Here is a 72,089-nt window from a genome sequence, read left to right as displayed (position 1 = left end):
GTTACTTTTTTTCTGCAGAAATGATCAGGGCACAATATTTATGTTCAATGCCCAGAGGAGGAGCAAAACATCTCTTTCTTAATATTATTGCAGCTACTATTGTCTCTGACCTCCATTAGAGTGGGGTCCTATTAATGCATTCTTTCTTTTACTTTCATGTACAATTATTATTCCCAGAGCATTCCCATGGCAGTAATGTACCTTGGCCAAAAGAAAAGTCTCATTTCTGCTACATATTGAAATTAAAATGTATGTCCTCACTATTCTCACAAGGAGTACCTTCTTGAAGATACCCAGTTCCTTTAGACATTATCTCACTTCACCAGAAATATTCTTACTACAAAAGAAAACATGAACCTTTCTTTTCTTCAAGATAACTAGTGCAACCTGACTAATATATCCCAATACCCTAAAAGAGAAATTAAACAAAAAAGTTTTCTTTATATCTTTTACTCAGAATATTGGTATCTACTTGCATTGTTTTATAATTGGAGAGAACACTCATAATTCTCACAAAAACAAAGGAAATCTATTCCATACTGACTTGTAGCCAGAACTTCTTTGCATAAATATGGCCGGCAACTTTGAATAACATTTTCTGTGGGAGAGAAAGACAGTAAAAGGGGGGGAGGAGAAAAAGTTATACTTTACTACCTACCCTGCAGCAGAAAGACTGTTTTCCTGCTATCTATTTATTTTCTTTACCACAAAGACACTCTAAGAAGAAAAGAAGCAGGCAATTGGGCCTTATCTTATCAACTGGACTTCTATGCAAATAAACAGATACCATTTTATATAAGAAAGGGCTCTTATTTGCAGAATTCCCATAGCAGGATGTCCATGGTTAAAGAATTACTTTTAGTAAATAAATTCTTAATATATGAGACATGGCTCACTTGAGAATATCACTTATGGTATATAATTCTCTGGGCATAAAATAGAAAAATTGTATCTTAAACACTCTATTGTGGGAAAAGTCTCACAAAACCTCACTAGGAAGACTTAGCTATTATTCTGTGCTAGAAAGCACATGTGCAATGCAATCAAGGGCCTGGGGCACTACTCTTGATCTCTTTATATGGTGGAAATACTTTAAGGAAAACTTATCAGAATTCCAAAGTCTCTGAAGACAAAGTGAAATGAAATAAATATACTTGGACACACTTTCACATCAATTCTTCTAATAGCTTATGAGTTATAAGTGCAATAGGATAAGAGGTTTTATTCTCTGATTCAATAAATTAATTATAAAGGTATGTGATTTATATAAGTGGAATGAGAATGATGATGAGAATTGCAGGATGAATAATGCATGGGAAGTATACCATTCTAAGTAGTTCTGTTGAGGGATTTAAGTAATCCATACTTGTTATTTATAAGATATTAAAAAGCCCCAAGGTAGAAATACAGCTGTGCATTTATGCATTTCCCTTGAATTATCTTGTATAGTATGTTCTGTGGAATTTTAAACCTGGTTAATACATATTATGTTGAAATTCATAGCGATTTAAATACTGCATGATGAATTTTTCCAGATGCGATGACATACTAATAAAGATAACTCTTTCAAATTTAAAGGCTAAAATGCAAAGAATACAAGGGTCTTTTAGTAAATTTTCAAAGCTATTCTCTACTATATAATGTTTTGCCTGAATGACCTAATCATATTAGCAAGGATGTTGTCATAGAACTTTTTTTCAAAACGAGGTCAAGTATTGATTTTATAGGTAGAAAATAGATAAATGACTATATAATCTATTTTTACTGAGCACACTGACCTCATTGAAATTATCTTTTAAATATAACATTAGCATACAACAAATGATGCTAAACTTCACAAAATCTGGGGGTCTGAATTTAAAACTGTTTTATAGGGTTTTAGCTTGTAGAGAATCTTAAAGTCACCTAAAACCTTTATCATAATGCTTATTATGAAATGTCTATGAAAGGATAATTATCAAATTCCTTTTTTCTTCAGAAAAGAAAGCAATTTTCTAGTTAGGAATGTTAGCTCATACCATGTGTTTACATACTATCTCATTCAGTAGAAAGGTGAATTGCAGCAAGATTTTAAGATTAGCCCCAAGATGCTGTGGGAATAGTACGCAAGACTAGAGATCTGAGGATCTGCCCACTAACTCCTACGCGGCTGCTGAAGAAGGGGAGTTTTCTGCTTTGTAGAAAGAGATCATGGCAAAACCTAGCAGCCTGAATCATCAACCTAACACTCAATGGTCAGATGAGTGCAAAGCTGTGGAGGGTAAATTCCTCAAGAGTCAAGTGAATCAGATGCCTCCACATGCTATGTTTTCATCTTTAAAGGGACAAAGGGAGCCCTGGCCGGTTGGCTCAGCGGTAGAGCGTCGGCCTGGCGTGCGGAGGACCCGGGTTCGATTCCCGGCCAGGGCACACAGGAGAAGCGCCCATTTGCTTCTCCACCCCTCCGCCGCGCTTTCCCTCTCTGTCTCTCTCTTCCCCTCCCGCAGCCAAGGCTCCATTGGAGCAAAGATGGCCCGGGCGCTGGGGATGGCTCTGTGGCCTCTGCCCCAGGCGCTAGAGTGGCTCTGGTCGCAACATGGCGACGCCCAGGATGGGCAGAGCAACGCCCCCTGGTGGGCAGAGCGTCGCCCCATGGTGGGCGTGCCGGGTGGATCCCGGTCGGGCGCATGCGGGAGTCTGTCTGACTGTCTCTCCCTGTTTCCAGCTTCAGAAAAATGAAAAAAAAAAAAAGAAAAAAAAAAAAAAAGGGACAAAGGGAGGATTTTCTCCTTGGTAAATGAAAACCACCAATTTCACCAAATTATGTTATTAATCATTGATGGGGTCAAGGTGAGTAAAAATTTTCCATGCTAAGGTTAAGGATAGACTAGAGTACGACAGCAACACATACAAACCTAGACAGATGGTGGAGTTGCTGCTATAGAAAATTTGTCTACCTAAAAGACGTCCTAGCATGTTATGACCTCTCAAGGTCCCTCACGGGTCTATTATTCTAAGAATTTTATCTTCCTTTCCATTTTAATGCTGTCGCAGGTCTGCTTTTCTTCCCAGTTTATTTTCTTCTGCTTTTTTCATGTTCTTAGATGCATTAGATCTCTATCTCTACTTCCTTGGGGAAATCAATAGCTTGTTAAAAAAAGATAGTGACACCTGAAAGGGCAGGGCTAATGGCCCTACTCAAGAAATCATTGTGCTAACTGGTTTATAAACCATATCGAGGCTCTTCCTTTCAGAGAGGGTCAAGGATCCAAATGAATGACATAAAGAAAACCTGTTTTGGTTGATGGGGAAGGACAGGACAGGAAAGGAGAAAATACAGTGGCTTTGTTTTTAAAGAGATTTATTTAGACAATTGATAAAACTGATTGTTATTGTTGTTTTTGATATTGAGATAAAGAATTACTAATACAAATAACAGTAGAAAATTAGGGAAAATAATCTAATTAGCAGAGCATCTTTCTTTTCAGAGATGACATTCCAGACATAGTCCCCTGGCAAAGCCACTAATCAGATAGATAGATGATCAGCTACTTTTACTTCATTTAAAATTTTTATTTTTCACTTAATAAAGCCTGAATGTTCTTCCATCTCTTAAATGTGATTTTACATATTATAGCTAATTGTTACAGTCTTATCTGTAACAATTGATGGAGCACTAACCTTTATGTGTCTGTTTCTTCATGACAGCAGAAAGAGATTGTTGGGTAAATAAGTTTGTAAAATTTGTGCTATTTGGTTTTGCTCACTTTAATTGTTAAAAATGGCACTGCGCACCTGAAAGGCCTTCGCCCAGGTGATAATGTTAATTACCATTTTACTTGGGTAGGGGCTTTGTTGGGCAGATAAAATGTATTATGCTCACTTTGTTAAAGATGGTGCTGCCCACGTAAGGCCGTCGCCCAGGTGATATTAATGTGTGTTGGGGATCGTTGTAACCTGGGGCTTGGTTTTGGGATTAAACCTTTCCCACCCTTTTTGATGTGGGGCAGTACAATCCAATCATGCCTCAGATAAGTGACTTTGTATTAGAGACTTCCCTATTTTGTATTTTGGATTAAAGGTTTGGATTTCTACACTATAAAATAGGGGCAGAACGGGAGCTTGCGCTCTTGGCTCCTGAGATTATCATTAGAGGAGAGAGCAGAGCAGAGAGCAGAAGGAGGCCACGTGGAGGCCAGGCGAAGCAGCCAAGATGGCGAGTGCTGAGTGAGATGCCAGTTTGTGCAGAGTTTGTATCTGGGATAAGGAAGGAGATGGGGAACTGAGGAGAATAAGGCTGGTGAGCTAGAAACCTTTGATTCTAGGAAACTCGGATAAGTCAGTGGCTTTGTGAGCACTGAATGTGAGTGGGTTTTGGAGCCCAGTGTGCATTTTTACTTGCCCGCCGGGTGCAAGCTAGAATTAAAGATGACAGCCCATCAGTTTTTGGCTCCGTTGTTTCTTTACCAACTGATCGAATCCAATGTGAACCTGCATGTGAACGGCCACGATGGCGGCTGTGATGGTGGCCCTGGCCTTGGCTGCTGGCTTTACAGGCTTGGTTATGCTAATGTGTGCTGGAGGAGGGATTTTCACACTGAAAAGTTTTAAAAGGAGGAGCTAGGAGGCCGTTTTGGAGGAGACCATGTTGTTGCAGGAAGAGAGACCACGTGATTGCAGAGGAGGCAGCCAAGATGGTGGTATGCTGAACGGGAACAGAGGTAAGGGGCTTTGTAAGCTCCGCTGAATTGGTGATGGCCTTTGATTCTAGGAAACCTTGGATGAGTCGGTGGCTTTGGGAGCCCTGAATGGAATGGGAAGTGTTTTCCCGCTGAGTGTATTTACTAAACAGCCGAGTGCGAGGCTAGAATTAAAGGTAATGGTCCACCAGTTCTTGGCTCCATTGTTTCATTACAATCTATCAGAATCAAATGCGAACCTGCACAGACAGGCGGCTGTGATGGCGGCCGTGACTACTGGCTTTACAGAGATAAAATTAGAAAAGGAGTGAAGGAGGATGGATGAAACCGAGGATGACAAGGAGATGGGAGTAGAGAAGCAGAGAGCAGAAGCAGAGAGAATATTGAGGAAGCAAGTCCTGTGGACTTACTTGGGTTTGCATCCTGGTTCACTAGCTCTTCTGATGCAAGCTGTGTCCTATGTGTGATCTGATTCCAGAGTGGTTGCTGTATACTTCAACTGCTCACTGCCTAGTGAATACCCTGGCAAAATTATTCCACTTTGGAACCAGAGATATCACTATTTATTTATTTAGCACTTTCCTGTCTTGGGGTATGTCACTTCATCACTTTGGTCTTTGATTTCCTCTCTTGTATGGTTCTTGCAAGTTTTAAATTAAATTAGGTAACATGTTTAGAGTCTTTAGGAAACTGATAGATCCTTGATAAGCACTCAGCAGATATATTAAATATGAAACTTCTATTTTTATAGATAAAAAGGTCAAATATTAGCAATTTTATGTGTTTCATCCTAACATGAGTTCAGGTTCCATTCAAACAATGGTCAGTTTCCAGTTATTAGCATTTGCAAAGAACACTATTTGTTCCTTGAAAGCATAGTGTCTCTAATTCATGATAGTTTAAATTGAGTTCTAGTGAAGTTTAATCCAGACAGCTATCAGGTGAGAAAAAAATACCATAGCTCTATCAGTTGTGACAACTATAGATGTCCCAACATTGCCCTATGCCTCTTGGTGGGGTGGGTATAAGGTGGTCAACTGCTGCAATGTAAGTTATTGTTGGATAAAAGAACAACATCATGTGTGGCACATAGTAGGCTCTCATTAAATATCTTTTATTTAATCATTTGAGAGAGAGAGAGAGAGAGAGAGAGAGAGAGAAGGGGGGAAGCAAGAAGCATCAACTCCCATATGTGCTGACCAGGCAAGCCTGGGGTTTCGAACCAGTGACTTCAGTGTTCCAGCTCAACACTTTATCCACTGCACTACCACAGGTCAGGCCCTCATTAAATTATTGTTGCATGAATTTTAATGACTAATGTATTGAGGGAAAAAAATAGAACCCGCTCTCATACTAAGTGAACCACATAAAATTGCCAATATTTGACTTTTTTTGATCTATAAAAATAACAATTTCATATGGTTTAATCTAATATTTGCTGAGTGCCTATCCAGGGCCTATGGGTTTTTTTAAAGATTCTCAATAAATTAGCTTAACTTAATAGCAAACAACTTGTCATTTCTTTAACTCAGCATGCTACTTATATAATTTTGCATATGCCTGTCTCTCTGCTGCTAAGACCTTATTTTCTAACTGATTTCACAAAATCCTACCCCTCCTGTGCTCCATAAAGCTTTCCCTGAATTCTCTAGGCAGACACATATGTCACTGTACCCCCTACATACAGCAACCTTAGCAATTATAATAGTATGTTTATACTGAAGTATTTCCAATGTTTGACATGATAACTAAAACACCATAGGTACCCCCTACACTATTTCCTTCAAAATTAATAGATGAATGAACCAACCTCTTTCAAGGACATAAGAACAGATTGATTATTTGCTCTTTAAATTTTTTTTTTTTGTATTAGCTCTCTATTCCTTTCACCCCTCCTTCTTTTTTTCCTTCCCTCGCTCCTATTATTCCTTTATTTTCAATCAGGGTTAAAGTTTTGACTTTACCTCTTTGTTTAGAAGCTTATGGGGATTTTGAAGATGCTAATTTGCACAGGTATACAAAATGAAAAAAATAATCACACATAAAAATGAATAGTTCCGTGGCATCTTTCAACTGGCTGCTATATTATCTCTTTTGATAAGATGCCTTTGAGTCTTCACACTTTCCTGATAAGAATAACTGCAGTTATATTTTTTGTTTCAATCTGAATATTTTAAAGGCATTTGCTATTAGCACTAATTAGATGTATAAGAGCCTTCCTGAGCAAAGTAGATAGTCACAGCTAATTCATAAAGAATTAATGATAGTAGCTAAATTGTCACATAGATTTGCACTTTGGGTCGGGTTAAATTACCAAATAATGTGAATGCTGTTTAAAATACATTTAATATTTATGTAGGCATAGTTTTAGTAAATTGTTAATAATTTAGAAATTTGCTCAATATTGTTTAAATTAGCATTTGTACCAAATCCTTTTAAAGTAAATAAGCTATAATATGATAACACCAGTAGAGGGAATAATAACATTAGCCATTTATAGAACAGTTTTTATTATTGCTATTATCATTATATTTTTGATTTTCTTCTGTCTGTCATGCATACAGTTGAGTGTAGATCTTAGAAATTTGAGAAAATTCTTTAATAATGTTTTTAAGTATTTAGAGTATTGACAGAGCTGAAGTAATCATTTTATAATAATTTATTAATAGCCTTAAAGTGCCTGGCATATGTGTGTGTATGTGTTTCTCAAAATTACACAGTTTTCTCTTGTAGTTTATACAGTAAAAGATTACATTTAATTTACTTATCTCTTATGATATTAGAAATCAAGTTGCAGTATAATTTTTTTTTTAATTTGAGAGATAGTTTTAAAGCCAGAGTGATGTTGAGAATTAAGCTACCAGCTGAAATGGCACTCAAAGAAAGGGAGTCCTTGTGAGCAGGGCTTAAGGGGTCATCTACAAGTTTATCTGCAGGCAGATGATTTCCTGATTTAGGAATGCAAACTTTTCAGGAGAGACTGTTGATACGTAAAAGTGGGAGATGGAATAGAATGGGACTGAATTCACATAGTTTGCGCACTTACTGAAAACCAAACTTTGTTCCAGCTTTATATAGGTTATTGTACTTATCTCAAAATTGGGTACCAGCTGGGAAAAGAAGGGATCTCTAAGAGTATTCATATTTCCTTTTTTATTTTTACAATTTCAGTAATGTAATATTTATTAATAGTCCTACATTCTATCAGGGTAAATTTTACTCATAGCTTTATGTCCAGAGCATTTCATAGATACAGGAAACAGGAAAATGTTACAGGGCAGTCGCCCTGACTAAGGATCAAGTTTTCCTCCATGCTCACTTTGCTAAGGCACTGGGCAGTTCTTGGAACACAGTAAGTTATGCTTAATAATTATTTCTTGAATGAGAGAGCAAATGAATAAATTACCTCACATAGATTTGCTTTTCATCACTGAACTCTAAAGTCTAGTTGCACTTTTTGCTTGCTGTATTAAGATCTTGGTACTCTGCCTTCCTTCAGTACCTCTTCTTATAAATGTAGCCTTTTCCTGACAATGATCAACAGACTTTCTAACTTGTTGCTTACACATTTAGTTTTGCTTTAGAAAACTTATTCCTCAGTCCATATAGCTGGTTGTCTTAGCCTCCTGACTTTTATAACACTAATTTCCCTCCTTTGAGATCAGAAATATTTAAGCCTAGCTGTTTCAACGCAAAATGTTGTTCTCTACCTAATCTTTCCCTACATTCCAAGAGACTAACTTGAAGATTGTGCCAGGCATGACCAGTAATTTGTGTTCCAATAATTTGAGATTTGATTGATTTCATTTTTCAACATTTCCAGAGTATATTCCATTATAATGAATAAATTTCAGCTTCTTTAGCTTGAGAATATGGAAGTGGTAGAGAACGGAGGAGAAATGAGGGCAAATACTTATGTCTATTTCCAGAAAGACTCTTGTTCTTGCTGCTAATCTGAAATGTTTGGCCACACTTTCATATTTCATGTCACCATTTGGATTTATTGCTGTCTGTTCAATACCCTTTTTTCTTCTCTTCCCTTCAAAGACTCAGTAAGTATTAACTCTCACTATAATTACAGGCACTTCTTTAGTAGAAAAATATAAATTTATAATAAAAACTAAGCTATTTATTTATTTTAAATTTTAGTAACAATTTTTAGATCAATCTCAGCTTTGATGAAACTAAATTAGGGAAATTTTTCATGGAGAGAGAAAATTGTCTTGATTAACCATGCACAAAATATACAAGCATGGGATTAACTAGAAAAAGAGTGGAATGCATTTGTCATTTTATGCTGCATATCATCTTAAGATATTCACTATTATTACAAAGTAGACCTAGGAAGTGATGATAGAGATGAGAGAAGAAATATGACCGCTTACAGAAATAGAGATTGTAGTAGTATCTATTCATACTTTTCTTCCTTGTTTTGATATATAAACACACACACACAAATACACACACACATACATATGTGTGTATATAAAATTTTCCTCCCCATACTATGTATTATAAGCTGTGTTAACAATGATTAATGCTATAAATTTAATCTTTATATTACATGATAGCAAAGGGAAATCATAACTGTGCTAGAAAAAGAATATTATCCCAAAGATAAATGCAGGGACAGAATGTAATTTACACATTGACTTTTGGGAAGAGGTGGAAAGTCTTCAGTTGATGAAGGAATACTAGCATCATGCTCGATAGAAGAGGAATGTTGTTTTATTGTTATCTGGAAGCTTAATTGTGGCTAAAAGGGTCAGTCTAGACGCTGAGTTGGCAAAGTGCAACTCAGAGAAGATGGTGGAAATCACACTTCCTGGAATCCATTTCCCTATATAATCACAGATTCTGGTCTGTTAATAAGAGGCAACAGTGAGATTTAGAATACAAAAAAGGAGAGGTGCCAGAGGGCAAATGACAGGTGTGAGGTTCAAAGCAGCTGTATTACACTCAGAATACATAGAATGACTTCCCTTATCTTCATTGAAGCCTGACTGATTCAGTGAGAAAGCAAAACATCCCCTATCTGGGTAAAGAATAAAATAATTATTCCTCATCATCTTTCCTCCAATCTAAATCCTGGATATCTAAGTTTGTAACCCTGGAATGCACAATAATCTGTGATGGGTAATAAAAATGGCTGTAAACTAGTTTGCTGCCCTTAAGCAGCTTTGAAAAGAGAACATGTACATTAGGATAAAACAAAAATATAAAGCACTATGATTAAGAATGAAATGAAAGTACAAAGGTAATCTCTACAAGTTTCAAAGAGCTAGCACCAATCTTTCTCTTGCTTCAGAGCTTTACAAAGACCTTCTCCATGGCCTGGACACTGCTGCATTCAAGGCCAGCCTTTTTGTATTCTTCAGGTCTCAGCCTGTATGTCAGTTCTTCCTTGATTGACCACCCAACCTAAATTAAGTTTTCTTATTCACTTTCAGAGCACCCAGATCCTTTGCCATTACTGCATTAGTTACTATTTGAAATGATTTATCTATCTCTATGTCTATGTGCTCAGTTAACCTGTATCTCCTCTATTAGACTGTAAACTTCAAGAGGGCTAAGACCATGCCTATTCTGTAAACTGCTTCATCTCTAATGCCTAGAAAACTGTAGGTGTTTTATGAATATTTGTTAAATGAATAAATGAATGAGTGAGTGGTTAGTGGAAGCAAAGACAGTAAGGGATGGGTGAAACAAATACCATAATCTTTTTTTTAAAAAAGACATTGCCTGACCAGTTGTGGTGCAGTGGATAGAGCGCTGACTTGGGATGCTGAGGTCACAGGTTCAAAACCCTGAGGTCACTGCAGGCTAATCCAGCTTGAGCTCAGGGTTGCCAGCTTGAGCGTAAAATCATTGAAAATGATCCTAAGGTTGCTGGCTTGAGCAAAAAGTCACTGGCTCAGCTTGAGCGGCACCCCCTGTCAAGGCACATATGAGAAGCAATCAATAAACAATGAAAGTGATGCAACTATGAATTGATGTTCCTCATCTCTCTCCTTTTCTTTCTCTCTTTTGCTTAAAAAGTAGATAAGAAAGACATTGGTATTTCACACAGAAATATTAGTCAATAATATGAAATAATGATGTAGGTTTATTTTGTTCCTTCTCAGGTTCAAAGAAAGGAATGGTGGCATTCCAATATTTACTAAAAATACTCTTGGCAGGGAATTGGGGATAAAGAAGAAAATTATACTTGTCTTTCCCATATATTCTTTAATTTTCTTAAAATTTAATTTCAACTGACTGTATTTATACTCCATTTATATGGTATCAATAAAATGAAAGTACTTGATATGACATTTATAAAAAGAATAAATCTTTGGTGCAATTAAAATAAGTGTATCTGATGGAGCTACACATAGAATTATTTAGCAACAATTACTGTTTAGCAGAAGATTATGTTAAAAATAAAGATTTTGCTTATTGAACAACAAAACTGAAGTAAAACTGACAATGTTTTGGTAATTTTGAGACATATTGTAAACACTGTGAAAAGACCTGCCTCTTTTGAAACTACACAGATCAATACATTGACCTCTTTCTGGAACTGCATTAACCTCTTTTTACAGTAAAGAAATTTGAGAGCTCTGCTATATTTCTTCTTTAGAAACTTTCACTAAGATGCAAAGCAAATTTTGGCAGATTGTATTATTTTCATTTTTACTCAGAGAAGAGAGAACCATGTCTACATTGTATGCAATATATAAAGCTTCATTTTGTGTAATCCAAAATGAAATGTGAAAGCAGGACCCATGTCAAATTTGCATAATTCTCACAAGCAGGGTTTGTGCATGAATGTATTATATCATTGCATTATTTGTAGTAAACTGCATGCACTTAATATTTAGAGGGAGATACTTCTACTTACTTTGTTTCCTAGTAATGGACTCTAGCAAGAAAATAAATTTTTATTTTGATTAGATCAAACAAGAACATGAATATTTAAGTTAGGAAGCCCTCTTTAATAACTGGATTCTAGTGGTCTTCTCTGTTAAAATCTGGATACTTCTTTTTAAGATATTGTGACAGTATTTTTATTACTTAAAAGAAAAGAATGAAATGACAATACAAAACATTACATGAGCTGTTACATATTTGGTTAACTTAGTTTTAAGTCTAGATAGATTTTTTAAATCACTTTTATTTTCTTTCACATATTGAACCATATGTTACCTTTGCTGATGCTATTCCTGCCACTTAAGATGTTCTGGGTTTTTATGATTTGAACAGAGCAATAGTGGCAAAATTATATCAGGAAGAAAATGAAGCTCATTTGGAACACCACCACATCATTTCTAATTAACTCCTTACTGAAAGGCCACCTCCAATCCACTGTTGACAACAGTTTGTTATATAACAGTGAACTACAAAGTCTGTGAGACATTTACCAATAATCATTCATTCCTATCACATGTTAGTGTACTGGGGCAGCTGTCTCGGCTGCATTTGGCTGTACAGCTCTCTGGGCTTTGGTGCTGGCTCGGCCTGCCCAGTGGCGCCACACCCAGCATGCTCAGCCTGGGCTCAGTGAAGGAGAGCAAGCCCCCAGAGGAGGCTGCCTCCGTGGCAGTAACCAGAGCAGAGAGGCAAACTGGAGACAGATGAGGCCTCTTAAAGCCTAGGTTTAGAACAGCGCACTGTCACTTATGCCCACAGTCATTTGACCAAAGCAGGTCTGCAGCAGAATGTAAAGGTCAAGGAAAGAAAGTTTGTAATGTTGTGGGAGGAATTGCAAAGCTGCTAGGAAGAGACTGTGAGAGACAATAACAGTTCAGTCTGTCACCACCATTAGCCATTGAGTCTGATGCTCTTCACTACCCACTAGACCTATGTAGGTAGAGTCCAAGATGATTTTCTACATCAAAACAATGGCAACCCAACATTCACTGGATATGATAGCAGGAATAGCAGCAGTGACAATATTAGGTTCACTCTACAAAAAAAAAAAATAGTTTAAATGTGAAATTAACAATAACTTAGTCAAAAATTTAAAAATCAGCAAATTTTCTAAAACTATATTACCTGTTGTGTCTCAGTGGGTGGTTTGTATATATTAAATGGCAATGGCAAGGCCCAGTAGAAATCACACTTATTTGCATTCCCTTTGTCAACCGAAATGTCCATTTACCAGCAAGTCCTAAAAGAGAAACATTTACTATTGGGCATTTGTAAGGCCAGGGGCCACCGCCATCATGGCCATTCATATGCAGGTTCCCATTGGATTCTGGCAGATGGTAAAGTAACAGTGGAGCCAAAAATTGGTGGGCCATTCTTTTATTCAAGACCCACACCGGCCAATGAGTAAACACACAGGACTCCCAAAGCTACTGACACATTCTCCAGGTCCACAACTAGCAGAATCTTCTCTGGTTCCTCCTAGAATCAAAGGCCCCCACCAGTCTCAGCAGAGCTCACAAAAGCCCCTCACTTCTGGTTCCCCATCTGCCTATCTTCTCCCTTCTCTCTGCACAATCTCTACAAACAAGGCAACCCCCTCCTCCAGCACACACTAGCAAAACAATGACCCTTCCCAAGCAGGAAGGTAATTTGCAATTTCACAGACATATACCTGGTGCTGCCCAGCGCCATTTTTTAATGCTAAAAGTGAACAAACTCAAAAAATATAAATTTTACAAACTCATTTGCCCAACAGGAATAAATATGGTTTGATTAACATGAGAACCTCAAAGGTACAAATATGGTTTTCAATATTTTATTTAAAAATATTTTAAAGTTAATTTGATCTGTTTTTAGCATATTTGTTTCTGGTTTCATAGCTATATAATCAGATGTTTTTGAGGACATTCCTAGCGGTACATCAGATACAGTAAGCTTTTTATGTTTTATTAATGATACAAAACATTTTAACTGTGTTATTTAAGGAAATACATCTACTCAGTTTCTCATATGGCTTGTTTCTGGTGCTACTTTGTCTGAAAGTTCTGGGTTTGCATCTGAAACTTCCCTCAGTGCCTGTCTCTGCAGTCCTGCGGAACATTCGCCCACTCTTGTCTCTCTTCCCCTACATTGTCAACTATCTCAATTGAAACATCATGCTACTATTTGCTCACCAGAAACCATCCTGACAAAAATGACAAACATTTGTTGACATGGAAATGCAGTCCAGTAGCATAGTTATTCCCAATGCATGGAACTCATTTTAAAAGATCAAATTCTGTTCATTTTCTCAAGTTTCTTCAGTGAACATTTTACAAATGGTATCATTCAAAATGCAAATAAGAAACCAACAAGACATTTAACTTATTTATAAATTTTCTAGTAATCAGTGCAGAGTTTTTTTAGTCTGTGGGAACTGGGGTTATGTAGCTAAAACCACTAACATCTTTTCATATTCTCAGTTTCATATTCTTAGTACTGCAATTACCAGTCTCTATGTGACAGATTAAATACTGAATATGTCTTCTTACACAAACTCTTCTATAGTTCTTCTGGTGGAAATTCTGGAGCAAAACAGCTGTTCATAAGGTCAGAGATCTTAATTTGTTCAGCCAGTCAAGGCTAATCTTCAGCTGGTCTGCATCAGTATAACCACATCTCCTACTGAAATATTAAAAGACTTAACAGTTGGTAAATCGGAGCTGTCCTGAGTCCCAGGGCTCCTTCTGCAGGGGCCCTTCAGGAAGCCCTCAGTTCTAAGACTCCTGCATGTGCCCGACCGGGATCCACCCGGCACGCCCACCAGAGCCACTCAGTTCTAAGAGCTCAACAACGACAGGGCCTCCCTCTGCATTGCAGGGGCCTGCATGTTCATAGTGCAGGACCTTCCCTGCACTAACCGTAGCAGGCGTCTGTGCTGCCTGCTCAACTCTCGTGCCATACCAGTTTTAAATATCTGTTAAATATATTCCTTGCAGCCGTGGGGACAAAATGTCTCATGGTAAGTGCGGTCTAAAAGGGTATAGGAAAGGAAAGACTCCATTGCTGGCAGTGAAAAGGCAGTGCTGAGAAAAATCTCAGTGGTTATGTGCCCTACTGTTGAAGTCAGTGTTCAGTTCCTATTCAGCTCCTGTCACTTCCTAGTTAGGTGTCCTCAACCACAAATGAGCATCAAGTTCCTCATCTTAACATGAGTATAATACTCATTTTGTAAAGAATAATGTTTGAAACATGATGTAATATTTAAAAGAGCCTGAGCCCATTGCAGGCAGTTAAGAAATGAGACCATCTACTGTCATCCATGTGCTTAACTGAAAGGAGCAAGAGGAGTTTGCATCTCCGCAGTCCTGACGCTCCTTCAGTCACTGCCCTGAACACGGCTGCTGTAACCAGCGCTGACAGCAGAGGGGGCCTCGGCTCGGTGCTGAAGGACTTTGAATCTAAGGTTGAAGGGACACAAAGAAAATCTGTTTATTTCTGCTAGCTTGCTCCAGGGTATTGGCACGCTGGTTGTCTGTGGGTAAACTTAATATCTTGATTAGCTCTCCTGAGAATGCCTCTGGAAACTGTTACATGAAGTGGGAGGTGGAAGACTGGCTAATACCTATGGTAGCTTCAAAATAGTCTGCAGAGGTCTAGTTGCTTAGAATTTTAAGATGTTTGTTACCTTGACAACCACAGGCAGCGCAAGGCTGGGTTTTGAGTGACTTTTAGATTCCGCTGTAATTTCTTATGGGGATGAATGATTTGTATGTCGAATCAATGAATGGCAAAGACATGTTATTTAGTAAGATTAATGAAGCTCGCATAAAGCATTCTGCTTGCTTAGAAATGTCATTAACATTTCTGGAATGTTGACCCCAGAGAGGACCAAAACCTTTTTTTATACTAGGTGAAATTCCAGGTTGGGGACATAACTGCATTTTCAGTTGCCTCGGCTATGTACACTTAGAATTCGAACTAGTCTTGCATTCTATGAGGAAAATTATTTTCCCCTTTTCTTTTTCCCCTCTTTGTTGAAGACCTGAATAAAACTTGGATGACTTCTAGACCTGGAAACTCCCTTTAATAACTCAATCCAGACCCTGTTTTTATGGTAAACTAGCAAACAATGAAGACAAGTTTTTGGTATCTTTGCTATGTTTGAGGAAATTCTGAACTGTCATTTTTCTTTTCCTAATATTTCTCACTTTCTACTCTCTTCCTATCATGGCCTGGTTTTTTCTTCCTTCCTCAGGCTCACACTTATCCCCTTCAATCTGACCATAATGAGCACAGATCTTTCCATACACATATAAATGTGCTCTCTTCATTTATCTAGAATTGAAATTATTTTCTTAGATGTTATATTACTTACTTATTGCTATGAATCAAAGTGCCCAAAACCTTAACAGCCGAACAACAGGCATTGATTGTCTCAGCGTTTCTGAAGATCTGAATCCCGGTAGCCCTGAGCTGGGCAGTTTCACCTCTGGGTTTCTCATGAGGTTGCAGTCTGTCAGCTGAATTTACAGTCTCTAAGACTTGACCATGTCTGCAAAAGCCTCATCTAAGGCACTCAGGAGGTTGTTCATGGCGGTCAGGTCTGCATCCTAGGCCTCGCCGTGGGGCTGTTCTCTGACATGACAGCAGGCTCCCCTAGAGTGAGAAACGGGAGAGATAGCAGGTTTCTTTTAAACCCTGATTTCAGAAGTGATGTACCATCACTTATACTGTATTCTGCTGGTCATACAGACCAGCTGTGGCATAATGTGGGACAGGACTACGCAAAAGCATAAATAACAGGAGGTGGATCATGGGGAGGCCACACATATATTCTGTCCCTTCTTTACTACAGTGTAGAAACTTAGTTACAGATAGTGGGAGGGTTCCCTCAATCCTTATTTCTAGAGTAGTATGCAAATCCTTACATAGCAATAAATCTAGATTAGTTTTTAAGAGGGTGGGTTTGAGGGGGCAGCCATAACATCTTTGTATTAGTATATATCCATCTTAAAAATTGATGACAAACTATTGTAGATATTTCTATAATATCTCCCACTTAACATACCATGGGGTTGCAATCTGTTTGTGCCCCCAAAGATTTATTCATCTAACTTTCAATGTGTTAGGACACTCCTAAGCATCCCTTATTCTGGATGGAGGATGGAAGAACTCTAGAACTGCACAGTCCAGTATGTTGGCTACTAGCCACATATGGCTATGTGAGCTCTAGAAATGCGGGAGTCTGAAATAAAATGTGTTATAAGTATGAAATATACACTTATGTCAAAGAGTTTGCCTGAAAAAAATATGGTAAAATATCTCATTAGTAGTACAGTAGTATATTGATTAGATATTAAAATACAATTATAGATGCATTGAGTTAAAGAAAACATAGAATTAATATTAATTTCATGTTCTTAATTTACTTTTTTAAAAATGGCTACTGGAAAAGTTTAAAATACATATTTGGCTTACATTTGTGGCTCATCTTACACTCCTGTTAAACAGTGCAACTCTAGATACTCGGATGGAAGATAGCAGTAGAGAGGAAACACTTTTCAATCCAATGCACAAAACTGGCATGTCCATCCACATGTGGTATTTGGTGAAAATTAATCCTAAGGATCAGATTCAAATACAAAAAATCAGAAGTAAACATCATAGAGTCTGAGGACAGTGGTAGCAAATACTGTCAATACCTTGACCATATGCCCTCAGCACTTATCCCATAGACACTGACTGCTTCTTGCTGAAAAGCCTCTGGCACTTTCTGAAGAGTGTTCTGATAGCAGGGATGTCCTCAGCCTAGGAGTATGGAGGATGGAGGGACCTGGTGTCAATGAGAACAGTCTTCAACCAAGATAAATAGAAACTGGTGAATACATGTCACAGTGTCTCTGCCCCTCATGTGGAACTACAGTGGGTGGGTTCTGTACCTTCTCATAGTGGTGGCCAGACATGGAGTCCCAGCAGCTTATAAAGTTACCAGCTCACAAGCTTGTTCAGGCTTTCTTCTCTTCCTACTCACCTACTGGTAATTCCTGGGATCACTTCCCAAATGAATTGCTCTTACTCAATCTGATTTATGGGGTCTGCTTTTAGAGAAATCCAACCTGTATGTGTGTGACACATATGTGTCTGCATGTAGGAGCTCATAGTCACAAAGACAGAGAAATAACCCCATGTATTTCCAGTTAGCATATTGTTCACAGGTAAACTTTACATATTTCTCCATGGACATTTTGTTGGTGTACTCACTTTCTTGTCCCTGGTTCTGTATTTAATTTTTACTATTCTTTCCCTGCTAATGCCCTACTTCCTCCCCTCTGGGTTGCTCTGTTCACAAAACCTTGCAGTTGCCAAGTTGGGCCAGGTTCTACCAATATGAACAATATGTGACAGCCTAAAAGTTTTTCTTTGACATTTGTTGAAAGGAAAATTCATTTTATTCCTCTGAAGTTACCATGAGAATGACACTTTACCTTCCAGCATTCTGATATTGTGACAAGATGACAAGCACTCTAGTTTTACCCTCCAATTTTCTCCATCAATATGTAACCCAAATGTACACTTTTACCTAGTCAGGGAAGAAGGCACACTACCCTATTTCAGTTTGGCAGGGCAAGAGTACTGGAGAAGATGCATCTGAATAATGGCACTGCCAAAAATCATAATGTGCTTTCCTGGGAAACATCGCCCTTGTGTTATACAAGCCATATTGTTTCAGTGTCTAGGTTATATTTAAAACAAGCACAGTAATAATAACTAGAGAGATTTCACCACTTCACATAGATAAAGTGCTTTTTGAACTGGGAGATAGTTTCCCAAATATCTTCTAATTCTTCCAAGCTTTTGAGGGAAATAAGAGTTCTCATGGATATGCTGGTGATTTCTTGGACACCACAATCACAGGCATCCATACCCTTGCAACAGCAAATATAACCCAGGTTTATGGATTTAAGGACAGTCCAGATCTAGTGAGTGAACAAAGCTATACACAGGAATCATCTGATACACGAACACTTAATATTTACAATGTTAATTTTCAGCAGGGACTTGTCCAACTTACCTCTTCTTCTAACCATTTTCTTAATCTTCCTCCAATCCATAACTTATACAGATATGATCTACTTTCTTAATTTTTCAGTTAATACATTATTCTTTTCCATTATTCTAGAGCTTGATTTTGAAAGTACTGCTGGTGGGAATGTAAACTGGCACAGCCATTATGGAGGAAAGTATGCTGGTTCCTCAAAAAACTAAGAATAGAACTACCATATGACCCAGCAATCTTCCTCCTGGGTATCTAACCCTAAAATTCAAAAACATAGGTATGCAAAGACACGTGCACCCCCATGTTTATCGCAGCATTATTCACGGTGGCCAAGACATGGAAAAAACCAAAGTGTCCCTCGGTAGAGGATTGGATAAAGAAGATGTGGTACATATATACAATGGAATACTACTCAGCCATAAGAAATGATGACATATTGCCATTTATGACAACATGGATGGATATTGAGAACATTATACTAAGTGAAATAAGTAAATCAGAAAAAACTAAAAAACTATATGATTTTAAACATAGGTGGGATATAAAACTGAGATTCATGGACACAGATAAAAGTGAAATGGTTACCAGAGGAAGGGGAATGTGGGAGAGAGGGGTGTGAGGGAGGTGAGTAAAGAGGGACAAACATACAGTGACAGAAAATGATTTGACTTGGGATGATGGGCACACAACACAATCAACAGTCCAAATACTATAGAAATATTTACCTGATTTCTATGTACTCTTATTGATCAATGTCACCCCATTAAATTTAATTTTCTAAATAAAATAAAAAAAAACTAATTCTACTCTGAAAAAGAATTGATATAAGTTATTAAAAACAACAAAAAAGAAAGCACTCTAGGTACTTGGTCCCTGGGCTGCCTTCTGGGTCCTACCCATAGTCAGCATCCTTTGAGGACATGGATGGCACAAATATTCAGGGTAAGCTAAAACAGATATACACATGTCTTTTTACTGTATTGTTATTTAATTCACATCTTTGGAAAGATGACCAAAAAATAAAAGCAAAGATGTGTTGTGAGAGCACCACTTTTAGAAAGCTAAGTTCTATGATTTGAAATGCTAAATAAACGATAGATCAAAAGAAGGTTGAATTAATGGCCAAATATAAAACAACCTAAAGATATGTAAGGTCAGAATTAGCATACCATAAAATGATGTTGAGTTATCAAACAAGGTGAGTTCATGACAAATATCAGAGAATCAAGGTATTGGTCAGCATTACTGGCTGAAGTATTTGGCTTACATTATACAGAGGACACAGTTTTATACGAGAATGTAAGCTGCACAAGGACCTGACACCATGTGTCTTGTTTCCCACTATATTTCACCAGCTCCCACAACAGTATCTGCCACATAGACACACACACACACACACACACACACACACACACACACACACCTATATAATTAAATGAACAAGGCATCTAGTCTATAGTAATTACATTTCTGTTCTTAAGTCACTGTATCCTATGGTGTTCTAGAAAGAAAAATATAGGCATGTTTTAAAGAAAATGTTGAACAGCCCCTTTAAATTTTCACAAGCCTCCACTAATGAAGCAAAGGAAAATTCAGTTTCATTTTGTATTTCTCAGTCAGGAGTGGTCTGGCCACAGGGCAGAATGATAATTTTAAAATGCAAGGAAAATAATCCACTAGTTTAATCTGCACAATGTTGAACACCAATATCCTCTCCATTAACAAAATGGTGCAAGAGAGAGTCTGGGGTCATTAGAGGACCTAAAAACGCCCTGCAATGTGTTTATACAAGATTAGCCCTTCATCAAAAAGATGTATTCATTCTGGATATGGCCTTATGTCAGGGTTGCTGGCCTTAATGTGTGGAACTTTTCCAGTTCATCAAGGCAAGCATGCCCAGAGCTATTTTCTAGGTTTGAAATAAAAGAGCAAGCTGTGGTAAGGCTGAAACCTTTGTTACTATTTCTATTCCTCTCTTCTCTCTCTATTTCCTGCTCTTTTTATCACCCACCTGTTTTTTCCTTGCTTAGTAAAGAGAGCTGCCCATATGGCAAGTTGTGATAATCTTCCTCTTTCTGCTCCTTACCCATGAATTTGGCTTTGGTTTCAATACCAGGAGTTTCAAAAATTAAAACAGAGGCAGCCATTCTCTTCTCACTAGAGGCTCAACTCAGAGCTGTTTTCTCAAAGATCTGAATGAAAACCCAGTCTACCCAGTGTTCCTTCAGTGTGGCCCATGCATCGTCCTTCTCTCCTGTCTCTGGCTGGTCTTAGATTTATTCTCCTATCAATATAAATCTTTGATTTTGCTTCTAAAAGTGTGTGTCTTAACTGAAAACATACACAGGTGTTTTGATTTTAATTTCACACTGTATATTTTATTTTTTAGTTCAAAGAGAAGAGAAAGGAAATACATCTGAGCTATCCAGTCAGTATGGACTATGTTAGGCTGCAGAATCCAGCCATACAAACATCTTAAAATACAAAGGTTTTTGCCTGACCATGTGGTGGCACAGTGGATAGAGCGTCGGACGGGGATGCGGAGGACCCAGGTTTGAGACCCCAAGGTTGCCAGCCTGAGCGCGAGCTCATCTGGTTTGAGCAAAAGCTCACCAGCTTGGACCCAAGGTCGTTGGCTCAAGCAAGGGGTTACTCAGTCTGCTGTAGCCCCACAGTCAAGGCACATATGAGAAAGCAATCAATGAACAACTAAGGTGTCATGACGTGCAAAGAAAAACTAATGATTGATGCTTCTCATCTCTCCATTCCTGCCTGTCTGTCCCTGTCTCTGACTCTCTCTCTGTCTCTGTATAAAAACAAACAAACAAACAAAACCCCCCCACAAAGGTTTAGCTCATGCCACGTGCCTATCCCTAACTGGCAGGAAGCTCTGCCCATTCTAGCCACTCAGACTTGCAGGCTGACAAACGGCCTCCGTTTCAAACATGGCTGCTCCAACCAGCACCTCCAATGTTGTTGGTCTCAGTGCCAGGGAAAAATAGAACTCTAGAGCAGTGCTTTTCAAACTTTAAGTTGCATAAGTTATATTGGGGAACTTGAGAAAAATGCCAATTTCAATTCAGTACATCTGGGTAGATTCTAAGCATCTGCATTTCTAAGAACTCAGGCGATGCTGACATTACTGGTCCACCCACTATTTTTTCAGTATCAAAAATCTAACTAAACAGGCAATTAAATGCTTTGGCCCAGAAGTACAATTTCATAGTTTTACTTAACCATAAGGATGCTGAGAACTACATGCTAATCAGATACTCAGAAGAGAGAATTAAAACTATTTGGTGAATAGCCAGAAACATTAACATACATATTTTCATAGCACAGAAGCAAAGTAAATACCTTTTACATGTTTTTTAAGCTAAACTAGTCAATGTGTTAAAATGTTAATTTTAAAAATTGGGCAGATTCTCAATGCCAGGCTGTATATGAGAATGAGTTCTGAGCATTTAAAAAAATACAATATCTGATAAAATTTTGGAGTAGGGTTTGGATATTTGTAATTTTTCTTTTTATAAACTGCTTAGGTAGTTCTTTAGCCAGGATCTAAAAATAATGAAACGTGGGTTTTAAGTTTTCTTTTTTTGAAGGTATAAAAAACACAATTTGCAGGATGCTTTTGATCATTGAGATCTTCCACCACATATTAATGAAACAGTCTATAAAAGCTGTTGTATTTTAATTATAATTGAATTGAAATGTATGCCTGTGACAGAAACATTTGTTTAATTTCCCCAAATTAAAACAAATCTTGTTCTTTTTTTTTCTTTTTTAATTACTGCCAGTACTTAAGGGGAAACCTTTCATTTAGAGGGTTACCTATTTTACGTTATTCAAATTGCTTAAATATGACAGTGTATTTTCCAAAATATTGATTTATTCAAGTTTGTGAGAAAGTGGAAAGAAAGGCTGTGAAAGAAGTCTGAGAAGGGGGAAAGAAGGAAGAAAAGGAGAAAGGGAGGCAAGTAGGAATGAGAGGAGAGGAGTGAGGAGAGGAAGAAGCTGGCCCGTGGGCCAGAACTGTGGCAGCAGAGGGGAGCCATTGAGCTCAAACACTGGAACCCGCTAACATCAAATCTCAGATTCAATTTTAATCATTTGTGAACCATCTTGTGCAAATTACTTATCTTCTCCAAAAGCCCATTTTCTACTATTTTAAGTGGAGAAAATACCTCACAAGACTGTTGTTAGCTAAGTGAGAAAAGATGCAAATCTCCTAGTTTTGTTTTGCATCAGACAGAGGCTAACATTGCTGTCCGTTGGGATGGGTAGTTGCTGTTTTTGTTGGCATGATGGGAAAGAGCCACATACAATATGGCTCTGATGGCACTGGTTAAAAAAATGCTAATCCTCTTTACATCCTTTGGAACTATATGATATATACAAAGAATGTATATTTTCTTTTTATAGTCTGTGTCATTGAACTGTGGTATGTTTGGGGTTAAGGGTTGCTATTAACATGTATAAAATCAATGAAATGTAGACTAGATTTGTTTGGCTTTCCCAATAGAGTAATTTTAACAAAGGCCACACAATGATAAACACAAAGGCTTTAAAAGAGGGAAAATTATACTTTAAGATACTTCATTTCCATAACACAATGGCTAGGAAAATAGCTTCTGGTATTTTAGAGACATCTGTCACTTCCTAGCACTGTGGTCAGGGTCAAGGTACTTACCTTGTCTAAGTAAGGGTTCCTTCTTCCACAAAGTAGGTGTAGAAATATCACTACCATAAAGACGTTGTCATGTTGTTATTTCCAATATGGACTGAGGAGAAAGAGAGGCATAAAGTGTTTCTGTGTGATATCACACAGATTTTGAGCTAGCTTGTGAGGTCAGCCTTACAATTTTCCTCAGCTGTACTAAACCATAAATAGGTTTCTTCTTGATTTTGAACTCCTAACTTTTCTTTTCTTAAAGCATTTATATTAGAAAACTTTCCACTGTAAATTATTTTCAGTGGAGCGGCTCATGGTAGAACAATACTTCTCTCAAAACAATTAGAAAGGCCGGATACAGTTTTAAGAAATCTGATTAGAAAGGTTAACTTGCTGCTGAAGCAAGTGGGAAAGAGGAGAGCCTCAGACAGAGGAGGAGAAGACATTTCTCCCCTATGGGTATCGTCCATTTTGGTGCAGGAATGGCAAGAGTCTAAAAAATAAAGCTAAGGACCAGAACCAAGGCAGATAAGTTGCAAAGTTTTGGCAATTGCACGGGGCTGGCGAATAATTTTTCTTTGGGACAGACAAATAAGACTGGGGAAAAGAGAATTCTACACTCTGGACATTTCCCTTTGAGGCATATACTACATCCTTAAGATGGATATGGTAAGAAGCTAAGAAGCTGAAACAACTGCTGCAAAGGACAGTAGAGTTTCCAGCATGCTCGGGTAGCTGAAGAACAGTCATTGGGGTTCAGGTTCTGTCCATGAGCAGAGCCTTCGCGGGAAGCCCTGCAGAGCTGGATCTTAGGAATGAGAGCAAAATAAAGGCATCTGAGCCTAACGAACACTATAAATCAACTAAGATTGTAATTAACTGAATTAAGGTGATCCTTCTCCTACTCTGGCTCCCTCCCAGAAGACTGGCAAATCATCCAGGAAGGAAGAGAATGTGGCCCAGAGATTAGAATTCTATATGTGATTTCTGACATTTAGGCAAAACTTAACAGATGCAACAGGACATGTGAAAGAGGGGTGAAACAGACAATATACATTGTTGTGGATTGAATGGTTTTGCCCCAATATTAATATGTTGATGCTTTGACCCCCAGTGTGACTGCATTTGAAGATATACCACCGAAAATTAATTAAGGTTAATTGAAGTCATAAGGGTGGAGCCCTGAATCCATAGGATTGGTGTTCTTTTAGGAAGAGACACTGAAGGGCTCTATCTCAGCTTTGTCAGGAAACAATGAAAAGATGGCCAGCTCCACGCCAGGAAGACACCTCTCACCAGAAACCATTAGTGGGCACCTGATCTTAGGCTTCCCAGTCTCCAAAACACATTCTGTTGAAGTTGCCCTGTCTGTGGTGTTTGTTATAGTACTCGGTCAGACTAATATGGAAACATGTCCACAAATAATCCAGTGACAATTTCACTCACAGCTTAGTATCAACAACAGACTGCAGGGTACCCTGTGCAGGTTCCAGAGCTCTTCGTCTGGCATGCTCCTTTCTAGCGTTCTATCTCACAGGCACTAGCTGCTTTCAGCCCAGCCACGCTCTGATCCCTGGCTCTTCACTTCCGTGAGTCTCTGTTGTTCTTGAGCCACCCTCCCCTGCCTTTTGGAAGAAAGCTGAAAACTCATATGGACCACTTTGTTTGTTTCTCTTTTCTCAGGAATCACAGCCTCACACTACTTGTCTCAATGTCTAAAAACAGTTGTATATATTTAATCAATTTTCAAGTTGTTTACTGTGGGAGTGCACCCTCTATACTTCCTCATGATCAGAAAATGAAGGCCCTGGCTGGTAGTTCAGTGGATAGTGTTGGCCTGGCATATGGACGTCATGGGTTCAATCCCCAGTCAGGGCGCATAGAAGAAGAAACTGTCTGCTTTTCCTCCTTCCCTCTTCCCCTTTTTCCCCCTTCCCTTCCTGCAGCCAGTGGTTCAATTTGTTTAAGTATGGCCCCAGGCACTGAGGATAGCTCTGTTAGAGCAAATCAGCCTCAGGCATGAAAAATAGCTCTGTACTGGAGCATCAGCCCAGATAGGGTTGCTGAGTAGGGCACATGCAGGAGTCTGCCTCACTATCTTCCCTCCTCTCACCTTAAAAGAAAAAAGAATAAAATCTTTCTTTTCATGTTAAAGACTTTAATCAAACCAAAAATAGTAATTTTAAAAAATGTAATAAAATATAGCTACAAAATTCATCCAGAAAAATTTAGTAGACTTATTATGGTGATCATTTTGCTATATAAATGTCAAGTTATTATCTTGTACACTGAAACTAATATAATGTTATATGTCAATTATACCTCAAAATATCACCTTGATGGTAAAATACTGATTAACAGAGATTAGAAAGAGAAGAATTCCTTTCAGAATTGCTTCAATTCGATATCATTTGGAAGGGTCACGAGTCCAATAAAGCAAGATAATTAAGTAAAATCAAACATTTAGAATTATTTCTAAGGAAAGAGATGCAAGACCTCCACATAGAAAACTAACAAACAATTCAGTCCAAAAAAAATTTTCAAAGACCTTAATGAATGAAAGGATATTTGATTTTTATATATTAGAAGACTTGGAATTTTAAAGATACCAATTTTTCTTAATGTAATTCTAACTTCTAAAGAGAAAATTTAGATAAAAGAAAAAATTAGAAGAGTCATTCCACCAGACATTCAGATTTATTATAAAGCCAAAGTGGTAGAGACAGTGTGGTATTTGGCAGAAGGGAAGGCAAACCAACCATACTACAGAATGGAAATCAGTAACAGATTTGCCCATACACAGTTTCCTACAAGTCAGGTGGAGAAAAGTAGTTGTTCCCACTTTGTAAATATCTGTATATGGATGAATATGTATATATATATTATACATATACATATACATACACACACATCCTATTACTCAGAAATTCTACCTTTATATATATACTTAATAGAAATGTATTTAAAGTGTCCTAAACAAATATACAAGAATGTTTATAGCAATATTATACATAATAGCAAAAAAAATAGAAGATAAATGATTATTGATAGTAGTATGTACAAAAATGGTGGTAAATTCACACAATATATTCATGACAGAAATTAAATTGCTGATAAATGAATATTATGAATAGAGTTCATAAATATATACTGAGCCAAAGAAGCCCATTACAAAATAAAACATAATAAATACACTTATGTATAGTTCAAAAACTGTCAAAACTAATATATGGTGATGGAAATCAGACTAGTGGGACTTTTGGCATGAGATAGTGACTGCAAAAAGATATGAGAAAAGATTTTAGATGCATGTTATGTCCTAAAAGTGTTAGTTATATCAAAGAACTTAGGGTTTTGAAAATTCATGAACATCTCTATTGGTGATTTTATACTTTTTTGTAAATATATTATAATTTAAATTGCATATTATACTTCAGTAAAATTTGTGCAAGCACAGATATTACTCCAAAGATATATTAAAGTAGAAAAGACAAATATAGATTTCTATAATTTTTATCAGCATATATAAGCTATTAGAAAATCACAAATGAATGACTAAAGTATAGTTTAGAAAAGAAGATTGGTTCCACCTTGGTGGGAGTGAATGGAATTGGAGACTGAAGAAAGGCTTTCAGGAGATGAAATCTGAAATGAAACTGTAAAAAAAAATCAGGTAATTGATAGGAGTAAGAGTATTCGGTCATTCCAGCAGGGAAAATAACATCACCACAAAATTTGTTAAAGATGTACGGATGAATTGACAACAGTTTTAGTTATTTGAATTATAACCAATAATGTGAAATTAGGTTGAAAAGGAATACTAGGGCCAGATTTTGAATAACTTCAAATAACAGAGTAAGGTATTTGGATATCTGTAGACACTGGGGAGCAATTTAGCACTTATGAACAGAAGAGAGTGATGATCAAAATTATGCTCCAGAAAAATAGATACATTGACCTCCAGATTATTGAAAGAAAAATAGAATTAATGTATGAAAATATAATTCATTTTTATTTAGCACACAGTTATTAAAGGTCTATTGACTGGCAAAAAAATAGTGAACATCAAAATTAGATCACTCATCAAGTGGGAGGGTGATAAGTTACATACATAACATCTTTAAAAAGGAACAATTTGAAAATTTGTTGAGTACTACTAATAAAATCTTATAACAATAGATGAGTTAAGAATATACTCAGCTGCCATAAACATAAATCCCAACTGGTCGTAGCCTTATTTTCTCACATAATAACAAGTCCATATGAAGATATTGCTAATGTTTTAGGTTTTGAACAACAAGACCATCACACCAAGAATTTTTAACTTTTTTCTAACATTCTAAGGCTATTGGCATCCATCTTTTGTATAATACTCCATGGTCATAAAATGTCTGCCATATCTTCAACCCAGCCCCTTGAAGAAGGAAGGTAGCAATAAGGGCAGTGCCAGGCAACTTTGTGAGATGTTTACAATAAAAGAAAAGCTTTCCTAGAAACTCTCCCATCAGATTTTCTAAGTTTTCATTGGCTGTGACTACATCTCATGTCTGACCCCAGGTGATACTCAGGCTATCAAAGTGGAGACTAAGAATGAGAACAGAATGTACATAAAACACTGTCCTGAACTGGAGGATACACAGCACCTCACAAAATCCACACCATAGAATTATGATCCTCAAAAACTAAAAAAGTAAAAATTAATAACTGGGACTATATCAAACTAAAAATCTTCTGCAAAGAAACGTTCAAAAAATGAAAAGGCAAGAGAGCGATCAACAGAATAAAAAGGAAACCTATGGAATGAAAGGAACTTTTTCAAATCATAGATTTTGTAAAGGGTTAATATCAAAATATATATAACTCAAAAAATTCAAAAGCAAATAAAACTGAACAATCCAGTTAAAAATGGGCACAGGAACTGAATAGACATTTTCCCCAAAGTGTATATACAAATGTTCAACTGGCACATAAAGAGGTGCTTTCACTAATCATCGGGGAAATGCAAATTAAAACCACAATGAATTTCAAATGGTATTAGAAAGCTATAGTAATCATAAAACTTATAGCATAAAAACAGATACATAGATCAATGAAATAGAATGGAGAGGCCAGAAATAAGCCCATGTATGGCCAATTAATTGATGACAATGGAGCCAGAAATATACAATGGAAAGAGGATAGTCTCTTCAATAAATAATGGTGGAAAACTGGATTGCCACACGCAAGAGTGAAACTCAACCCCTATTTTATATCACACACACAAATCAAGTCTAAATAAATTAAAGACTTGACCTGAAACTGTAACACCTAGAAGAAAACACAGGAGTTAAGCTCCTTAATATTAATCTTGGCAATAATTTTCTGGATTTGACACAAAAAACAAAGGAAAGAAAAGCACAGATAAAGAAGTGAGACTAAAACTTCTGCACAGCAAAGGAAACCATCCACTAAATGAAAGTTAACTAGTGGAATATCTAGAATGTGTGAACAACTGATACAAATCAGTAGAAAATAAATAACACAATTTAAAAATAGGCAGAGGACTGGAATAAACACTTTTCAAAAGAAAACATACAAATGGCCAACAGGTACATAAAAAGGTGCTTAACATCGCTAATCATTGGGGAAATGCAAATCAACATCACAATGATATATCACCTCACACCTGTTAGTATGGTTATCATCAAAAAGATAAGAGATAAACACCTGTAATGATGTGGAGAAAAGAAAGTCCTTGTACACTGTTGGTGGGACTGTAAACTTATATTTACTATAGAAATAACAGTATGGAGATTACTTTGAAAAACAAAAATAGAACTACCATATGATCTAGCCATCCCTTTTTTGGGTATACCGTAATTCCTCATGTATAGGACACACTCTTTTTCAAAAAATTTGGGGTCTAAAAACTGGGTGTGTCTTATACAGTGGTTGTAGATTATTTTTACTTGCATTTCCCACTTGAGGAGGTGTATGAATTTTATGATGAATACAACTTGAGTTTAATAACTTTATGTAATACATTTTTTTTTCAATTTCTGGCCCCCAAATTAAGGTGCATCTTATACATGGGAACATTTTATACATGGGAAAATATGGTATATCCAAAGAAAATAATCACAGGATCTTGAAGAGATATTTTCACTCTGATGTTCCTGCAGCATTATTCACAGTAGCCAAGCTATGAAAACACCCTAAGTGTCTGTCAATAGATTGATGAATAAAGAAAGTGATACATACACAGTGGATTATTATGTATAATTCATTCATGAAAGAGAAGGAAGTCCTTCTATTTGCTACAACACGAATTAAACTAGAGAACATTATGCCAAATGAAATAATCAGACAAAGCAAGTCAAAACTGAATGACAGCATTTATATGTGGAATCTAAAAAAGCCAAACTCGTACAAACAGAGTGCAGAGTGGTGGTTACCAGAGGCCGTGGCAATGGGGAGTAGTGGGTGGGGGGTGGTAGGTGGGGAAAGATGTGGGAGGGTGGGGAAGTAGGGTCAAAGGGTACATACTTCCAGTCATCACATAAAAAAAATCTGGGGACTGAGTGTATAACATGATGATTATAGTTAAAAATACTGTATTATATAATTGAAAAATGCTAGAAGAGTAGATTTTTCAGTGTTCTCACAACAAAAGAGCAATGATAATTATGTGACTTGATAAATATAATAACTAACACTATGATGGTACTTATTTTGCCATGTATAAGTGTACCAAGTCAACATGTTGTATACCTTAAACATACATGATGTTTTATTTCAATTATACTTCAATGAAGGTGGAAATAACTATGATCCTGTTATCAAAGAGAAAGTAGAAAACTGACAATAGTTCTAACAGAATTTTTTACAGTAGCAACATGCAAAATATATATGAAAGAATGCTTGTTCTTAAAAAGGATATGACAGTTCTGGGAACATTGTATGTGCCCATACTTCAGTTATTATGGAATTGAGACTTCCCACTGAATGTATGTGAGGTATTTTCCATCTGTTTGCTTATTTTTAATTAAGTTAGAGAATCTTTGTTCCAAAAATTATCTTTAATTATATAAAATGCAAAATTTAATATAAAAGTGGACAATAAAATCATTACAAAAAGTAGAAAAGGAGAAGAGAAATAGATGTGACCTGGTGAGATAATTATGTGGATATGTCCTACAACATTTTGACATCAACTTTGTCAAAAATTGGGTTAGGGAAGGAGTTCTCATTATCTGACTTTTTTTTTAAGTAAATATTTTTATTTTGAGGAACGAATTTCCCATCAATGAATATATAAAGGATCAGTTTGAACTTTTCAGAATTTATATAAGAAATATTAATAGGTAAATAATATGTTATATATGAACTTAATAAGAGTATATTCTTATAGACTAAGTTTTCAGGTGTAATCAAGTTCCCTCATTCTTTCCCGCAGAAGTTATTATCTGAACTTGATCATTTTATTTATTTTTTTGTGATAGTGATAGACAGAGAGAGACAAGAGAGGAACAGATAGAGACAGACAGACAGGAAGGGAGAGAGATGAGAAGCATCAATTCTTTCTTGCAGCACCTTAGTTGTTCATTGATTGCTTTTGCATATGTGCCTTGACCAAGGGGCTACAGCAGACTGAGTGACCCCTTGCTCAAGCCAGCAACCTTGGGCTCAAGCTGGTGAGCCTTGCTCAAACCAGATGAGCCCGCACTCAAGCTGGTGACCTTGGAGTTTGTTTTTTTTCTGAAGCTAGAAACGGGGAGAGACAGACAGACTCCCGCATGCACCTGACTGGGATCCACCCGGCACGCCCACCAGGGGGCGATGCTCTGCCCCTCCGCTGCGTTGCTCTGTTGCGACCAGAGCCACTCTAGCGCCTGGGGCAGAGGCCAAGGAGCCATCCCCAGTGCCCGGGCCATCTTTGCTCCAACAGAGCCTCGGCCACGGGAGGGGAAGAGAGAGACAAAGAGGAAGGAGAGGGGGAGGGGTTGAGAAGCAGATGGGCGCTTCTCCTGTGTGCCCTGGCCGGGAATCGAACCCGGGACTTCTGCATGCCAGGCCGATGCTCTACCACTGAGCCAACCGGCCAGGGCCGACCTTGGAGTTTCGAACCTGGGTCCTCCACATCCTAGTCCAATGTTCTATTTACTGGGCAACCACCTGGTCAGGCAGAACTTGGTCATTTTACATTTGTTTTAATGATCTTAAGGTTTTAAATATGGCTACATCTTTAAATGCCATGTTTGTGAGACTTCATAAATGAATCTTTCGAGAAGTAAGGACCAGGTATGACTGGTTCTCTATCAGATTTCTATTGTACATGGAGACAATCAATAAATAATTATTGAATAAATAAGAATGTGGGATAAAAATAAGAATAACGGATATTGTGCTTTTTCTTCAGCAGGCTTCTAAAAGATACATTAATATTCCACATATTGAAATTTTTGCTATTAACATTAAGAGTTGCAGTCACAACATCTAATTTCATTTGTTCTGTGTCGCTTTTCCTTTGCTATCCCAAAGCACTCAGCATAATATCAGCTACATAGTTGTTCATTCAGCAGAGAACTGATAGTCTTATGAGCAGAGGTATTCCTGAGAACAGATGAAAGGATATTACATTATTTCTGATTCTTCCTGTGTCAGGATAGAGTTACTGAACCCAGGAAATAAAAGATTAACATATCCACAGGCTGTTTTTCCTAAGTGTTTGATGTTCTAAGCAACATTTGAAAAATACAAGTCATAGCTAATTCATAGTTCTATTCTGAAATTAGTGTCCAAGTGCTGGATTGTTGACTAGAAAGGGATTCACGTGCTTCAGAAACAAGCTGAACAAGAAGTTGTGCACGTCATTCTGTTGTTAGTGTTGAGGAGGCTGGCTTTCCTTCTTGCCCAGACAGATGGCATTCATTCTTCTTCACAGACACAGCCCGCAAGGATATCTGCAATCTGGCCAAGAGTTTCTCTACATCAAAACTTTGAATCTGCTAAAGTATTTGGAAAACAAACAAAAACCCCAGACTTCTGTACAGCTCTTTGGAAAAGACTATTTTGGCATGAACAACTTGAATGGTAGGTGGTTAATTCTCAACTGTCTTGACCATGAGAGAGCCCAACTGTTGTGCCTGAATACCACAACTGTGCATACATAAGTGTTATACACTCTTCAGTGGATTGTATTATACTCCTGAGTATAATATATTTCACTGAAAGAAAAATTTTAATGAGGTGGCTAGGGGAGGTGTGGTTAATAGATATAAGAGTACTAACTATAATTCTGAAATTTTGATCCCAAATGACAACAGAATAATTATGCTTTAGACAGAAATAGGAAAGTAAGGAAAGGAATTTTAGTTCATCTCAGGACTGCTAATCCACAATACAATATGGAATTTTTGTTTAGAAAGAGTTTGAAACCTGAATTAAACAGAAGTGGAAGAATGTGTGCATGTAAAAGCAAAAAGCAATCATCAAGACAATTCTGGACAGGCAGGGAGAGAGTCAGGTCCATTTCCCTAATCCTGACTATCTCATCTGGGTCCTGCTTTACTCTTCATCTCCCACTCATTTCCTGTCTTTACTTGCCTTCAGGCATCTGGCTGCATATTCCACTTCCAGTCCTGAACTGCTATTTCTATATCTGACAGCCAGTTTAACATTTCTGCCCGTCCAGACCATGTCTCAACATTCTTCTCTCCATGTGAGTGTGTCTGATCCAGCCCATCAAGGAGAACTTAGACTGGCAATATTTATCTTTAACCTTTTAGGAGGAAGATAGTATAGTGTTTAATATACCTTTTCAGGCAGGTCATATTTATTCTGAAATAACACTTTGTTAGTGCTATAAACAATTCAATGATTAAATATGCTCTACTTTTTATAGTATGCAAATGAAACCTAAAAGGAAGAGATCACTTAGAGCACTAGCTATGAGTTGTAGTGCCCCTGTGACACACTTCAGAATGCACCCAGAAAGAGAAAGAAAAGAGAATGGAAAGTGCTGTTTAAAATAATGCAAATTATATTTGTTAATGAGTACTGAATACTTACCAGGTATGAGGTACTCTCCTAAACTCTTGTAGGAAATTTTAAAGCAATAAAGATATTTACAACATTGAATTTTGGATTGGTCCCTAGTCTAAAATGATGACTATAGCATTAGTAATTAAATAACAATTACTTCAATTTACACATTCAACATTATAAAACATTTCCAAACTTGGGAATTTCATAACATGGTGTGTGTAATGCCGGTGGCCAAAGCGGGGCAGGTTCACATTGGATTTAGGCAGGCAGTAGAGAGAGGAACTGCGGAGCCAGCAAGAGGGGGGCCATTCCTGTTTATTAGATTCTTGCAATGGCAGACAGGCAAAGAGGCAGGGGAAAACCTCTTCTCACGGTGGCGAGGAGGCAAACAGGGAAACCGGCCCTCGTGGTGGCAGGCAAGCAATCAGCACCAAGGAAAGTACCTGCAGTCTTACATAGACTATACACACATGGCATTGCCATGTGCTCATGCGCTAATCATGCAAATTGCAAGCGAGCAAGCCTAACAAAGCTGTTTTCCCTATGGTGTTTTTGCTTTTTCTTTATCTACCTTAGATAAAATTTATAAGAGAAAAGAGGTTTTCACCTTGTCATGCCGGTGGACAAGGCCAGGCAGGTTCACATTGGATCCGGGCAGACTGTAGAGGAACTGCAGAGCTTGAAAGCATTGGGCCATCCCCGTTTATCAGATTCTTGTAAGGCAGGTGAGCAAACAAGCAGGGGAAAACTGCTTCTCACTGCAGCAGACTAATGAACAGGAGAATGGCCCCTCACAGGGGCAGGCAAGGAATCTGCCATTCGCAATCCACAATCCGCTTGTGGGCAAGCTACTGTAGCCTTACATGGGCTATACACACATGGCTCTGCCACATGCTCACATGCTGATCATACAAAGTGCAAGTGAGCAAGCCTAACACAGCTGTTTTCCCAGCACACCTGAATTTCCTGATTAGGCAGTAACACCCAGTGGTGCTTAGGGCGTCTCTTTAGAGTAGCATAGATCACATAAACCTCCCCAAACACAAAAAGAAAATTGTATTTGATGCCATTATATCCAATGCCTATTATAATCACTCCTCTCACATGAAATGTCTGTCCTCTCTCTATTCTCTATCTAAAAACTTCTGCCGATTCAGACCTAGCAGCTGAGGGATCTTGAAGGTAGGGATCTTTGTCGTATTTTCTAGCACCTATTGATGAGACCACTGGTTCTCAAACTTGAACTCCTCAGGTTAACCTGGAGGGCTTCATAGAAATCATGGCTGGCCTCACTCCTGGGGGCTCTGATTCAGTAGGCCTGAGTCAGGGCCACGAATCTGCATTATAACAAACTCCCAGGTGATGCTAATGCTGCAAAAATACAACACTTTGAGAATTTTTAAGCCATGACAATATAAAGAAATGAAAAAAGCAAAGAATGCCTTCTTTCTCATAGGTCTGTTGACTAAACTTCTTCAGGCGAATGACATACATACAGTTGAGTATTTGCTAAATTGCTTGATTGCATATATTAAGAGTAATCATTTATATATTTTTTTCTTTTGTGACAGAGACAGAGACAGAGAGAGGGACAGATAAGGACAGACAGACAGGAAGGGAGAGAGATGAGAAGCATCAATTCTTCGTTGTGGCACCTTAGATGTACATTGACTACTTTCTCATATGTGCCTTGACCGGGGGCTACAGCAGAGCTAGTGACCCCTTGGTCAAGCCAGCAACCTTGGGCTCAAGCTGGTGAGCCTTGCTCAAACCAGATGAGCCTGTGCTCAAGCTGGTGACCTTGCAGTTTCGAACCTGGGTCCTCAGCCTCCCAGTTCGATGCTTTATCCACTGTGCCACTACCTGGTCAGGTAAGAGTAATCGTTTATATTTCTATCACCAACCTCTTCCTTGAAATTTATACTTATACATCTGTTTATTCTCTATCTCCATTTGAATTCTAACAAGCACCTTAAACCTAATGTATCCAAAGTTAAACTCTTGATTTCTGCTACCCATTTGGTTCTTGACTGAGTACTGACATGATCAAATCTTAAAAGTTAGGCTTAAAAGTGATCATACATTTTATTAGTAACTTAAATGTGTCCTAGAAAATTAATGCTCACCAATATTTATAGAAGTATAAAAATAATTCAAACTCAATGAAGTAAAATTGTGTTTAATATCCAGTCAAAAAATACCAAGCTTACAAAGTAGCAGGAAAATACAAACTACAATGATAAAAAACAATCATTCAGAACCAACTCAGAATGTTATAGGTGTTAGAATTAGCATACAAAGCTATCTTTATTATTGTATTCCACATATTCAAAAAATTAAGTAGCAATATGGATGATATTTTAAAATACAGTCAAAACTTCTATAAATGAAACTATAACATATGAGAAATATGCCAGGAAGAGTTAACAGAAGATTAAACATTGTAGAAGAAAAGAGTAGTTAACTTGAAGATATAACAGTAACAATAACTGAAAGTGAAATGCAGAGAAAAAATAGTCTAAAAAATTAGCAGAACATGAGTAAGTTGCAGGATAATTTCACAGGCCTAATATACATGTGAAGTAATTACCCAAATGAATCAAAACAGAAAATATATTTGAATAATGTGGTAGACAGAATTCAAACATAACCTCAGAGTGCTCACAATGCATAAGGCCAGGGAAAAGAATGTGGCAGATTGTACACTCTAAATAAGGTTCTGCAAGTAACCTTAAATTGGGGAGATTACTCAGGAGGTCCTGACCTAATCATATGAAGTTTTTGAAAGATAACTATCTTCAATAGAAGAAGAAAAAGTTAGAGATTAGAAGCAAAAGAAAGATTCCCCGTATCAATGCTGGCTTCAAAATGAAGGCAACCCTGGGGCATGGAATACAGGTAGCCTTCTAGGAGCTGCACGCATCCCCTGGGTGACCAGCAGAAAGTAAACAAGAACTCAGCCCTGCATGGACAAGCAACTAAATTCTGCCAACAAAACAAATGATTCTGGAAGAAGATATTGTCCCCGCAGCCTTCAGAAGAGAACTCAGTCAGGCCAGCAATTTCATTTCAAGGATGTGGAGGAACTGAAAATAACATGCACTGCTGGTGGGAATGTTAAATGAAACAAGCAATTTGAAAACAGTATTGCAGCTTTCTTAAAATTTAAACATCTACCAATTATATGATCCCGCTTTACTCTAGATAATAGCAAGCATATGTTATAACATGATTTAGTATATTCCTATAGCTTTTTTTTAATTAAGTATAATTGGTATACAATATTATATTAGTTCTATTTGTTTCAGGTGTACAATATAGTGATTCAACATTATTTTTCTTGCCTTTTTAAAACAATTTTATTTAGAAAATTAAACTTAATGGGGTGACATTGATCAATATAAGTACATAGGTTTCAGGTAAATATCTCTATAGTATTTGAACTGTTGATTATGTTGTGTACCCGTCACTAAAGTCAAATTGTTTTCTGTAATTACATTTGTCCTTCTTTACTCTCCTCCCTCCACTCAAACCCCTCTTCCCCACAACACACTCCCACTGGTAACCACTTCACTTAATTCAACATTTTTATACCTTACAATGTGTCACTCCATTAATTATAGTAATCATCTGTCACTGTGCCAAATCACAATAATATTGACTATATTCCCTTTCACCTTTTTCACACATTCTTTATTCCCCTCCCCTCTGGCAACTATCCTTTTGGTCTCTGCTTAGATAAGGTGATTTTAGTTTTGTTTGTTCATTTATTTTGTTATTTTTAGATTCCACAATTAAGTGAAACTATACAGCATTTTATTGGTAATAGTCATAAGCTTCAAACAATACAAATTCTCATCAGTTAGTAAATGGGTAAACAAACATCAAATCTTATTATATCTATAGAATGAAACACTTCTCAGAATAAAAATTAAGGAACTGTTGATACATACTACAACATGCGTCAGTCTCAAAATAATTATGCTGTGTGAGAGAAGCCAAACACACAAAAAGGTGCATATTGTATGATTTCACTTTTATAAAACTCAAGTTTTATAAGCGGTTGTTTTGAGATGCGGTTTCTTGGGGAGCATTGTCTTAAGGAGAAGGGTTTCTCTCTGACAACTCACCCACTACAATGGTAAGAAGCTCCTTCTCCTGCCTGGTCTCTGCACACCCTGCAAGACTAAATAAATGGGAATGACACACCTTTCTTCACCTCCATACATATTCCTTGCTCTGACCGAATCCAGTGTGAACCTGCAGGGCCCTGACCTCCTGCATTACAGACATAAGCTTGACCTTGCAGGAGTGTAGAAATAGACATTACTCTTCAGAACCTGAACTCTTAGAGATGTGTGCTTCCAGTACTTGGAATAATGTGCTAAACATGAAGTTTGGGGGGGGAGGTTTTCTGGAGCACAAAATTTATTCAAAGTTTTAGGGAAGTTTTATATTATATGGCAATAAACACCTACATTATAGAGTAAATACAAGATCTCCATAAATTTATCAAACAAAATATGAAGTGGCAAAGAAAAAGCAAGATTGATTTAAACTATTTGTTCCATCCAGAGGACTTCTTCAACTCCCTCTGTCTTTAGAGGAAAGTTAATAGAAGAATTTAGTAATCCCCTTAATTGAATATTTAACAACTGTATTGAAGGAAAGTATAAAAATACTTTTGTTAAAAATGGAGAAACAATTTTTAAAACAAATCCACTCAGTTCAGCTATTTTTTTACAATAGCAAAGAGACAATTGTACAATATTACATTTAAAATAAAATGCCCTATTCCTCTTCCTCCTCCTTTATCTTCTTAAATTTTTTAAAATGTGAAATCATGTTTCCACTAACTTCCAAAGAGAATTTTATATTTGAACAGATGGAACAAGAGGCAGAGGGTGTAATTTTAATACATGTATATAAAATTTCAAGTTATCAATATACTTTAAGCAAACATTGAACTTTCTGAGACTTAACTAACATTAGTTAGTGAGTAAAGAGAGGTCACCAGGACCAGGTGAAGCCAAGGATAGAAGGGATTACTACCAACATAAGGTTTTCAGTTGTACCATGTGGTTGGTCCTAATGAACATAATGCCCATAGATTTGAAATGAACGGGTGTTTCCCTATTATAGTTAAAAATGGCTCTAATGAACAAATTCAAATCTTCAGACTCGAATTGGCTTCAGGTATATATTGGTTAAAGATAGGAAAGACAATTTCCAGCCTTTAGGGGTTTGGACATTACCAAGAGCACTGGCTAATCACGTTGGAGTCGAGAAAATGCTGCAGTGGACAGCAAGAAGCTGAACTGAAACCTCCTGTGAAGGTTGAACCAATATAGGCAACATTGTGACTCCAGCAGCCTCTGAATTCTTATAATCTCAATGATGCAGTAGGTTTACTGAATCAAAACTAATTCTCAACTCTACTCACTTAGGGTTGAAATGTTCTGCCTTGATCCACATTTACTAAACAGCTTAGAAAGCCTAAGCCTGCCCTTTGAATAGAGTTGTCATGACAAGAAATGTAATGACTACCATTACATGGCGATTTAGAAAATAATAATACAGGAGAAAAGGAGAGATTCTTTTTTCTATTACTAAACTGTTTTAGAGTCTCCAAATACACTATTCTTGAAGAAAAGGGGGAAATTATAGGAAGAGAAACATTGAGAAAAGCCATTAAATATTTCAAGAGTACACATTTATTTCTTATTATCACAATTCAAAAGAATGATGTACCACTCTGTCACTCTTCTTAAGAGAGAGGCAGTTAATAAAATTATTAAAATTGAGAGTTAACACTGAAGAGTTAGTCATGAACATGAATCAGCCACCAGTTAGTGACATGTTTAAATTGCGAATATTTATAAAGTCAGTAACCACCCAAACTTAATAAAGTAAAATCTTCACACTGTTAAAGACAGTAACAGATATTGTTTTTAATGTTTTATGAAAAATATTTATCTGCTGCTATAATGAAATTCTTTACCCTGACCCTCTTTTTTTCTCTAGTTAGGTTTATTATGTACATTTAAAAGCTCTTTTGCAAGACGATCAGTACTGTTGTACACAATTACTAAGGCTCACTCTTAATGCTATTTTTCATGGAGCTTTCCATAATGCACATTTCAAGAGCGAGAGCAAGTCTGTAGAAATCTGTGAGAGTAAAATGGAGAAATGGCATTTCTTTCTTCAATCAACATGGCAGATGAAGATCTGTAACTACAGGAAAGATCAGAGGCGGATTTAATGGCGGGTGCACTGGGCGCAGGCCCTGCGCCCTGACTTCTGAAGGGCCCGCAAAACCCCAACTTTACACATTTTTCTAATGACACCAAGTTTGGTTTCATATGTAAAATTTTAACATTAATAGTATTTTTTATTTATTTAAAAATATGGTTAACATGTATTTTTATTTTCCCTGTCTCTCTCTCTCTTTTTTTTTTTAAGAGGCCCAGTATTTTCTTCTGCGCCTGGGGCCTCCGACAACCTTAACGCGGCCCTGGAAAACATGTCTCATTAGTGCAGCTTCACTCTACAAGAAAGACTGAGTTGGCAACTGTGCTTTCTCTTGGATGAACTTTTCTTTGTCTTGGGTTATTTCAAGGAGACTAATTTCCTGAAGCCCTAGCAACAGGGTTGCAAGCAGTAAGCAAATCTCGAATCAAAAGAAAAATGATATTTCAGTGTTGGGGACAAGCACCCTCATAACCAGAAGTAAAACAATCAGAACTTGAACTGCTGCAATCTGGAAGCTTCTCCTCAGGACCTATTTACAGCTGCTTCACTGTTCTCTCAAGCAGCATAATGTGCGGAACAAGTGGCAGGAGGGAAGGTAATGTAAAACTGTGTGCCAGACTTAAGTGACTGCACAGGTACCGACGGGAAACTCAGAGGAAACGAACCCCCCTGAATAAACAATGGAAATGAAGATTCCCTTAACCAAGAGAGAGAATGGTCTGTATCCATGCTGACTTGAAGTGAGGCATGTACATTACATTATTAGTTGGTGCAGATACAGTGCCTTCTGATGTGGAAATTTCTTACAACTTTCAGAATTTTATGTAGTAACACAGAGAATATATCCTTGATTTCACCTTTAATCTTATAACGAGTTTCCAACCCTATTCTTTCCAGCCTTAAGAAAGAAAAATAGCAATCAGGGGGAAAATGAGAAAAATATAAAAGGTCAATTTAGTCTCCCTGGAACATTGACTCCCACAAGAAAAGAACATTTTTTTCCTTTTTTAGATAGATCTTGGCAGATTGAAATATTAAACAATCAAAGTTTGTTCTTATCAGTTACATTGTGATGAAATGCCAAAAGTAATCTTATCCTTGACCATAGATGAAAAGAGCATTACCTTCCTGGGAACTGCAAAGATGACCTAGAGGGCGGTGTGGAAAATAAAGATATTATAGTTAAAAATGGCTCTAATGAACAATTCAAACCTACAGATATTTACAAAATGTCACACCTGTTACAGGCCAGGCACTATGCCAAGTAAGTACTTCAGGGAGGAAGCAACATGGCTAACGCACAACCCCTGATTCAAGAAAACTTAAAGTTTTAACAGGAAGGTTAGAACAAGCACACAAACTGTAATAGGCAGCAGAATACAAACAAACAAACAAACAAAAATTTATGTTCCTTTAGCGTTGTTTAAAGCTGTTCAGACAAGGAGCTCAGAAGTTTAGAGAGAACGATTTGTCTCTCACAATGGGCTTTGTGGATTGAAGAGGGTTTCCCACTGGGAGGGTGAAGGTAAGTGATCCAGGCTGGGAAAACAAATGAGCCCAAGCATCAAGCCCGAAATGGAAGTATGAGGAGACTTGGAGATGGCAAATTGTTCACCAAAGTGTAGAGTGTGCTGATTGAGATGTCAAATGTGAGAGTTGCTGACAAGAAAATTACCGTGTCATGTATTTCTTTTACATAGTACAATCCTGGCAGGTGCATTTGTTTTAAACTCTTTCAAAGGAAGAATGACATAGATAACAAAATTAAAAAATGAACATGTCGTAGAGCTGGATGAAATTTCCCACAGTGACCACACATCTCGTAACCAGCATCTCATTCAGTAAATGGCATTACCAGCATGCAGAGGTTCTGCCCCCCATAGAGCCTCTTTTACCCTATTGATAACCATCCCCAATGATACTTGTTACATTTCTGTCATTGCATTATCATAGATTATTTTTCTTGGTTTAGAACTTAGTAAATGAAATAATACGGTGCACAGTTGTGTTTGGATTCACTTACTAAAACTTCTTTTTCTATATAACTATAGTTTGTTCTTTCTAATTATTGGTTAGTATTCACATGTATGGAATAATAGAATTGTTCTACTGTTGATGCACATTTGAGCATTTGAACTTCTTGTGGTGTTTAATGTTAACTTTTCAGTCAAATGGATAAATTAAAAAGAATACAGTTTTTAAAAATGGGCAAATATAGTCACTGATTAACTTAAGTGTGTGCACAAGCACCTACCTACTATACTCAAGTGTGAATATTGATCAGTAATTTTCCTGAGATGAGTATCAACTCTATTACAAAGAGGAGGTGTGAATTGGGCTTGAATTGGAGTCACTTCTATGTTCACTTTGATTTCTTCCAGTTCGTTTCATACACTGTCCTGTTTTGACTTTTCTTTGAATTCTGAGTTATTGTCTCTGATTGGGAGAGTCCTCAGATACACTATACATATTGTATTTAGATGTAAGTGTTTGCTTTGTTTTTTTTGGTTTGTTTGTTTGTTCATTCGTTTTTTACTTCAATTGCAAAAGATTGGGCATTTCTATTATGTTATGTTAAAAGAAAATCCTTGAACTTGTTTTGTTTTCCAATTCCAGAATAACTCCCACTGCTGAAAACTTTCACTCTCTCTGGTGAAAGAAAGTTTTATCTTTCTCTTGAGAAAGCCTTCTGTTTTAAGCAGAAAAAAACTAACTTTCAGGCCTAACATCTGGGAAGTTTCTTACTCAGGAAACTATACAAATTTTCTTTCTATTGTCCTCAGAAGGGTCATCCAGCTCTGGGTTTGTGGTACTCACCATATCTTGCACTGTTAATATTTATCTGGGGGGAAATAGCATTCCTTAGGATCATAATCAGTTTCCTATCTTAGTTACCAATCCTGATCATTACTTCCTTTAATTCCTGGTGCCTGCCTCTACATGCTTTTAAGAGAAACAAAAAAGGCCAAGAAAATGGAGATGATAGAATGTTGTGTATACATTCAGATATTCAGGAAGAGTGTGAAAGACTGCCTGGAAGGTAATCCATGAGGTTGCAAATACCATTTGTACCTGTAGACTAAAATCATTTAGGTTTTTCCCCCCCCCCAACTTTGGAAAATGAGGTAAGTAAAGGCTGGCAGAGTGAGAAAGTTTCTCCTTTTACTCTTTCTTGCTATTGTGCAGCTATAAATTTCTGGGAAACATTAAAGTTTATTTCATACTGTCCATTCAAACTACAATTCCATTATGTGTAAACTCACTCAGTGGATTCAGTGACTACTGTATAAGGAGATACATTAATCACTTGGATGGGACTAAGAGGTGGTTTGAAATTTATACAACACTAACACTATCTCCATAAGGATATGGATATGGGAGAATCAATGTTATAATTTTCAAGATATATTAAGATTTTTTGGAAATGGAATTTTATTGTAATTTTTAGTTTATTATATATAAGCACTTCCCCAGAATAAAGTACTTTCATTACAATATTCAATGTAATAATATCACTACTAGAGAGGTTATTTCTTATTACTTCTAAACAATAGAATAAATGATGAATTTTAATATTATAAGTGAGAATTAGAATATAATTTTAAATTAAGTTTATTAGGGTGACATTGGCTAATACTATATAGGTTTCCATTATACATATTACTATGATATATGATCTGTATATTACATTGTGTGCTCACCACCCAAAGTCAAATCATCTCACCATATATTTGATGCCCTTTACTCTTTACTGTCCCTTCACCTCCCTTCTCTCTGGTAACCACTATACTGTTGTCTGTTTCTGTGAGTTTCAGTTTTATATCCCACACATGAGTGAAGTCATATGATTCATAGCTTTCTCTGATGGACTTATTTCACTTAGCATAATATTCTCAAGCTCCATCCACATTGTAGCAAATGGAAGTATTTCATTTTTCTTTATAGCTGAGTAATATTCCATATTATATATGTACTACATTTTCTTTATGCAATCCTTTATTTAAGGACAATCTGGTTGTTTCCATATCTTGGCTTTTGTGAATAATGTGTAAATGAACATAGGGGTACATATCTTTACAAATAAATATTTTCAAAATTTTCAGGTAAGATACCCAGAAGAGGGATTGCTAGGTCATATGGTCAGAATAGAATTGTAATATATTTTGCATCAATTGAATGTCCATTACTGAGCTACTTGCTTTAATTACACAAACGTTTATTTTTATTTGTTTTTTATTAATTGATTCTAGAGAGAAGGAGAGAAGAAGGAAGGGAGAAAGGGAGAGAGAGAGAGAGAGAGAGAGAGAGAGAGAGAGAGAGAGAGAGAGAGGAGAGAGAGAGAGAGAGAGAGAGAGAGGCATTCATTTATTGCTCCACTTAGATGTGCATTCACTGGTTGCTTCCTGTATGTGCCCTGACTTGAGATGGAACCTGCAACCTTGGCAGGCTGGGACGACACTCAGACTGACTGAGCAAACCAGCCAGGACCCCACAAATGTTTATTGAGTACAAACTAGATGATATTTGTCAGGTGTGGGGATTATAAAGCTAATTAATCATGGTGAGATACACGGCATGATGAAACTATCTAGCTTCCATGAAAAGCCAGAGGAGGGTTGTTTTATCCCATTGTTGTTTGTTTGTGTCTTAGTGTGTCAAGTTTTCAAAACCTTGAGCTGAATGCATTTGGAAAACAGCAGGAGTTTTATGAAGTGGAAGTTGGGAGGCAGAGGCACTCCAGAGATGAACTTAATCTTGTTAATCCTTATAGCAGTCCTGAATTAAGGAATTATTAACTATATTTTGCAACAGACATATCTAATCTTGCTACCAATTCTGACCCAGCTCTGCTGTATGTAACTACCCATTCACTCTTCTACTCTAAACACCGAGATGTTGGACTGGGTGTTAGATTATTTCAATACCATCATTTTTCTTATATAATACTTCACAATTTTAAAGCATCTTCACATAATTTTAAACTCACAGTACTGTTATAAAGCAGAGAGTAGGTGTCTTTACTACTGGTTTCTTATGAGGAAATACAGTCTTACAGTAATATAGAACTCCAAATCACTCCAGATGGACAGAGTAAAATTTAAGTCATTCTAACTCCCTATTTTGCATTATTTTTGTCCATTCTCTATTTTCCTCAGTCTCATAATTACTGTGATAAGATAAAGAATCGCTATAAAATGTTTATTCTTACATGGAGTTTGTGATCTTTTCTTTTAAGAGTATAATTAATATAACTGGAGAACCCAGAGCTTCAGCTGTATCAACTCAGAGAAGAATAGAGAGCCTGCTGGACAGAGCATACAAGGGTTAGAGTGACTGAAAATGCTGCAAGTGTCTTGGGGGATATTTTAAAAGTTAGTCATATAGGAATCCACTCTTTAAATCAGGGAAGCAGCTTTTTTTAAGCAGCTTCATGAATCATCGCCTATAAAACAAGCTGAATATTATCACATCTCCAAGAAACATGAATGCTGTTTTGAGTCCTTTCATAGCACAGCTATTAGTTGGTGCCTTCACCAGTGTAGATAGGATTTGGCCAGTTAATCATAACTGAAGGAAAAAATGCGAGATTATGGGAGCTCATATTTAAAGGAGGGATGCTTTTAGAGAACATTCAATCAACTAGCCAAATTTAGTACACAGAACCACGTGACCTGCATAAGAAAAAATTCCACACATTTTGCAGTCTTGTCAGTTGCATCTGAGGAGTTATGCAGAATACTATAAAGTTGGGTCAATCATCTACGTATTGAGACTGATAGTGTTAAGGGAAGGCTGATGAGTTTATCAAAGCATGTTTAAAAACCATAGTTAAATTAGGTTAGATGAAGTTGTATTTTCATCATAGATTTTACTTTCTTCTATGAGAGATACAGTAATACTGAATAGACTTTAAATGATTTAAGACTACATAATATTTTCAGTCTCCATTTCTCGTTAATAACTTACCATTATAATGATGCCAGCACCATAAATGGAAATACAAAATAGACTCCAGGGATGGACTATAAACTTTGAATTTTGCTGAGATGAATTTGAAGACAGCACAGTATTTAAGATTCTTCTATAATTAAGGGAGAAGGAAGAGAAATTTTTGTAGAAATTAAATTCAATGTTCCCTACATGGATGAGATAATGATAAATTGGTAAAGAATCATTCTCTATTAGGTCAACAATTTTTATGGCATATCTTCTATTTGGGATAAAAGCAAATGCATTACTCTTTTTGTCATTTGAGGTATCATATTGTCTCTTTCTTAAAGACATGTTTATGAATGTATGTAAAGAAAGAAAAAGAAAGGCCCTGGCCAGTTGCTCAGTGGTAGAGCGTCAGCCAGGCATGTAGAAGTCCTGGGTTTGATTCCCGGCCAGGGCACACAGGAGAAGCGCCCATTTGCTTCTCTACCTCTCCCCCTCTCCTTCCTCTCTGTCTCTCTCTTCCCCTCCTGCAGCCAAGGCTCCATTGGAGCAAAGATGGCCAGGGCGCTGGGGATGGCTCCTTGGCCTCTGCCCCAGGCGCTAGAGTGTCTCTGGTCGCAACAGAGCGATGCCCTGGAGGGGCAGAGCATTGCCCCCTGGTGGGCAGAGCGTCGCCCTCTGGTGGGCGTGCCGGGTGGATCCCGGTTGGGCGCATGCGGGAGTCTGTCTGTCTCTCCCGGTTTCTAGCTTCAGAAAAATACAAAAAAAAAAAAAGAAAGAAAAAGAAATTAGAATATAGGACAAATTTTCATCACAAAGTTACATTAAGGTTAAATACTGGAACGACTGTAGAGCTCTAAATCCCAAATCTGACTGTGTATCAGAATAGTTTTAATATTATCAAAATACAAATTTGGCACTTCCACATTTTTCTACAGAACTCCAGTACTGAAGTGCCCATTAACCTATATTTTTAATACTATCCATGGTGATTCTTATGCCCAACTAGATTCAAGAGCCACTGTGATAAGTTATTTATAGCAAATATTAAGTGTGTGCACATATTTGACCCTGAAAATATATGTAAAGTCTGTTTCAAGTTGTAAAGTACGTATATACATGAATGATTTTATTCTCCCAACCCAGTATCACCACGTTAAATCCTGCAAAATATTACACATCTAGCATAGTGCCTCTTAAAAGCTAGTTGCATGCAAACTTATTAGTCAACAGAGCCAAATATCAACAGTACAATGATTGAAATTTCTTTTGAGAGCCAAACTTTTAAACTTAAACTGTATAGGTAGGTACATTCCTTATCGAGGTAGTGCCCGCATGTGGTATTTTGTGGAAGAGTCACACTCAAGGGGCCAAAGAGCCGCATGTGGCTCGTGAGCTGCAGTTTGCCAACCAGGAGTTTAGGCCATAGATAATGTTCAGCAAGAGAGTTTAAAAATGTAAACTTGAACTTTTCTATACTACATTGAAATGAGAAATGATGACTTCCAGGGGTTAGAAGCATGTCAACAGCTCAGCAGTAGCCCAAAGAGTCCCCTTCAGAGTCTCTCACATTTCTCCATATAATCATAGGAATTCACATTTATTATAGTGTTAAAGGTTTTATAGGTACTCTTTTAAATATTTGCATAAATTATTTAATATAATCATCACAAAAGAACTATGAGGTATGTGTTATTAAATCTGCTTTACAGTCAAGGAAACTGAAGACTTCACAGGGACATCTGACTTTATTAAGTATATTTTTAAACCAGTGAGATAAAAAAACTCACATGTAAATGTAGTTACAAGTAACAATGATAAAAAAAGGTTGTCTTTATAAATATAGATAAATAACTAAGAACAAAATATGGCAGACCTACCTTCCTCATTACCAAAGTGCAAGGGATTCTTCTTTCATACTCTCCCCCCAGTGCCTGTGACATGCTCGGCTCAATGAAGGCAGCCTCCTCCAGTGTGGGACTACATCAATCAGGTACTGTCAGGCCAGTAGGCATTCGAGACCTTTTATTAAGTTTTTGTAGGAGTCACTAGTGAAGCATAGTAGTTTCCTGCCTCTGGCACTCTATAGAAAAAAGCAGAACAAAAAAGCATAACCAGGCAGTTTGCTCCTGTCACATAGATTAATCAAGAAAGGCATAACCTTTGTATCTTTGGCTGCTCTCTGATAAGGGGAAAAGGGCATTATGATAGATACAGGCAAAAACAACTTCAATCATCTTTAACAGTCCCGAGACGTAAGGCAAGGGGCTTAAAGCTTTCATTGAAAACATGTTTTTCTTTCTTCATATTGCAGTTTCTGTAATTATTAGCTGTGCTCCTTCTATCATGCCCTATTGTGAATAACTTTTGAGAAAAGAAGCAAGTTCTTTAGATCAAAGGAAAAAATTGACTGGGAGAAAAATTGATTGTCTTTCTACTAAGCACACACACACACACACACATTTTGTTGTTATGGCAACATAAAAGCTAAGAATGACACACAAATAATATGGTACCAAGACCCAGTACTATCATAACATGTCACAATAAATGTGCTTCAGCTCTTAAATATGATACTGCAGGTTGTTTCCTGGTCTCAGTTATTTTACTTGAGGCCAGAGGTCCTTATTCCATAGGAACTATACATTATTCACCACTCTAATACCAGTGGATCTTTCTTGCATGAAGAGATCCACTAATTCCACTAAAGAAATATGCAATGGGATGAAAACTAAGCTAATTCCTAAGGAGATCACTGCTTATCCTTTGAAGACAGTTACACTGTGAAACCATATCTTTATAGCAGTATGTCCAACTGAGGAATTCATTTGTGTGTGTATGTGTATATATATGTGTGTGTGTGTATATAGATATATAATGGAAATAATACAATAATTAATAAATAATAATACAAGTATACTTTTGTGTACTTACAACTGTAAACCTACTTTTGCCCCATTCTGTATGTGTGCGTGTGTGTGTATACACACACATAAAATTTGTGTCTGTGTATTATAAGGTATTTTTCCCCGCCGAGAAGGAAGGAAGAGGCCAGAGCCACGAAGTGTGGAATAGCAAAGGCTTTATTCAGTACAGAGCATTTCTCGGACGAGATTCACTGGCCTGGGAGATGGAGGTCAGGAAAATCGCACATGGAGAGACCGCGTGGGCAAATTTAAAGGAGTCTTTTAGGGAAGTCGGGCTAATATGACGTAGTAAAATCTCACTGGCTGATAGTCGCTTTTTTCCCAAGGACTCCTAGGAAGTTTCTTTTGGCTCACTTGGTTGTGGGCGGTCCTAGCCAAAGTTCGCGGGCCTGGGTTTCCCATGTGACCTTCCCCCATTATCCACCGACCTTACATGTATAACTTTGGGTCAGCTAAATATTAATAAATAAAGTAAATCATATTGATTAACGTGCAAAAGATGAATAGTATATCCTCCCACACACATTAAAATATATATTTATGTAAGAGGGCAGTGGAAGAAATCTTACCATATTTTGATAACACTACATATTATATAGTAGTTTTATTTTTTAATTTTTCTTTAATATTCTGATATGCATACATACATATAAATGTTTTATTACTGATATTGACTTGCAAGCATATTATCTGACTACGCTGAGTGAGAGGTAAGAAAAGGAAGAGCAGGCTACAAGTCAACAGCAATTGTTTGTAGAAGAATGCTGAGAAAACACAATAGTGAAAAGGTCAGACATCTAAGAGATCTTAGAGATTATGGTAAAGATCACACATTTTAAAGAAGCATGTGAAATACTGAGCGCTAAACTGGGAGACTGAAATGGACTTCAAGGACTGTTCCCTCTTTCATGAGAGAGCAGAGAAGGAATAAGAAAGAAGGATTATCTTGAATGGGAACCTAAGGCTTCAAAGACCTGTCCTTGGATGCATGTCCCCCTCATGCCTTACTGTCTTTCTGCCTCTGATATTTATTTCACCTTGATTCTGTACCCAGATAGGACTTAAAACAAACAAACAAACAATAATTTGTCTTCAAAGTGTGTTTAATATCAATTTCCAAATCATGCCAGGTCATTTTCAAAAAATATTCTACATTTATCTTTTTGAACTCATTTAAACAGAAAAAGAAATCCATAAAATAGCTCTTCAGTTAGTGTCAGCTCATTCCACTGATTGGGTCCCTATTTATCAGTGATAGGACTGAATTAAGGGTGATAATATTAAACATACTAATTTAAAATATATGCTAGCGCTCTAAGCTTAGTCAGACACATTTATGTTTCTCTTTTCAGTATTATTCTCACCAAATAACCATTTCAAGAAATAATTTAACATGGAGTGGCGAGCTGTGCACTGATAAAGGAGGCCTCTCATCACCAAAGCATTTACTATCAGTTTACTTACAGTATCTTAAAATGCCAAAGAAAATGAAATTCCAACCCAGTAATTTAGCCATTGTACTAAATATATTTTTTGATAAAATTGCTGCATACTACTGAATACTGAATTTAAAAGTCAGTGAAAATATATTGGAAAATAAAATTATCTCATAAGGATGACAAAGGCAATAGCTCAGTGAACATAGATTTCTGTGAGTCTGAGGCAACATTCAGAATCTTATTTTTATTTAGAAGTGCATGTTGCTATGCAGCACAGACCATGTGTGACCTACCCATGGAAACCAGACAGGGAGACGTGAAACCATCATGAAAACACCCACTAGCACTCCTCCAGATGAAGTGTACCTTTCACTGATAAAAAAGAAACATTGATTCAGGAAAGCTTCCAGGTGCCCAATTGGAGATCATATTGATTTTAAAGCACATGTAGGGAACATCTATGAGATTTGGGCTTAGCACCAGATGCAGAAGTCCCCATTAGCTTTTGAAAGGTTTTCCTGTTCAATACAAAGACAAAGGAGGAAAAGGCAATGCACTTTCCATTTTTAATTTTTAGGTAAGATTGGCACAGGCGTGCTGCTATTCCTTGTGGTTATTACTTTTTAGCAATCATGAAGAACCTTCGATTTCCCCCCGTTAATCATCTGTCCCTCACACAGATATAAGGTAAGCTCTACAATGAACAGAGCTAGAAAGGGAGTTGCAGAAAGACAGTGCTTCACACACACACACACACACACACACACACACACACATTACTGATTTCATCATTTCTTTATGTATTGGTCTCTACATGTTGAATGAATGACTAAATATGGTAAAAATTAACACTAATGTATAATTAATATGTAAAGGTAATTATAAAAGGATGATGATCATTTTGAGGGGTATATCCTTGTCTATCTTAACCACATAAATACCTATGACTTTCAGTAGAAAAGGTATCATGATATTGATTTGTTTCTATAATAATTGCTTGGAAATACCAATCTCATATAGATATATATTTTCCCCTACTGTCTTTTGTATTCATCCACTTTCATTTTTTTCTTATTTCACTGTTTTTTCCTTAAAACTATTTGTTCTTCTGTGGGCCTGCTCACTCTCGGTCTTTCTCCTTCTCCCACTCTCTGTCCCCTCTGAGTATTTCTTTTGCATTCCTATACTCTAATTTTCTTCCAACTACCCATTCTACTTTCTAAGCCATTTAGTTACTTTCCTCTTGAATGTAACATCTCTATTGTAATTATGTTTATAGTTATTCTCTCAATCATCTTTTTTTCTCTAATCTGTTTCTCCCTCTTATAAAAAATTTGTTCCACACATAATCGATAGTTTTCCATTTTCTTTTACTTTGATATTTCTTTACTCCTCCTTCCCATGATTGCTCTATTCATCATCTATATTTTTCTCATCTGTTATTTTTGTTTTTACTTCAGTTTTTCTCCTTCATTTCCCCTTAAACTTCTTTGTTCCCTATTTTAATGAGGAAATATCCTATTTACACGTTATTTCTTGTCTTTTCCCATGTTTTGTAAGAATTTTTCCCATTTATTAGTTGTACTCTCTACACAGCTTCCTACATAGATATCAGAAGTCAAGCCACAGGCCTGGCTAGGTGGCTTAGTGGGTAGACTATTATCCCAGCATGCCTAGGTCATGGGTTTGATCCCTGGTTAGTGCACATAGGAGGAGCACCCAATGAGTACACAACTAAATGAAACAACTAAGTGGAACAATGAGTTGATGATGCTTCTCAATCTCTCTCTCTCTCAAATCAATGGGAAAATAATAATAATAAAAAATCATGCCACTAATCTCCTAGTTCTTACAAAAGACATTTTTTTTCTTAATAAAGTGTCCTGGGCATAATTTTTTTCTATATATGTAGAAAAAAGCCTTATTACCCTACATTTGATATTCCAGCCTAGATTTGAATAACAATAATATTATATTTTCTTATATCTATTTAGAGCAGGGGTCTCAAACTCGCGGCCTGCCGAACAATTTTGTGCGGCCCGCAGACTAATCCACGAAGTTCAAAATATTTTGGATAAAATTAAGTAAGCCTAGGGGCCTACTTGTATTTTTCATTTCTCTAGCATCCTAGCTAGGTATTAGCTTAGTTAACAGCAGTTGTGATGTGAACTACAGTTTCTGGTCGTTTTGTGACACTGAGTAAACAGCATGTATGATTGTGCTTGTTGTACTGATTTTTTTTTGTTTTCAACTGCAGTGAGAAAAGTGTTGCATAACAGTTGCCTTTTGTAGACCTAATGCGGCCCGAATGGCTGTGATCTTGCTCTGCGGCCCACATGCTGAGTTGAGTTTGAGACCGCTGATTTAGAGGCTAATCATATTCTATCACAATTTCTTCCTTACCACACTCCCTTTATGTAGTCACTAATTAAATTATGTGAGTTGATTTGGAAATTAACTTGGTAATACAATAAAAATAGGAACATACACATATTTCTGTGCACACGTTTGAATAATTTATTTTTGTTATTTTTTTCACTACATAATGAATGGCTCTGTTCAAGGTTACCTGTGCTATTTATTGATACTTATTTGAACTTATAAATGAATTTAGGTATGATTAATCTCTATAAATATATTATTTCATCTTGTTATATATAAACATTTGTTGCACAGGTTTTGATCTATAGATGTCTAAGAAGAAAATACTGAGAAAAAAGTAAGAGGTTCTTTTGAGCTTTATTAGAGGAAATAAATATAATGAATGAACAAACCATATAAAGACATAATTTTTAACATAACTAGTAAAGGGGTAGGGGGACACAGGGTACATGTAGCACTAAGAACATGTAAAGGTTGAGTTCAAATTAGTGAGCTTTAGGGAAGGCTTCACCAGTCAAATGAAGACTGAGGAGTTTTTGGATTAGAAGAGTAGATGGTATTAAATGAACCAAAAATGTGTCATGCACTTTTAAAAATATAGACCCAGTATATTTTTAACTTACCTTATTTTTGGTTTTAAAAATTATTTTATTGCTATCAAGAACTGGATCCTTTTTCTAACATTATTTTTCATATATATATATATATATATATAAATGAACTCATTATTTCAAATGATTTTCATTTAATTACCACAGAATTACTCTTAGATAATTATACTATTTTTATTTTTTTGTTATATCCTAATGATAATAATATGCAATATATTTTAGTTTTAATCTATGTAGTTTTCTATTTCTACATCATAAATTACCATAAAATAGTTGCTTAAAACAGCAGACATTCATTACCTTACAGTTTGAGGAGTAGGGTCAGCTGATTAATAATCTAATCATGACAGTGATACCACTGTATTCACAGGTTCTGCCTATATTCAATGGGAGGAGGTTATATCAGCTGTGTACACTAGGGAGCAGGAAATGTGGAGGCCATCTTAGAATTCTCCTCTCACAGATCTTCATCTAATTCTAGTTGTAATGGGAAAGCCAGAAAAAATATAATTTGAGTTATTGGCTTAAAATCAATATTCTTCATTATGTTAAAGAATATCAATCATTATATTATCTGTTTTGTGAAGGCTTTTGTTAAACAAGAATATATCTTGTTAAATGCATTTTAGTATGTTTTGAAATGATGACAGTTTTTCTTATATGAACTTTTAATTTTATGTATTATATTAATAGGTTTACAAAGGAATTACTACATCATTTTATACATTTTTAATAAATTATTTTAACTATTTTTGGTAAGGACTTATAGTTACTTTTAAGAATTTGAATCAACATTTACAAATATTATTATATAACTTTCTGGGTATTGTTCTATTTTGTGGTCTTGGCTTCTTTGATAGGTTGAGAAACTCCATTTATTTTCATAAACAAGTTATATACTATTTCTATATATTTATAGATGGTCTCTTCAAATTTAAATTATATTCTTTATCATATCTTCTCATTTAATTTTGGTTATGTGTGGTTTTTTAAAGTTTTTACCATACACATCAGTTTTCTATTACCGTGTCATGTTCTAAAACAAACAAAAATCTCAGTGACACGTAAGAATAATTGTTTGTTAAGCCCATGAGTCGGAAACACTCAGATAATCTGGATTTGTCCCAGGTGATCTCACATCAACTCCCTTACATTCTTCTGTTTAGCTGTGGGTCACCTAGGCAGGTTTTCTGACTTTGGCTTGGTTTTTATTCACATCTGGAGACTGGCTGGCTGTTGGCTGGCCTAGGATGGCTTCAGCTACAAAACTGTGGCAATTAAACTCTGTCCCATATGTCCTTTAATCCCCAACAGGCTAGACCAGGTATGCTTCATGGCCATGGCAGAGGGCAAGAGCAAGAAGCTGCAAAAATGCAAGCATATTAGGCCTTTACATAGATTACACTATCTAACTTCAATTGGCTAAAAGGACACACATAGTTAACATCCTGTGATAGATTAGAAAGCCCAGATAGTTTACATGGCCAAGAACTCAGATGTGAGCAAAGTTCAAAATTGATACTCTTAATACAATTAATCATCCACAGAATACAAATTTAATTAAAATAATGAAAGTTCAACTTCAAACAAGCATAGTAACAGCCAAGCTAGATAATAATTTTAATTTACTTAGTTAAGATTTACAGACATAATTCTTATTAGAATTTGAAGTGACCTCAGATAAAAGGAATTCTTGAGCTCTTATTTCTACTCTAAATCCTCATTGGTTCTTCATCTATGAGTAAAACTGAAAGTTCTTTTAATGACCTCTAAGTTTTTTACACTACCCATTTCTGTCAAGTACAGAGTGGGGCAAAAGTAGGTTTACAACTGTGAATATGTATTATTATTTATTAATTATTATATTATTTTCTCTATGAATACCTGTAAATCTACTTTTGCCCAACCCTCTATCTTTCTTATTATTAGAGATGAGAAGTATCTCATCTCTATCCACACCCTACTTCCGTCAAACCAGTCTTCTTTTAATTCCTCAAAAAAGAATTCTTCTACAAGGATTTCTGTCTACGTATTTTGTTCACTGCTGTATACCTAAAACACAGAAGAGTGCTGGGACATGAGTACTCAAGATGTACATTGTTGAATTAACTTTTTGAGTAGTGACTTTACTTCATGCTTGCTGACCCCCAGTAGTTTTTTTTCAAAAAATGAAATTAAGCCCTGGTCGGTTGGCTCAGCGGTAGAGCGTCGGCCTAGCGTGCGGAGGACCCGGGTTCGATTCCCGGCCAGGGCACACAGGAGAAGCGCCCATTTGCTTCTCCACCCCTCCGCCGCGCTTTCCTCTCTGTCTCTCTCTTCCCCTCCTGCAGCTAAGGCTCCATTGGAGCAAAGATGGCCTGGGGATGGCTCTGTGGCCTCTGCCTCAGGTGCTAGAGTGGCTCTGGTCGCAACATGGCGACGCCCCGGAGGGGCAGAGCATCGCCCCCTGGTGGGCAGAGCGTTGCCCCATGGTGGGCGTGCCGGGTGGATCCCGGTCGGGCGCATGCGGGAGTCTGTCTGACTGTCTCTCCCTGTTTCCAGCTTCAGAAAAATGGAAAAAAAAAATACCAAAAAAAAAAAAAAATGAAATTAGTTCCAGTTACAGTTTTATTAACTTAAAATCATCTTTGATAACCAATTTATGGAAACAAGAAGAACATACATTTGCCTTTTTTAAATGTTGCCTTATATATTTTTAAAATAAACTGATCATACTCTGAATGGTCAGGAGGCACGAGGACATACATGAACGTTTGTACTACTCTTAATGCATGTGTCCATGATAACATACATCAAAAAGAGTTCTTTTAGCTTTGTTCAAGTTTCATAAAATGTTCATATGTCCTTCATGTAAGATAAGTGATCCTACCTCAAATCCTAGCTGTAATTATTAAAGCATAATTTTGAGCAATTTCAAAAGCAATATAAAATGTTTTGCAAATAAAAGATTCATGTAAACATTATCATATTTCCCTGGGCATGGGGCACTCTCCCAAATATAGCCTATGTTGTATTTTAATAAACTCCCTAAATAACTCTGCAGATGCCAGATTCTTATTTCACAAATTTTCCAAATTAAATTACTAAATTGGTATTATGACCCTCAATTATATTAAATCATGAAAGCATTAAGGCCTTCAAGCAACAGCAATTGAATTATTTTCTAGGCACTTTGCTAGGCAATAGAAATTAAAAATGAACAAAACATGTTTTCCACCCTCAGGTCTAGATCATATTACAGAATTTTTTTAAAGTAGTTTTATCTTGTATGAAAAACAAACTTAAAAGAGCTCATTAAGATTATTATTAAGATATTATTTTACTTATTTAATCCCATTTCTCATCTTCCATATTAATTATATCTTATTGGTTTTTTCTCAACCATTATGCCCATATCATTATCTTAAGGAATTTTGCATCCCCCCCCCCAATTTAGATTCATCTTTTTCTTCTTGTTCTTTGTCATCATTTCCAGTTTCATTTAAATCTCATGGTGAATTTAAACACTATTGTAGTTCTTTATTGCCTTTTCTTCCTGAATGTCCCAAATTCTTCAATGTTATTCGCCCCCTTTTACACTTTTTAAGGCTTTACACTTTGATTTCTAGTCACGTGTGCTTATCTCTGCTTCCTCCCAAATGGCTACTAAAATGATACTAAAGAATATAAAATGGTATAAACCCACAAGGACAAATATTATGGGAGAGGAGAGAGTAGCAAATAAATTGGAAAGCAAGTAGAGAAGCCATAATGAATTCAGCTGGATGGAAGGCCTGGAACCTCAGCTGAATGGATAAGAGAATACTGAAAATGAAGCAAGTCGTTCCATGGTAAGAGACAAAAAAGGTTCGAGGATTGGAACACTCAATTCTTAGGTTAGTGAGAGGAATGAATACAAGGCTGAGAACAGGATAACTGTTTGTAAATCTATCTATGATCACTCCTAATCCCACCAAATCAGATGAATGCCCCCAGGCAGGAGACCAAATGTTTACACTCTGGAGAAACTTAATTACTGTATTTCCCCATGTATAAGACACACATTTTTTCAAAAAACTTGGGGTCTAAAAACTGGGTGTGTCTTATACAGTGGTTGTAGATATTTTGACTTGCATTTCCCAATTTTTTGTGCTCATTCTTGAAGACAGTGATTCATCATAAGACAGATGAGGACAATCTAATGGATGGGGAGTTTTGACAGTGATGAGTTGTATGAATTTTATGATGAATAAAACTTGAGTTCAATATACATTTTTTTTTCAAATTTCAGGCCCAAAAATTATGGTGCATCTTATACATGAGAGCATCTTTATACATGGGGAAATACAGTAAACAGAACTGGAAATCATAGACAAAAGTATGCTGGGAACCTTAGGTAGGTGGGAAACACAAGCTACTTGACTGCAGGATGGAGATTTCATTGAAGGCATGCACTCATAGTCTACTTTTCCCTTACAGCAGCTACAACCAGGCTAAATTACCCCAAGTAGAAGTCTGTTGATTTTTTCCTAAAGAACTGGATAACCACATGCAAAAATACTACTGCATCCTAAACTGGGGGGGGGGTCACCCAGTTAAATAGGTGCCCCCACATCCCCCAGTCAATTACTAGACAGTGAAGTTCGCCTATCAGCAACCACGAATGTGACTACAGAGTTAACAGTCACTTTTAAATATGAACAGATACCAAGTGTAGTAGATTATTATTGCCAAAATATTCACTAGCCCTCTATATAAGACCCATTTCTTGGGAGGATAATTCATTTCATCCCATTGACATAAACCTTGTTCATGTGATTTGCTTTTGCTAATGAAATATAATAGATATATGTTCCTTCTTGTCTGAAGAGCTTTAAGAACTATCAAGTAGATTCATTATTTGTATTTACCTTCAGTCACACTGAAAAAGTCCTGCATGAGGAACTGACAAAATAGAGGAAAAGGTAGTATAAGAAAATGTTGATAATTCAGGTACATGAAATAGTATAAAATATATTGAAAATGCCTTTTCAATGCGCAGGAGAATGGATAAAAGTAGAGTCATATGAAAACATTTTAGAGCGCCATAAATTAAGAGATGATCCTACAAGATTTTATATTAACCCTTTGAGTAGTACAAACATTCATGTATGTCGTCATGCCTCCTGAACATTCAGAGTATAATTGATTTATTTTAAAAATGTGTAAGACAACATTAAAAAAAGGCAAATGTATGTTCTTCTTGTTTCCATAAAGTGGTTATCAAATAAACATGATTTTAAGTTAATAAAACTGTAACTGGAACTAATTTTTTTGTAAAAAAAAAACAAACAAAAAAAAACTCACTCCTGGAGGTCAGCAAGCATGAAAAGAACTTACTACTCAAAGGGTTAAAACAAAATGTAGCCACCATCACCACAGACCACTACAGATTGTGAAGAAGGATGGAGTTAAGCATCTCCAAAGCAATACTGAAAGCTAGAAGACTATAATGAAACGCCCTCAACATCCTTAGGAAAAATTTACTCTAAAATATACACAGACAAAATATTATTCAAGTGTGAGAAAAGTATATATATATATATATATATATCAGATCTACAAGCACTCAGAAAATAGTCTTTTCCTTAGAAAATTAGTGGAGTTTCCTGCAAAATGAGGCTTTAAACCAAAACATGATATTCAGTAAACAAGAGATCTAAGGTAGGAAAAAGGTGAATAAAAATCCATATACTATTGTACAAGACTCAGAGAATCATCAGGTTGAGTTGAAACTGGTGTATAAAGGGTTTTAGTAAGGTTTCCATAAAAATAAGGACCACTGATATATTTTTTTATTATTAGAGATAATTTTGAAAGTATTGCTAATAAGGCAGTTAGAAAAAAATAGACATTTATTGAAACCTAGAAAATACAAACACACACACATACACACACACACACACATCGGTGTGTGTGTATTTGCTAAAAATTATCATAAAATATAATATAAAAATGATTTTATATACTCTATGGATATTTAACTTTATAGGACTATATCCTATATAGTGCATAATAATGAACATTGATTTATTTGAAACTAAAACTGTTGTGGGAGTTTGGAACAAGCAATCCCAAGATTTGTTTCAGTGTTATCAGCCAAGACCCTCCAGGCTCAAGAGAAAATTCTGCCCCTTCCCCTTAACTGGAGGAATGTGAATTAGGGGCCACACCCATACTAAGAGATTATGAGAGATAACATTTCTTTCCCTATCTATAGGAAAGGGCAAACTTCTAATTACTAAATATCTCTTTTTATTATCCTGCAATGACATTTTGAAGCCCCCAAGTTATCTTACTTCATCCTAGATCAGAATGTCATATATACCACAATTTCTGTTTTTTGAAGCTCTTGTAAATGTGAGGGGTCTCAGTTTATCATATATATGGGATTTCCATGCATACATATGTATTAAGTGTGGTTACTTTTTCTCATTAACCTATCTTATGTCTCTGATTATTAGACCAGCCGAAAGAACCTTGAGGGTAGTGGAAAGTTTACTTTTCTCTGTATGATCCTATAAATATATTGGAAAGATTAAGATAGGCATATAAATCCTGTCTATAATTAGTTAAGATCAATTCATTATATATAAAATTTGTAAGTCATTCAAAAAGTAAACATTTTACTTAGACTTAGATAATTAAATATTTAAGGAAATAGACAAAACAGTTAAAACTATTACCTCCAGAGAGCAGAATTACTGGTGGAATAAAGATGGCTTCATTTTATTATAAGTCTTTCAGTATTGCTTAATTTTTAAATGACATACATTTATTATTAAATAAAAATATCCAATAAAAGAGCAAATACCTTTTAAAACTGAGAGTTTGAAAGGGAAATGCTCCTTATAAACATCTACATTCACATACTAAGTGCAAAATAGTAAGCATATGTTTAAAATTATATGATGTAAAATAAGTCCAAATGTATTTTTCTTGAAAATAAACAATACATGCTTCAAATGCATCTAGTTCTTATAAACAAGCATTGTTCCTAGTTAATTATCAGTGAAATAATTTATCAATTGTCTGAAAGTCTTCAGTAGAGCACTTATCACAGAAAAACCATGCCAGCATGAAACCTGAGGAAACATTCTCAAGCTTTTTACAGACATATAACTGAAGATATTAATTAAGAGAGAAGAGCTGTACAAGATAAATATCAGAGAAAAGTATGACACAATGGAAAAGTCAATATTTCAAATACATCTTAAACTAATCCAATGATTATTTAAATATGATTTTTTTTTTACCAGAAACAACAATAAAATACACATGATATAGTACCAGCAACCATTATATACCAGTAAAAGCAATTCTGTGAGAAATTCCAACTGACTACTTGTAAAAACACAAAGGAATTTATAATGAAAATAGACTAATCATGGGATATATTACAATATTTTAATAATGATGCATAGTGAAGATTAAAATCAGAAAAGAACATACAGAATGTAATACCCAATCTGAAAATACAGCTGTTGATATTCAGCTAATATTGACCTTGGGCAGGTTAATAGCTGTGCAGAGCCCTGGGAACCAATCACTGGTTGTGGCTTCCCCTCACCAGGGATTTGAGCTTTCACTACATTTGTGACTCTCTTCACCACACAGTGAGTCTGCAGGATGGCTTAAGTATTACAATTGCTTCATTGTTCCTTATAAATTTTAGGAAATAATTCTTAAGAAATTATTGAGTGCTATTTTGTAATAATTATTATTTACAGGTATTATGACACTTTGGATGTTAATTAAACCTTGCATTCTACCTGATTTCCTTTGTCACTGATTTGATAAAGGAAAGGGAAACATTGTCTCTTGACAGGTAAGGAGAGAAGTTCATGTTCCACACATAACCAGTGTTGACAGCTGATGAGGAGAAGGGCTCCTCCTTACTACTGGGTAGTGGTAAGAGCCTTGGCTTCTTACTGGGCCATTGCTGAGACTTCCTTGGCTGGGAAAGGTAGTAGGTCCTTGCTACTGTTCTCCAAAATGTGTCAAACGACACCATAAGGGGTAGATTTTCTAGTGGTGTTAAGCATCCTAACTCTTCAATTTGGCCTCCTTTGCTCAACAGCAGAGGCAGGAGATAGAGATGCCTTGTTATCACTGAGAATTAACCCCCCCACTTAGCCATTTACAGCTTGCTGAAGGTGGACCTCTATCGTCCCACTCAGACTTTGCTTATAGCAGTAGGGTCGAGACACAGTTTCTTTGTTTTTTCTGTGTAACTTGGCAAAAGAAAAAGTAATTATTGTCTAAAAGTTTTCAATTTTTAAAAAGAGGGCAGATTACAAGACTTTCTAGAGAGAACAGGCTTTGTTGGGTCTTGATTTATTTTCATTGGCATTTGCAGATTGCCAATTTCACCGTATTGTTTCTTGGATCCCAAGGTTCCTAGCCAGTCTTCCATCTTCTCTCCACCATTCAGCATGTATTAGTCTGCTAAGGCTGCCCTAAAAAAATACCAGAGAAATAACATAAATTTATTTTCTCACAGTTTTGGAGAATGGACATCTAAGACCAAGGTGTTTGCAGGTTTGGTTTCTTTGGAGACCTCTCTCCTTGGCTTGCAGATGGCTACCATTTACTGTGCCCTCACATGGTGTTTTCTTTGTGTGTGCACAAAATATCCTTGCTGTCTCATCTTCTTCTAATACCAGGGGTCGGGAAACTATGGCTTGCAAACAAGATGTGGCTCTTTTGATGGCTGCATCTGGCTCGCAGACAAATCTTCAATATAAAAAAAAAATAATGTTAAAAATATAAAACATTCTCATGTATTACAATCCATTCATTTTCTACCGCTCATGTTCATGGTTGCGGATGGCTGAAGCCAATCACAGCTGTCCTCCAGGACAACACCAAATTTTTATTGGATAATACATAACTTACATGGGTCTCTGTGAGGTCCCTCCTTTTAATCAAGTAGTCAGCTAGCTAATTGCAGAAGCCCTTTTGACGAAGAAGATGGCTAAAAGAAAGAAAGATGAGGAGTATCGTACTTTTCAGCAGGAACGGACAGAGGAATTTGCCTTTGTGGAGAGAGCAAGTTCTGCAGTGTGTCTAATCTGCACTGATAAAATTGCATCGATGAAATGGTCAAATATAAAGCAGTACTTTGACACACACCATACTACATTTGCATCGAAATATCCAGCGGGGGAGAGCAGGAAAGTAGCATGTTAAGAGCTACTGTGCAGAGTGCAAGGTAATCAGCAGCAACTCCGTGTTTGGACCCAACAAGCTGACTGGAATTCGGCTAGCTTTGCTGGTGCTTTAGTAATTGTGAGAAATGGAAAGCCATTCACAGATGGGGAGTATGCCAAAACATTCATGCCTCATGTTGCCAATGAATTTTTTGACGACTTTTCAGATAAAGACAAGATAATCAAATGAATAAAAGACATGCCTCTGTCGTCAGGAACCATTCATGATTGTACTATCATGATAGCAAATCAAATTGAGGCAACACAAGAGAAGGACATAAATGAAGCACCATTCTTTTCTCTCGCTTTGGATGAGTCAACAGACAACAGACGTAAGTCATTTATCCTAGTTCAGCTTGATTGCAAGGTAGGCTGTCAGTGACACACTACGTGAGGAAAGTCTTGCTGTTTTGCCTATGAAAGAGACAACGAGAGGGGAGGATTTATTCAAGTCTTTCACTGAGTTTGCTAAAGAAAAAAATCTACCAATAGATAAACTTATTTTGGTGTGTACTGATGATGCTCCGTGCATGGTGAGGAAAAACAGACGATTCATACTGCTTCTCAGTGAATGTGAAGAGACCCATCCTAAGTTTTCACTGCATCCTACATGATGAGATGCTTTGTGCTCAGATGTGTGGCAAGTAGCTTCATGAGGTGATGTCACTGGTCATTAGGGTGGTCAACTTTATTGTTGCCAGAGCTTTAAATGATCACCAGTTTAAAACACTGCTAGATGAAGTTGGGAATAATTATCCTGGTCTTCTTCTGCACAGCAATGTGCATTGGTTGTCAAGAGGGAAAGTGCTCAGCCATTTCACGGCTTGTCTGAGAAAAATCCGGACTTTTCTTGAAATGAAAAACGTTGAGCATCCTGAGGTAGCAAACACTGAGTGGCTCCTGAAGTTCTACTATCTTGTGGGGATGACTGACCATCTGAACCAGCTAAATGTGAAAATGCAAGGCGTTGGAAATACAGTCTTATCCCTTCAACAAGCAGAGTTTGCATTTGAAAACAAACTGGAACTCTTCATTGCTGACATTGAAACAGGTCTTTTACTACACTTTGAAAAACTGGGAGAGTTTAAAGATGAATGCACAGCAAGTGACCTTGCTTAACATCTTGATCTCCAGCAGCTAGTGGGCCCACATCAAATCTCCTGCAGTCATTCAAAGTGTGCTTTGGAGAATTTCGTGAGCACACTCATCTTTTTAAGTTCATTACCCATCCACACGATTGTGCAGTGGACAGTGCTGACCTGAGTTACATCCCTAGTGTCTCTGTCAGAGATTTTGAGCTACAAGTGGCTGATCTGAAGGCCTCAGACATGTGGGTGAATAAGTTCAAGTCATTGAATGAACATTTGGAAAGACTTGCACAACAGCAAGCAGAGTTGGAGAGCAAACACAAGTGGGGAGAAATGAAAAAACTTCAAACCTTGGACCAGCTGATTGTCAAAACTTGGAATGCGTTTTCTGTCACATACCACACACTGCAGCATGTGAATATTGCTGTACTGACAATGTTTGGCTCTACGTATGCATGTGTGCAGTCTTTCTCACATCTAAGGAACGTTAAGATCTACCTACGATCATGTTTAATGGATAGAAGTCTTAACGGCTGCATGAAGCTTAACCTCACCATATATCAACCAGACTACAAAGCCATCAGCAAAACCATGCAGCACCAGAAGTCACAATAATGGTAAGAAGTACTTTATTCATCATTGGTTAGCAACAGCATAACAACCTTATTAAAAAGAATTCAGAGACTCATTATACTTTAAAACTGTTGGGCTTACATAAAATGCACACATTTAGTTGTATTTAGTGTTAAGCATATTATATGGCTCTCATGGAATTACATTTTAAAATATGTGGCGTTCATGGCTCTCTCAGCCAAAAAGGTTCCCGACCCCTGTCTTATACGGATACCAGTCACACTGGTTTAAGACCCCACCCTTGTAATATCTCATTTAATCTTAATTACCTCTTTAAAATCTCTATCCCCAAGCTTAGGACCTTTGCGAGGTAGGAATTCAATATATGAATTTGGAGGGTGTAATTCAGTCTACAATGTTTTACCTTCTTATCCCTCAAATTTATTTTCTTCTCATATGCAAAATAGATTCACTCCTTTCCTAACAGTCCCAAAAGTCTTAACTCATTCCAGCCTAAATCCTAAGTCCAGAGTCTCATCTAAATATCATCTAAATGAGACTTGGGTGAAATGAGGTATGATTGATCAATAAGGCAAAATTATTCAACTGTGAACCTATGAAACAAGATGGATTATGTGCTTCCAAAATGCAGTGATGAAACAAACACAGAATAGACATTGCCATTTTAAAAGAAACAATCAGAATGAAGAAAATGGTCACAGGTCTTGAGCAAGTCCAAAACAGAGCAAAAGAAATTTTATTAGATATAAACTTGGAGAATAATCCTCTTTGGCTCCTTGCTCTGTCCACTGGGTCTAGTGGGGTGGCAGCCCTGCCTTCTGTATATCTTGGGACTGAATACAAATGGGTGCTCAATAAAAATGTGTGGGAGGAAAGTTTGCATGTTCCCTGAAACATTTCACATTCTACTAAAGGATGATTATATAGAAACTTGAGAATTTATTTTGTCATGTGTTATGTAAAAAAAAGAAAAAATGAGGCCCTGGCTGGTTGGCTAGGTTATAAAGCATTGGCCCAGCATGTAAAAGTCCAAGGTTCAATTCCCAGCCAGGGCATACAGGAGAAGTGCCCATTTGCTTCTCCACCTTTCCTCTTCTCCTTTCTCTCTGCCTCTCTCTTCCCCTCCCAGAGCCAAGGCTCCACTGGAGCACAGTTGGTCCAGGCACTGAGGACAGTGCCATGGCCTCCACCTCAGGTGCTAGAATGGTTCTCGGCTAGAGGGGCCGAGCATCACCCCATGGTGTGCATGCCAGGTGGATCCTGGTAGGGTGCATGTGGGAGTCTGTCTCTCTGCTTTCCTGCTTTTCATTTTAGAAAAATACACAGACACACACACACATACAAAAAATAAGAAGAAAAAGAAGAAAGGAAAGAAGGGAAGCGAGGGAGACAGAAAGGGAGGAAGGGAAAGTGGAACAAAGGAAGGAAGGGAAGAAGGAAGAAAGAGAGGGAGGGAGGAAGGGAAGAAAAAAGAAAAGAAAAAAAGTGAGAGAAAAGCTATCACAAATTTTGATGTCTTTTTATGACATAAAGGAAAACCCATGTGAACCAAACCATAATCCTGGCTCATGCTGCAGACAACCTCAACAAAGTTTATAATCTTCTATGTCAAGATTAGGATATGTCCTAAATTCCTGGCTGAAAACCTGTTAGTACTTAAAGAGAAAGGAAAGAAACTTGTGATTTAAATATCAAATTTTCTTCAGTACAGCTATTGAAAGATGAGCTTGGAAATATATAATCTTCTTTCTTCAGAAACAATTTAGAAATCTCAAATTTTCAGCATGTTGCAGCACTTACTTCTCAATAGTATTTTTAATTGTAAAATATTAAATACTCCTGGGTTATACATTTTTGCAGTATATCTGAATGAAGAATTTTGTTTAAGTGGGCTCCAGGTGCAGAACTCTATTCAGCTTACTGAAACTGTATCTGCATATTATCCCTTGTGACCATTCCCTCTTTTGTTTCCATGGCCCTGCTGGTACACTGCATTCTCATTTTCAATAGTAAGTTCTCTTTTGCGACCTTGAATAACACAACTGAAAATTGGAGGCAGACAACAGCAAACCTAGACTCAACCAGACCTAAAAACAACACACCCAAACACACAGATATAATGAGAAACAGAGAAGTGCAATCCAAATGAAACCACCACAGAGAAATCTCCAGAAAAGGAACTGAATGATATGAAAATAACCAAACTGCTGGATGCAGAGTTTAGAATAATGATTGTTAAGATGCTTAGGGATCTTAAACAACAATGGATGGTCATTACAAATGCCTAAATAAAGAGATGGCATGTATAAAAAATGACATTGAAATATTAGAAAAGAATCAGTTGGAGGTGACAAATACAGTATCAGAAATGAAGACCACAATAGAAGAAATTAAAAACAGGATGGATGAAACTGAGGATCGATCAGCGAGTTGGAGAACAAGATGAACAAAGGCACAAAAGCAGAGCAGAAAGAAAAGAAACTCAAAAAGTCTGAGGAAACTCTTACAGAGCTCTGTGACAAGATGAAGAGGAATAACATCTGCATCATAGGGGTTCCTGAAGAGGAAGAGAAAGAACAAGGGATAGAAACTTTAGTCAATCAAAACATAGCTGAAAATTTCCCTAAACCAATGCAAGAAAGGGCCTCACAAGTTCAAGAAGCACAGAGAACTCCATTAAAGAGAAGCCCAAAAAGACACTTCATAATTAAAATACCAAAGCTAAGCTATAAAGAGAAAATATTAAAAGCTGCTAGAGAAAAAAAGGTTATCACATACAAAGGAGCCCCCATAAGGATAACAGCCGACTCTCAACAGAAAACCATGAGGCCAGAAGGGAATGGCAAGAAATATTCAAAGTAATGCAGAACAAGATCCTACAACCAAGACTACTTTATCCAGCAAGGCTATCATTTAAAATTGAAGGAGAAATAAAAAGCTTCCCAGACAAAAAAAAAACGTCAAGGAATTGATTACAACCAAACAAATGCTGCAGAAAATGTTAAGCAGCCTGTTATAAACAGTTCAAAGTGGGAAAAGAATATACCAAAAAAGGAATACAGCTTTAAAGAATAAAATGGTAATAATCAACTACATATCAATAATAACCTTAAATGTAAATGGATTAAATGATCCGATCAAAAGACATAGGGTAGCTGCTTGGATTAGAAAACAGGACCCCTACATATGCTATCTACAAGAGACACACCTTAAAACATGTCAGTAGTAGAGCGTCGGCCTGGCGAGCAGAAGTCCCGGGTTTCATTCCCGGCCAGGGCACACAGGAGAAGCGCCCATCTGCTTCTCCATCCCTCCTCCTCTCCTTCCTCTCTTCTCCTCCCGCAGCCAAGGCTCCATTGGAGCAAAGATGGCCCGGGCGCTAGGGATGGCTCCTTGGCCTCTGCCCCAGGCGCTGGAGTGGCTCTGGTCATGACAGAGCAACGCCCTGGAGGGGCAGAGCATAGTCCCCTGGTGGGCAGAGCATCGCCCCTGGTGGGCGTGCTGGGTGGATCATGGTCGGGCGCATGCGGGAGTCTGTCTGACTGTATCTCCTTGTTCCCAGCTTCAGAAAAATACAAAAAACAACAACAACAACAAAACATAATATGCACATAGATTGAAGGTAAAAGGATGGAAAAAAATATTTCACACAAATAGATTTAAAAAATGCTGGGATATCAATAATTATATCAGACAAAATGGACTTTAAAACAAAGACTATAGTAAGAGATAAAGAAGGTCACTACATATTGATAAAGAGAGCAATCCAACAGAAGATATAACCATCATAAATATCTATGCACCTAATATAGGAGCACCTAAATATATAAAGCAGACTTTGATGGATATAAACTGTGATACCAAAGGCAATACTATAATAGTAGGAGATTTCTTTTTTTTTTAATAGTAGGAGATTTCAATATCCCACTAACTTCACTAGATAGATCCTCAAGAAAGAAAATTAACAAAGAAACAGAAGACTTAACAGACACACTAGGATCAACTTGATTTAATAGATATCTTTTGAACCTTTCACCCTAAGGCAGCAGAATATACATTCTTTTCAGTGCTCATGGTACATTCTCTAAGATAGAGCACAGTTAGGACACAAAAGCAGTCTCAACAAATTTAAGAAGATTAAAATTATATCAAGCATTTTCTCTGATCACAATGGCGTGAAACTAGAAAACAACCACAAAAGAAAAATTGAAAAATACTCAAACACATGGAAACTAAATAGCATGTTATTAAATTACAAATGGGTTAACAGTGAAATCAAAGAAGAAATAAAAAAATTCCTAGAAACAAATGACAATGAGCAAACAACAACTCAAAATTTATGGGACACAGCAAAAGCAGTACTGAGAGGGAAGTTCATAGCACTACAGGCATTTCTTAAAAAGCTTGAAAAAGCTCAAATAAACAACCTAACCCTTCATCTAAAAAAACTAGAAAAAAGAACAGCAAGTAAGGCCCAGAGGTAATAGAAAGAAGGAAATAATAAAGATCAGAGTGGAAATAAATGACATAGAAGTTAAAGAAACAATACAGAGAATCAATGAAACTAGGAGCTGGTTCTTTGAAAAGGTAAACAAGATCGATGAACCTTTAACAAGACAAACCAAGAAAAGAAGAGAGAGGATTCAAATAAATAAAATTAGAAATGAGAATGGAGAAATAACAACTGACACAACAGAAATACAAAATATTTTAAGAAAATACTATGAAGAACTGTATGCCAAAAAGTTAAACAACCTAGGTGAAATGAAAAAATTCCTTGAAACTTATCATCTTCCAAAAATCAATTTGAAAGAATTAGAAAACCTAAACAGACCGATTACAACAAAAGAGATCAAAACAGTTATCAAAAAGCTCCCCCAAAACAAAACTCCTTGTCCTCATGGCTTCACTGGTGAATTCTAAAAAACATTCAAAGAAGAACGAACTCCTATCCTTCTCAAGCTATTTCAAAAAATTCAGGAGGAAGGAACACTTTCAAGTTCCTTTTATGAGGCGAGTATAATTCTTATTCCAAAACCAGGCAAAGACAACACAAAGAAAGAAAATTATAGGCCAATATCCCTGATGAATTTAGATGCTAAAATCCTCAACAAAATATTAGCAAACCGGATCCAGCAATATATGAAAAAAAATCATACGCCATGATCAAGTGGGATTTATTCTGGGGAGGCAAAGCTGGTATAATATTTGCAAGTCAATCAATGTGATTCATCACATAAACAAAAAGAATGAGGAAAACCACATGATAATTTCAATAGATGCAGAAAAAACATTTAATAAAATCCAGCACCCATTCATTATCAAAACTCAGCAAAGTGGGAATACAGAAAACATACCTCAACATGATAAAGGCCATCTATGACAAACCCACAGCCAACATCATACTCAATGGGCAAAAATGAAAAGCAATCTGCTTAAGATCAGGAACAAGGCAGGGGTGTCCCCTTTCACCACACTTATTCAGCATAGTTCTGGAAGTCTCAGCCACAGCAATCAGACAAGAAGAAATAAAAGGTTTCCAAATTGGGCCCTGGCCAGTTGGCTCAGTGGTAGAGCGTCGGCCTGGCATGCAGAAGTCCCGGGTTCGATTCCCAGCCAGGGCACACAGGAGAAGCGCCCATCTGCTTCTCCACCCCTCCTCCTCTCCTTCCTCTCTGTCTCTCTCTTCCCCTCCCACAGCAAGGCTCCATTGGAGCAAGGATGGCCCGGGCGCTGGGGATGGCTCCTTGGCCTCTGCCCCAGGCGCTAGAGTGGCTCTGGTCCCGACAGAGCGACGCCCAGGAGAGGCAGAGCATCACCCCCTGGCGGGCAGAGCGTCGCCCCCTGGTGGGCGTGCCGGGTGGATCCCGGTCGGGCGCATGCGGGAGTCTGTCTGACTGTCTATCCCCGTTTCCAGCTTCGGAAAAATACCAAAAAAAAAAAGAAAAAAGAAAAAAGGCTTCCAAATTGGAAAATAAGAAGTAAAACTATCATTATTTGCAGATGATATGATATTGTATATAGAAAACCCTAAAGTTTCAGTCAAAAAACTACTGAACCTGATAAATGAATTCAGCAAGATGGCAAAATATGAAATTAATACTCAGAAATCAGAGGCATTTTTATACACCAACAATAAGCTGTCAGAAAGAGAAATTAAGGAAACAATCACCTTCATTATTGCAAACAAAAAAATATAGTACCTAGGATTAAATTTAACCAAGGAGGTTAAAGACTTGTACTCAGAAAATTATAAAACATTGACAAAAGAAATCAAGGTAGACACAAACAAGTGAAGGCATATACTATGCTCATGGTTAGGAAGAATAAACATAATTAAAATGTCTATATTACCCAAAGCAATTTATAAATTCAATGCAAGAGTAATTAAAATACCAATGACATACTTCAAAGATATAGAATACATATTACAAACATTTATATGGAACCAAAGAGGAACACAAATAGATAGCCTCAGCAATCTTGAAAAAGAAGAATAGAGTGGGAGGTATTACACATCCTGATATCAAGTTATACTACAAGGCCATTGTACTCAAAACAGCCTGGTACTGGCATAAGAACAGGCATACAGAACAGAGAACCCAGAAATAAACCCACATCTTTATGGACAACTGATATTTGACAAAGGAGGTAAGAGCATACAGTGGAGTAAAGACTTTAACAAATGGTGTTGAGAAAACTGAACAGCTACCTGTAAAAAAATGAAACTAGACCACCAACTTACACTATGCACAAAAATAAACTCAAAATGGATAAAGGACTTAAATGTAAATCGTGAAACCATAAGTATCCTAGAAGAAAACTTAGGCAGTAAGCTCATCGGCATCTATCACAGCAATATCTTTGCTGAATAATCTACATAGGCAAATGAAAGAAAAGACAGGATACACTAATGGGACTATATCAAACTAAAAAGCTTTTGCACAGGTAAAGACAATATGAACAGAATAAAAAGACAAACCACACAATGGGAGAACATATTCAACAATACATCTGATAAAATATGAATAAGCAAAATTTATAAAGAACTTGTAAAACTTAACACCAGAAAGACAAACAATCCAATCAAAAAATGGGCGCAAGAAATAAATAGACACTTCTCCAAAGAAGACATACAGATGGATAATAGACAAATGAAAAAATGTTAAAATTCATTAATCATTAGAGATATGCAAATTAAAACCACAATGAGATACCACCTCACACCAGTCAGAATGGCGCTCATTGACAAAACAACACGATAGGTGCTGGCAAGGATGTGAAGTAACCCTCCTGCACTGCTGGTGAGAATGCAGACTGGTGCAGCCACTGTGGAAAACAGTATGGAGATTCCTCAAATAATTTGAAATGGAACTGTCCTTTGACCCAGCCATCCCACTTATAGGAATATATCCCAAGGACACCATATCACTGACTGAAAAAAAGAAATGCACCCCCATGTTTATGGCAGCATTGTTCACAATAGTGAAGATCTGGAAACAGCCCAAGTGTCTGTCAGTGGACAAGTGGATTAAAAAGCTATAGTACATATACAATGGAATACTATGGGGCTGTGAAAAAGAAGGAAATATTACCTTTTGCAACAATATGGAGGGACCTGGAAACTATTATGTTGAGTGAAATAAGCCAGGCAAAGAAAGAAAAATATCATGTGAACTCACTCATTTGAGGAATCCAAGGAATAATGAGAACTGAGGAACGGAATTGAGACAGAGAGGGATCAAAGGGACCAGGGGAAAAGAGGACAGAGGAAAAGGGGATGATAGGATGGGATAAACCTGAAGGGAAGAGGGGAGGGCAATATAGAAAGGGGACAAGAGAGATGTTCAGGGGAATAGGAGGGAGAGGGGAGGAATTCGGGGTGACCCTAGAATCTATGTAAGCACAATTAATTAAATAAAAAAAAAGTTTTCAAGGCCCTAGCTTGTTGGCTCAGTGGTAGACTGTCAGCCTGGCTTGCAGGAGTCCCGGGTTCAATTCCCTGCCAGGGCACACAGGAGAAGCGCCCACCTGCTTCTCCAACCCCCCCTCCTTCCTCTCTGTCTTTTCCCCTCCCACAGCCAAGGCTCCATTGGAGCAAAGTTTGCTGGGGATGGCTGAGGATGGCTCTGTGGCCTCTGCCTGAAGCGCTAGAATGGCTCTGGTTGCAACAGAGAGACGCCCCAGATGGGCAGAGCATCGCCCCTTGGTGGGCATGCCCGGTGGATCCCGGTCGGGCACATGCGGGAGTCTGTCTGACTGCCTCCCTGTTTCCAACTTCAGAAAAATACAAAACAA

Source organism: Saccopteryx bilineata, chromosome 2, assembly GCF_036850765.1.
Source record: "Saccopteryx bilineata isolate mSacBil1 chromosome 2, mSacBil1_pri_phased_curated, whole genome shotgun sequence".
Taxonomy (NCBI): Eukaryota; Metazoa; Chordata; class Mammalia; order Chiroptera; family Emballonuridae; genus Saccopteryx; species Saccopteryx bilineata.
Note: the sequence above shows the minus strand (reverse complement) of the source record.